This window comes from Microchirus variegatus (genome assembly GCF_963457635.1).
Source record: "Microchirus variegatus genome assembly, chromosome: 8".
NCBI lineage: Eukaryota > Metazoa > Chordata > Actinopteri > Pleuronectiformes > Soleidae > Microchirus > Microchirus variegatus.
In genome coordinates, this window is record NC_139809.1 from 13,697,270 (window position 1) to 13,769,358 (window position 72,089).

The following is a 72,089-nucleotide window of genomic DNA, read 5'->3' on the forward strand; positions in this document are numbered from 1 at the left end:
ATTATTATTATTAACATTGAATGACATGACTTGTGTGACCAGTGCATGACCTCTCTTCTTCCTCACTCTCTGCCTCTAATCCATGACTCATCAAACCCCTAGGAGTCGTTTCAGTGGAAATGTGAATGTGACTTTTTTTTATTAAATGTGTTGCTTATTCAGTTTCATGAGAGAAAAAAAACAACCAAAAAACTTTGGAGACATCTTTCTTCATAATCCTGCCTCCAACTTGACACCACTTCTTAGAATTTGACTCTTTCCTCTGAGAAATAAAACATAAAACAAGAGAAGAGTTTTCATGTTTGTTGGACATTTTATCTGCTGTTTATATATATGTATATATATATATATATATATGTATGTACACATATGTTTCCATTGCTGTAATCTAATTTCCAAACGCTTACTAGTTTGTATTTACGGTGCAATCAGGGTTTGTACAAGTTAGTTTGGTAGTTTGGTTGTCTAAAACCAAACGTTAGAGTCAAAGAAATGTACACACACCATTTACACACTACACAAAAGACAAAGACGGGCGGAGACTTTGACAGATAAAATGGAGCAATGCCACTGAAAATCGCAGGGGGCAGACTAGAGTCAATCAGTCAAAAAAAAAACATGAAGATGAGACGTAAATAGTGATAATTCCGCTCAATATTCCCTATGAATGAGACGACCTACATTCCAAGAACAATAACATACCCATGTTTTTTGACGCCTGCAACTTGGTACTCTGGCCTGTAGAGGAAGTGTTGAGTAAACATCCGGATGTAAAATGGAGTACAAATGGGCCTTTACTCCAACCTGCACCTACTGCACTAACCTTAAACTCACCCTTACCATCCAATATGTCTTCACCTTAAAATATAATCGTTTATGTTATGGGGAATTGCCTTTTGTCCCCATAAAGGACAAAAGTCCCCATTATGTGAGTGTGTATACACATTTAGGTCCCCAACATGATCGTACGTAAGAGCTCAGAAAACACAGGAAGGCAAATAACACATTGACTTGTATGTATTTTACTGATGAAAATGAAATCATTTTTTATCTATTTAGTTATTTTATCTGTTTATTAAAACTTAAATAAATAAAGAAGAAAGACAACATTAGATTACAATAGATGGATGAGGGTGCGGTGGAAACCTGTAGGGGCTTTTATAAAAAATGTTTCCAAAGTATTTTTCATGATACTGAATAAGCAACAAATTTTATAAAGGCACATTGACATTTTCCATTTAAATGACCCTGAGGGTTTGATGAGTCATGGATTTGATTCAGAGGGACTGAGATGACGTAATATGATAGGGTTTTTCCCAGCAAATATTTCAATATATATCATCATATATACAAATATGCATATAGACTTCATATAAACTTCATATTACCTGTACAACAGATGTATTTTTACGATCGTACGAGGAGGAAAAAAACTAGAAAACACAAGTGGCTCAGTGATGATGATGATGATGATGAAGTCCATAAATCAACAAGGCTTCATCCTAACATGAGTCTGCTGAATATGGGGAAAACAAAAATATTTCCCGGGTCACTGGGATCTCAGTGTTTCTAGAGAGAGCGCTGGGATGGGAGTGAGGTAGATGAGTTTTCATTTGAAGATAATTTGTTGTTTCGTGGAGCAGGAATGCGTTCCATTGGCCGTGGGGGCCATCAATCTTTAAACCATATTGGTTGACTGGTCAGATGCCTGAGCGCTCCTCTGGGAGCTGAGGCACTCCACTGTGATTGTCTTTCTCTTTTTAAAACGTACATGTCTGTCTTATTTCTGTGTTCCTGTGGAAGAAATAAGAAAAGCCAGAGAGAGAGGGAGTGGAAAAAAAGGGGGGGATGGAGAGGAGGGCATTACATGTGTCCCTGTGTCTGTCCACCTGAGTGCTGCTGGATTGTTTCTCGTCGGGACTCCTGCTTGTATCAGAGTCCTATCAGAGATCACAGGGCCTTATCATGATGGATCAGAGGACATTTATCAGTGACAAAAGACACTAGTGTGTCTTTGTGTCCAACGGTCACTGACAGTGACAGAAGTGTGAGGTTGTGAGGCCATGACTTTGTGTATTTGCAAGAAATATCCCTTTGATTTTTGAGGTTAAACACATGTAACAATCGTAGGCGTTTGAAATTCAGTTGTGTTGTCACTTTTAACTGTTTCTCTTCTCTTTTCAGCTTTGTACATAATGTTACTTTTATGTAGATTTTTCCTTAGATTTTAAACGTAAACTCTTAGAAATAAAAGTGCTAAGTAGACCCATATAAGGTTCTTCGGCTTGTTCTTATAGGATAACCCATTTTTGGCTCCAGGTAGACCCTTTTTAGAAAGGAACCCTTTTGGAGGGTTCCACCAAGAACCCTTTTAAAACCCTTTTATTCAGGAAAGGGTTTTTCAGAAGCCAATGGTTCCAGGTAGAATCTCAGCCCTTGTAGAAGGACCCTTTTAGAACCCTTATTTCTAAGAGTGTATATAGTTATACATAGTCAAAATTAAGTTTCTAATTTCTGTCGATATTAATGACTCAGCACAAACTTGCTGCTTCAGTTTTTGCTGCTGTGTCACCCTCTGCACAATCACTTGGTTTTGGTTTGGTTTATTTGCACATTTATGAATAAAACACCAGAGAAAAGTATCAAATTAAAGTAGAACACATGTGCAGGTGAGGTAGACCTGACCCAAAAACAGTAAAACATAAAATATCAAAAAGAAATAAACCAAAATATAATTTACCTGAGTAGTATGTAAAAACATTACAAAAAAGTTGAATTAATGATGATTTCAGCTAAATGGAATGCAGCCGCCAAGTTGTACCAATACAGGAAGTGATGCATTTTTACAGGGCAGCCAATAGGAGCGCTCGTCTTCTCTGACCTGCACTCCAATTGGTCAAACTCTGCTGTCACAGGCCAGAAGATATAGTTTAGATATTAGATATGGTATTTTTGTGCTATATACAGTGATGATGAATACATACTCAAAGTAAACGTGTAACGTCGTTATATAATTTTTTTTACTCGCCGTGTCATCTGCAACACACATAATACGACGTGTGAGTCACTTTTTACACGGGTTTGTGTGTTTTACAGAGTAAATCACGGGGAGGAGATGGAGCGTCAGCGAAGTTAGCTCACACTTCATCACCGCTACGGCCTTTTTATTCCCCACACGTCGGCCGCAGTCTGGCTCCGAAGGAAACTACATAAGTTATGGACAGGAGTTTAAACGGTAAGCTGTGTGTGTGTGTGTGTGTGCTCTTTTATAGGTACAATTGTGGTAAGGTAAGGACAACTTTAAAGGGCTTTTTGAGGGTTAAGACTTGGTTTTAGGGTTAGGGTTAGAATTGGGTTCAACTCTTGGAACACAGAGCATTTTAGCTGCCCCCCCCCCCCCCCATTACTGTTTAAAGTGTATATACAGAGGATTTAAGACCGTATATGCAGAGGCTACAATCTTAGAAATAAAAATGCTAAGTTGAACCATATAAGGTTCTTTGGGTAGAACACCTTTAAAAGAACACCTTTAAAACCCTTTATTCAGGAAAGGGTTTTTAAAGGGTTCTCTGGATAAAAATGGTTCTTAGCCCAATTTATACTTCTGCGTAAAGTGTCCTGTCGAAGAGCCTCTGCGTCGTCTCCGACTGCACAAAATATTTTTTAAGTGTCCGTCACTCCGTCAAGGGAAAACGGAGACGGCAAGAGCTGCGATCGGTCCTCAGGACAGGCCGAGCTAAGCTGCTCTGTGCCGGCTCACAGTGAGCACCGAGCGTTCACAGACGCGGAGCTGATCTGCGCCGATAACGCCGCTGCCAAACTATAAATACGTCATATCTTAACACACAGCACATGTTTAGACTCTAAATGGCCAATTTCTCGCCTCAAATTATCTTAAAACTGCGGTCCGTCACACAGAAAAGTGAGAAACGGCTACCGTTTCAACAACAACAGTCTTTCTCTCTCTTTCTTTCTCGGACGCCATTGCTCACTGTAGCCTGAAGCAGAACAACCTTGCGCAGCGACCCCTACTGATCGGGCAGGAAATTGCAGCGCGTGTCCGTCACCACGATGCAGAAGTATAAAGGCTCGAGGGGTCTCCGTGGTGATGCAGACGGATAACGCATACGCAGTCGGAGAAGTCTAATGTGGCCTTTAGTGTTACCAAGAACCCTTGAAAAACCATTTGCTTTTTCAGAAGCAAATGGTAGAACCAGGTAGAACCTCAGCCCTTGTAGAAGAACCCTTTTGGAACCCTTATTTCTAAGAGTGTATAAGAACATACAAAATAGAGTGTCTTATTTACTTTTTTCCCGCACAAACTACAGACAATCAGATTAATTTTTTATTTTTTTTCCATTTTCATCAACTATGTAAAGACACCTGAACAAAAATGACTCAAAATTTGGAAATACGTCGCAGTTCAAATTTCGCTTAGTTCGTTTTTTTCTGAACGAAAACAAAATGAAAAACTCCCAGTTTCAAAAAAACATAAAACAAACATGCAATATGAACTCAACAACACATAAGAACACGGGGGGGGGGAAACACATTTTGTTATTATATTATTGTCAGTTTGTTATTAAGTTGTGGCTTATAAACACACCCACCCACAGGATGTCCATATAAGGAGTTGTGTATTATTCCCACGGTAGTTTACCATTGATGCGCCTGCGGCACAGATCTGTGCCGTGTGAGCACTGAGGGTTAAGTTAAGAGACTGTATAATACAGTATGTCAATGAGTGTCCTCACAATGTATGCTGTGCAAACCTTGTGTGTGTGTGTGTGTGTGTGTGTGTGTGTGTGTGTGTGTGTGTGGTGTGTGTGTGTGTGTGTGTGTGTGTGTGTGTGTGTGTGTGTGTGTGTGTGTGTGTGTGTGTGTGTGTGTGTGTGTGTGTGTGTGTGTGTGTGTATGAAGTATTTCTTCCAGGACTCGTTGATGGCCGAACAAAGCAGTTTGACTCACTGATTTCTCGCTTCATGACAAGCACTTTTAACACTCGCTCCACCTCCTTCACTCTCTCCTTCTGCTAACCTCTCTCTCTCTCGCCCTCTCACACACTCACTTACTCTGACTCTCTCTCTCTCTTGTTCCTCGAGGAGTTGAAGAGTTGAATCGTGGGTCAGCAGTTCTCTGTGCAGAGCCAGAGACTAGATTTCCAGATGGTGAAGTCACCATTTATCTCTGCTCATCAATTAAACACGCACATGCACACTCACGCACACTTACATGTGAAAGTGTGATTGTGTATGATTGTCGTCTCTCTTGTTTTTAACCTGTGCATACAACAACACAACAACAAAAATTTGATTTGCTCTGTTTTCACTGGCACATAGAGTCAGTGATCAGTCAGGGATTTCACTGGTTCCAGGAGAAGAGCATGATGGGAAAAAAAATCACAACAGTGCTGAGGGGACACTTCCGTTAAGAGGGGAAAACCCACTTAAACTTTAAGGTTCGGTCAGTGTGTGTGTCTGTGTGTATTTATATCTTTGTAAGGTCCAAAAAAAACGTAAACACCTATCTTTGTGGGGATATATTGTCTGGGCCTCACAACTTTAAAGGGCTTTTTCAGGGCTAAGACCTGGTTTTAGGGTTCAGGATACAAGTTTGTTTAGGCTGTGTGTGTGTGCTGTTTATTAATCTGTAATAAATAATCCGAGGAAGATGAGAATCTCCTCATTTCTCTACCATCATGTCAGTAAAGTTTCCTCTTCCAAAAAGCCTGGAAACTAAAAAAGGATTTATATTTATTTCTTTATTTTATTTAGTAAACATGCAGTCAAACGAGTAAAGTCACTTTTAATATTTATTCTGTTGCTATTGTATACATTTAAAATATACCTGAGACAAAGTTGTTCTTCTGCTCTTTATTTATATTACGTGTGTTTAGGTGGACGCGTTTGGTTTTGATTGACAGGTGTCTCAGCCAATCACAGTCAGAGACGGTGGCTGTCACTCAAACCACCACTTAGCCCCACCCATCCCCACCCACCGTGACTCCTCCTTTCGGTCCAGCGACGACCAATAACGTCCGGGAGGTGACGTCACTGCTCTCTTGTCCAATGATCTCTGACTCTGCTCACAGACTCGCTCATGTCACAAAACCCTTTATTTATTATAATAATATAAAAACACACATGTGACGTCACGAGCAGCTGTGTTAATGTTAAAATTACAGATTTTTTTATGTTTAAATTAATATTAGAAATAAGATGAAAATTCAAGCATTTGCAGCAGGAATCTGCACATTTACATTTTTAAATGAATACATTTAGAGCCACGTATGGATTGTTATGTATTTATTTTTTTATTTATTCTATTTTTATTTAAATGTAAACAGTGTCACGTGTGTGAATGAGATTGACTCATAATGTCCACCTCCACGATCATCCTAAATTATGGTTTCAGGCCATAAACTGCATGGTCCGGACTAGAGCCCGGTTTTTTCTTCATGTGGGTGAGTTTAGTTCACACTTTGACACAAGGGAGGAAGGAAAGAAACGTTACTTTTTTTAACGTTGAAATCGCTCGAGACAAAGTCAGTTTTAATTATTATTAATTGTTCATGTATTTAAGGACGAAATTAAACATTGCATAGTGATTATAGTGATTATAAACACGTGTTCGTTACAATTGGACGATTATTGATCACTTAATTACTCGTAATCAGCTAAATTATTTTTGTGACGCAGTTTGGGCGCAACATTAAATTGACTTATAGAATTATATTAATGTTATTAGTGTCGATGGCTCTTGTTTATACGACGATCTGAAAATATACTATATTACCACTATATTTAAATATATCATATATCATACATGAAAGGTTATATACAGTGCTTGTAACACACACACACACACAGCGAGACGAACAATCGTGTCAATAATTAGGATTAATTAGGTCTGTAAATAATAATAATGTATTTATTGAAAATATGTTTGATTATTTTCTCTCTTTTTTCTCTTGCGGGACTAAACTTTAACTCCGTGTGTATTTGTGTGTGTGTCTGACTTTAACTTATTCCGTCTGTCACACTGTGTTATGTACATACTACATATTATTATTTTATATTCTTAAAATTAATAGAATAAAATAGAATAAAAAACGTGTGTTATTAAAGCGGAATAAACCATAAAGACAGATTAAGTCTCGTGTGTTCACATGCGCGCGACCACAGAGGCCTTGGATAAGTAATTAATTCACACGCTCACATTTTATATTCATTTAATTTAATACGATTAAGCATATTGTGTAAATAGGTGCGGATTGATTTATTATCAACACAAAATGCCGTAGTTTTTTTTTTTAAGTTTTATGATCGTGGAAGATTAACATTTAATTTATGATGTAACGGATTTGTGCGCGAGGCCTGTTTTTCTTTTCTCTCCCGAATAGAATTACTTCTTTAATGAAAATGTAAAAAATAATGTATATTATACAGTGTGGACTTTATAACTTTATCGTACACAAATAAATAAATTACGATATATATGTCCATTTATATATTTATAGAAAAAACATTTATTCATAAAAACGTTTTCCTTCACATTTTTTTGTTGTTGTTTACCAAATTAATCAAAAATGTGAGTTGTTTTTTTTTGTTCAGTCTATGCAGGTCATAAATTGTGTGTGTGTGTGAGTGAGATGCTCAGCATAGAGTTTAATGAATGAAGTCAGAGAGAGCTGCTGTCCCTCATCACCTCCTGACTCCGCCCCTTAACCTCTCTCTCTCTCTCTCATTCACAGGCACACACACACACACACATGGCTGACAGGAGTGAGGGAGAAGAGGGGCTGCTCCTCCTCACTCCTCCTCACTCCTCCTTTCTCCTCCTCACTCCTCCCTCTGTCATTCACAGAGGAGGCTCCGAGCAGAAACCTCTCCATCTCTTGCTGCTGCTGTGGATGAACAACTGAACAGCTGATCACAGTTTTCTTCTCATCTTCTGCTGCTGCTGCTGCTGCTGCTGTGACTTTTTCCCCCTGCGTCACCACAAATTTCTGTGTGTCAGAGTTTCCAGAGCGGCCGCGTCGTAAAACAACTGAAGAAAGTGAAAGAGAAGAAGCAGAAATCAGCAGAACTCTCCAGGATCCACTGGGTGGTGTTTTGGGGTTTGGGTCAGTCCAAAGTCCAGGTACGGGGGGTGCAGACACGATTCAAAAATAGCCCACCTCATCCCGCCTCTCCTCCCCTGGACCACGATGGGTTCAGACGTACGTGACCTGAACTCCCTGCTGACCCCACTGCCGCCGGGCCCCAGCCCCGGCTGCCCGGCGCTGCCCGTCAGCACGGCCCCACAGTGGGCTCCCGTCCTGGACTTCCACACCGCCGCGTCCCCTTACTCCTCCCTGGCCGCCCCGCACACCTCCCTGGGCTCCCACTCCTTCATCAAGCAGGAGCCCAGCTGGGGGGCCACCAGTGACCCCCACCACCACGAGGCCGACCCCCACTGTGGCCTCAGCGCCTTCACCGTCCACTTCTCGGGACAGTTCACGGGCACCGGGGCCTGCAGGTACGGGGCGTTCGGGGCTCCGCCGGCGCCCAACCAACCCCAACCTGTGACTGCTCCACATCACCACCAGCCCCCCAGCAGGATGTTCAGCAACCCGCCTTACCTGACCAACTGCATGGACACGGCTCAGCAGGTGGCCCGCAACCAGACAGGTAGAGACCTCACCTCTTACTTTCCTTGTTAAAAACTTCACTCTCTGTGTCAGAAATCTGAAACACAAACATAAACAATCCATAATGTCACTGATTTAACTCATCAAGGTTGAAAGGACACAGGTGTTTGAACTTCATCTTCCTCTCTTTCAGCAGGTTGTGCTGATACAAATATCTCTTCCTCAACTACAGCTTCAGCTAATCTGGATTATTGTAAATGTGTAGATTGTCCACTTGAAAGGATTGACAGGTTTACAAAGTTACAATACAGTTTTAAAACCATTTCAGTCATGTAATGAAGTGATGCTGCCTGTTGACAAACTTCACGTCTTCTACTCGAATGTATGTGGACATTAGGTGACCTTTACCACTGTTTCCTCCGTCTAAAACTAAAGCCAAATTTCAATTGAACTATTTAAATGTTTTGATAACTCTAAACATAACACCTACCACAGTATATTGCATCCCCTATAATATTAAAATATATGCTTTTGGTCTTAATCATGTTGAATTTATTAATTTAAGGGTTTAAATGTTAAGTTAAACACAAACAAACTCCAGTTACTGTTATTTCTAGGCTTAAATTAACACTGAACGTGTTACCTTGAGTTACATTTAACACTATTTTAACAGAAATGCTGTTAAACCTCAGTCTTTCACTTTAACACTGCAAAAATGTACTCAGTAGAATATAATGGTATGAACAACAGTGAGTCTTTTAATATTGCGTTATATTACACACTGACGCTCACATGTCCACTGTGTATTTGGTGTAAAAAATAAACTTGTTAAATAAAAATAACGGTAATCGCAATTAAGTTTGTTCAATTTACACTTGAATGTTACACTTATTTAGCATTACTTTTATACTGTTAAATGGAACAATTTACCACTAAAAGAGTTCAATGTAATCCTATTCCAGAGTGTATTTAGTCCTAATTGTGTCAAATTGAACGCTTTTATTGTTAATTTAACACCACAAATAACTGCAGTGTATTTGGTCCCAATGGTGATAAATAGAGTTGTGTCTCTTTCAGTCTTACTTTACTACACTGCAAAACATTTACTCATTTGATTTATTATGTGTAAAAAATAAAAATGCCTTTTACATATTCTTATAATTCTGGGCTGTCGTGAACACAGAGAGATATAATATATATATTATATTAATATATGTATTAATATAAATATGAAGCCAAAGGTGGCACTTGGCTTGGCAGAAGTTGTTGTGGAACATCGTCATTTGAATTAGCTTGTGGTTGATGTAAAACTTTGACATTTAATGCTTGTTATATGGAAACAAGCGCATGTTAAATCCTGTAAATTTCCACACGCAGGACTTATTATTAGGACATGTTTAAAATCTCACGTTAAAATAAAGGAGAAATTTAATCACGAAACTCTCTATGAGTCTAATAGTGTGAGTTTGCCATCAGTTAAATGACGCTTGCGTTAAACACAGAACAATAGAAATCCCAACAAACAGAGTAGAGATTTATACTAAATTATTAAAAATAAAATATTACAAAAATATCAAGTTCCCACTGAATTAATTAGTGTAATAAATAATAATTTTCCATGGAATTTAATGAAATACATCCTCACAGTATGTGATTAACATGCAGGCAAATGATCATTAATTTCATCTTTATTTATGTATTTATTTAATTTAAACTAAATAATCAGTTTTCATTTTTGGTGCTTGAATCTAGTATTTGCTATAACTTTTAATTGCATATTTGCATATATACACACAACATAATATCATGTATAACGCAACAATTTGTGTTTCGCAAAACACATTTTTTAAAATAATCTACTATTAAACAGATTTTATTATTGATTAATAACTGATGAGTGTATAGGTTAAATTCATAAGTCGTTCGAAAAACCTTTTACCTGCTCTGGTTTTATTGATCCGTCATCGGGGGATAATGAGTGTAACACAGATTAATTGGTAATAACGTGCTTATCAGGCGGATGATGATGATGAGTGAGTAAAATAACATGATAATGAAGGATCAGCGTTGACCTGCAGCCTGGTTTTATCTGACCCTCCTGCTGTGGCTGGACGAGCGCACACAAACAAACTCACAGCAGGACTCAGGTCACACGGTGGAGAAGAGAGTGGATTAGGGGTCACGCAGGGTTTCACTTTGGTTTTTGACATTTACTAGTTGGTTTGTTGGTAAAAAAAAACAATATTATTTTTGATTTTTATTTAGTTGTTTTTCAGCTATATAATTGTTAATTAAATAGATTTTTGAGTTTTTGTGATTTAATCTGATTGTTTTAGGCATAGTGTGGTCATCACTGGATGTTTATTTATTTACTTACCAGAGCGAGTGTGGCAGACTCTGTTCTTTTGTTTGCATGTTTGCAAATAAAACCACACATTTAATTTGATTTAATTTGACTTTCATTTGGATTTTTTCCCATTAATAACAATAATAATATAAGATAATATTACAGTGATACCATATTATTTCCAAGTTAATAGTCAGGTAACAGCATTGTAATTAAAAATGACTGATTACTATTCTAACTATTTTCTTATAATATAAAGTTGAAACTTTATATTATAAAGTTGAAATTAGTCTTTCCTTATGTCCCAAACACCGTTTCCATCTATATTTCCAAGCATTTACTTGCTGATTACGACATAAATTAGATTGTATACCATAATATTACCTTTTTACATAATTACTACTACTCTATTTTAACATTATTACTGGATTTGATGTCAACCAGTCAGATATTAGAAATATAAAGCAAATATAATATGCTAATGTATAGCATATTATATAGCATTATTATATAAACTGCCAGTAAATTAACGTCATCATCATTATGTTGAAAGACAAAGCCATAATTTGTCATTGAAAGTATTCTCATATGGCCCATATACCCATGTACAGTATAATACACACACATACGTGTGTATGTATATGTATATGTATATATCAAAACAAAGTAAGTTGTTAAATGTTTTTTCCGCATTTTGAGATGTTGAGATTAAAGCTCTGTGAAGTTTTGTCAGCTCTGGAGTTTGTGAGATCGTAAAAAAAACAAAAGACGAAAAAAAAAGGATGGAGGGTATTTCCAAACTTAAAGCTACAGCTTTTCCACTTGAATACAAACTGACCCACACACACACACACATAGATCGGGGGTTGGGGCGGGCGGGGGTGGTCAGACAGGGGTGAGTAGAAGATAAATGGAGAAGTTTAATGAGTTTTTCATCTCCTCACCGTCCTCCTCCTCCTCCTCTCACCCACTGATCCACAGTCAAGTTAGTGAAAGTGTTGCATCTGAATTAATGAGGCACATGCGTGTGTGTGTGTGTGTGTGTGTGTGTGGATGATTTATGAGAGTGTGTCGAGGCCTGCAGGTCAGCCAAAGTCATGAGTCAGATCTGAGGTGCCAGGCACTGATCCTGTGTGTGTGTGTGTGTTTGCTCTTGTATTTGTTACCTCTTTAGGACCCTTTTTCTGGACCTAAGTAGCCCTCATGGAGACCAAAACCTGGCCTCAATTATGTGCAATTATTTTCTCCCAAACGTGATAGTGGAGGTTTGTTGAAAATGTGTTTATATGTCGTATTAAATAATCTTTTACATTCACCATGTGCTGCCCTAGACCTAGACTGAGACACGGCTCACACCTGCTTGAGTCGACAATATCTAATTTACACACCTGTATGCGTGGACCATGACGAGTAAAGGACCTCAAACTGCAGCCGGAACTTTAGATTCTTTGTGGAGATAAACTTTGAGTGACTTTATCTGGTTGTCAGAGATTTCTTCCTGTGTTTGCTCATTGTGTGAACTGTTGGGTTTTATCTGCTCTCTATAATATTGTAAATCAGTGGTCAGCCAATCGATGGCCGCCAGCATCAGTATCTGGCCTCGGCAGATGATTGAACAAATCTGATCTTCAATTATTTGCTTATCTTTACAAATAATTTCCAGCTCTTATTCTGAAAAAAGGAAGACCTTAGAATTGACAGTTAACCTAAACCAAATAAATGCTGTTTGGGGAGTAAATGAAACTGAAAAACTGAAATGATGCACAATAAATATCATCAGTACGAGTACGTATTGCACACACATTTGTTTTCGTAACAAGCTGGAGATTAAAGACAAAGTCCACATTATTATTGTAAGCTAAAGTGAATGTGCAAACTTAGGTTTTTGTGTCTAGCTGAAGACGTTTTAAGGAACTTGTCATGTTTTGGCCCAAATATTAAATTGCTTACAAAAGAATTGGCCCACAGCCACTTTTACTTGCCGATCCGTATTTCGGCCTTGAGATAATGTAATGTATGCTGTGATTTAACTGAATTTATAATTACAAATAATAGCAAAAGCAGATTCTGAACACACATTGCTGTGTTTCTTTGTGTTAAACATTGGTTCTAATGAGCTGGAGAGCTGATTCTGAGCATTTAATTACATTTATTTAAAAAAAAGAAATACAAGGAATACACCTGGTGGTGTCTATAACTGGACTATAAGCTAATTTTCCGCACAATTGGGAATTAGGTCAATGTTGCCGATGATTTAAATAGAAGTTTGTGAAAGAGTTAACATGTTAACGCTAAGATTTGTTTATTTTTTCTGTGTGTGTTTCAGGTTACAGTGCAGTTGCGTTTGATGGAGCCGGTAATTACGGTCACACTCCCACACACCACAGCTCCCAGTTCTCCAACCACTCCTTCAAACACGAAGACGCTCTAACTCAGCAGAATACCATGAGTGAGTGTGTACGAACTGTTTATACTCTACTGGTAATGTTGAATTGTTTTTTTCTGATGGTCTAATGATTCTTCTTATAGTTATTCATCCCTTTGTTGTTCTTAGTTATTAATAAAGATCAACAAAGGATCTTATTCTGTATATTTCAGTATTACTGCTCTGTGTTTTAAGCATAAATCTTCATATAAGGTAAAGGTTTTTTTTTCCAGACTACAGGTTTACACAATGTTTACATTATTGATTCTTTCCTTTGTTTGCCCCAAAAAATGTCAGAAAATGGTGGGAAATGTCAATCAATGTCAACATCCCTGAGTGTCTTACCTAAAAAATATCCAACTCACTGTCAATGAGAAGAAAAGACACAATATTTGTATATTTCTTAATATTTTAGGAGTCCCACAACTCAAAAACATACAATGCATACACAATAAAACAATATGTGAGAATTTACAATTCAAATCTTTGCATTTATCAACTCAAACGATGAAAAATCAGGAAAATTCAATCCATGCAATGGTCAAAACCACAAAAACAAACACGGAGCAATGATAACTATTTACATTAAAGAAATCAAAATCAAATAATTTGTTTTCAACACATTAATTCAGTCGTCAAATTGCAGATTGACGAATTGATTATTGTTGCAGCCGCATTGTAGAGCTGAAACTAACGATTCTTTCATAATCGATTAATCTGTTGCTTATTTTCATGATTTATCAAGTAATTGTTTTGTCCACAAACCAAAATTTCTTTCCAAGATTTCTTTGTCATATGGAGCAAATAAACCAGAAAATGTTCACATTTAAGGAGCTAAAACAATCAGAAATCTTGTTTTTATCATGAAAAAAAGCTTCAAACTGATTACTCAATCATCAAAATAGTTGACGTTTCATTAAGTAATCGATTAATAATCGGTCCATCGAGTAATTCTTTCAGCTCTACCACATTTGCCTCTTTGTGTGCAGCAAAAAAATAAGCTTTGCCCAGAAAAAAAAACTGTATATTATGCTGATTACATTTCATTTCTGTGCGTAAGAAGAACAAACGCAGATCTTCATGCGTGAGTGCACAGCTGCGTTTGCATGGCAGCTCCGTGACTCTCACCTAGGGAGTGTCTTGTCCCTTATTCTGACATCCCTGCAGTGACCTCTCCTGTCAGAGGTATAAATCACCCACATCCTGACTCACAAACTCCCTGGTCTCCTCCTTTCATCCGCCCCCCACCAGGTCCTCACTTCCCCCCCGACTCATGTTATTGGTAAATATTTAAATATGAGTTTTTATGAAGCCGCCCGAAAATTTATGCCGTTTTGTTTTTCGAGATAACTTAAGAGAATTGGAGCTGAGAGGGATTTTCCTTTTTTTCTTTTTTTCTGGAATGTGGAGAAATGTCATGGGAGCCATTCGTCGCAACTGCTGGGGAAGCTCAGAGTTTAGGAGCATGGAGCGAACGGTCTTTTTTTGTCAAAGAGATGAGGAAAAGAGGAGAGGGAGGTTTAAAAGGGATGAGATATGGAAGAAGTTTAAAGTCGTCTCCTCTGAGGGAGTTTACCTTCATCTACAGACTTTATAGCCGCACGCTGTGCATGTATATTTTATAATTGTGTGTGTGTGTGTTTCTGTGTGTGTGGTGTAGGTGAACAGCAGTATCCTGTACCACCTCCTGTGTATGGATGTCACACACCTTCAGACAGCTGTACAGGCAGCCAGGCTCTGCTGCTGAGGAACCCATACAACAGGTAACACACACACGCACACACACCAACCAACCGAATAACCAAATTCTACCTCTAACCCTAAAACCAAATCTTAATCCTCTAAAATCCCTTCAAGCTAAAATGTCCTCACTAGGTGAAATGTCCACATAACGCAGGTTGAAATCCATATTTGTGTCACAAATATATTGTACACATGTACACACACGACACAACACGTGTAACCAAAGCCAACGACATCCAGTTAACTCTTGACCTTGGCATTAAAGGTCCAGTGTGTGAGAATTAGTGAGAATGCAGTAGCAAACAGGAGGACCTCTGCTCAAACACATCAAGAAACTGCAGAAGCTACAGAAGCCTTCGAATTCCAGGCTTTGTTTGCGTAGTAAGTTTCTGCTTCAAAACGTCAAGTTTGTCCATCTTGGCTGCCGTAGAAACATGGCGTCACTAACATGGCGGCCAAACTGTGTTTAATTTCAAGCTAATGTAGTTTTATACAACCATTCTTATGAGTTTCTGCTTCAGTACAACCAGGATTTTTTTTTTCTTGGTCTTGAAGGTCAGTGTTTATACCAGAAAAGAGGACACACATACACACATGCATATCTATTTTTATAATAAACTGAAGCTGGAAATGTTCCCCAAAAACCATTGTTGATTGTGTCAGACGTCGGTCATTCAGGTAGCAGGATGTGTTTGTGAACAGGATGTTCACCTTCAGAACAGGTCTGTCTGCCTCTGCTGCTTCCTTTCTCTTTTTGTTCCCCTTTCCTATGGCTGCTCGTTGGTCCCTTCATACTAATGAACTAACTCTTGAGTTAGATGAGATAAATAGACTTCAAATGAACGTCAGTGCTAGCAAAAGTCACGGTGCCATAGAGGGAAGTAAAATAACACTGGGAGGAAGTTGTGAGTTGTGAATATTTTGGGACTAGTTATTTTGGTGAAATGATATTTTCTTTTAGGATAAGTTACACTTTTAAAGTGCGATATTGAGTGAGATTGATTGGCTATCAACGCGATAGGATCTGTCATTTGATTCTAAATCACTTTTTAGCTTAGTTGTTAGCGATGGTTAATCGGTATCGGTTAGCATTGGTACCGGTCCGATACTGGCTAAAAATCACTGGACCGGTTTATATATATACATATATATGTATATGTTAGTGGTGGGTGTCAATGTTAACGCACGTTAACACATGACCGGAAAAAGACGCGTGTGACATCATGTTTACGTGACTCCCAATTGTTAAAATGAGTCTCTAAAGTAACGCTAAACTTTAAAAACAGAGGCACACATACGCGGTACACAGGTACAGCTGGTTATTTGTTGCGCTAACCGGTGCTAAAGGAGCTAACACAGCTAATGGCGCTAACTGCTAAATGGTGCCTGGACTCCGGTGTCACGGCGCGTAAACATGACGTTACACTGCTCTTTTTCCGGCCAGTCGTCATGGAAACGCCGCCATGCGTTAACACGCGTTAACCTAGTGCCCACCTCTAATATATATATATATATATATATTGCATGCTACACTATGCACAGACTGTAAAAATGTAAATAACAAGCAGCAAAAGCATTTTCGCTGAGTCATGTTTGGGTTGTTTATTTATTCTTTTTGGGAGAGTTATGTCTTTGAAATGACTCAGCATAAATGTGTTGTTAACAACTTTATAGATCATAGTTCACTGAATTTGACAGTGAACTCTTAACCTAAAAGTACCGGGAACTCAAAATAGTAAAATTTGTGTCGATACCGATACTGTCGGTACAGTAACGACTCAGTTCAAGCACTGATTAAATGATCAAGAATGTGATGAAAAACTCTCTTCTCCACTCTCCACACTGTTTGCGTGTTTGTCTAACATTCCTCACATGCCACTGACACGTTTGTTTTTTAAATCGATGGAGCGACTGCAAGGAATCCTGCGTAGATACCACTTTAGGACGGACCTAAAAGCATGAGACGCTGGCTGCTGTAGTGTAAGTCTGAGTCTGACGATCTTCTTTGTCATAAACATAACTGATATCAGCACAGCGCACACACACACACACACACACACACACACACACACACACACACACACACACACACACACACACACACTGCTGGGAATGCTCATACGAGTGGACTGGGTTGTCTAATCTTGCAGCCTGGTACCAACAGGACTGTATTTACTCTACAGGTCGTCAGCTTGGCCTGCTGGAACAACATGAAATGAAAACATGCTGATGTTTTATTATTAGAGGGAGAGAGAGAGAGGCTGAGGGTGAGAGGGTGAGGTGTGTGCAACTGCTCATGAGTTTCAACATAAACCTGAATTATAAAAATTTACTTTAACCCTGAGTGGTCACGTGGCTCGGATCTTTTTAAAATTTCAGTTTACAAAGATCAGATAACAACTGGTGCCTGTTTCGTTGAACACGTCTTATTTGCGCATGACAACATGAATCTGGGCCTGACGTCGATGTACAGCAGATAACTTGGCTTCCCCGTGAAAGGATTAGGCCGGATCCCTGACAGGTCCCATCGGTCTGCGGGAGAGAGGAAAAGCAGACACTTTTACTTACTTGAAAATGTCACGGCTTGGTAATTTAAATGTCATGCTCGGCCTCCGCTCCTGACAGTATTTCAGCGCAGGAATACCGCTTTTGTGCTCTGCTGGCCGAGTGCCCTGTTTCTACTGTAAAATAAAAGTGGGGTGTAATGAGCAGGGTACCAGGCACCGCACATACCCTCGTCCAGACTGCTGCAAGCCTGCAGGTGCTGTGATAGAGAGGCTGTAGGGGGGGGGCTATAAATCCACTCTGTGTGTGTGTGTGTAGTAGTAGTAGAAGTGTATTTAATCACACGGTAGGTCTGAATAATGATGGTAGAGTCTGCTGTTATGAGAGAATTCAGCTTTCCTGGTGTCTGAGGCACATTCTTTAACTTTTGCCCTCTCTGCATGTGTGTGTGTGTGTGTGTGAGCTGGCATTTTCATTAAAAATGCCTCAATTGAGGACAACAAAAGGCAGCAGAGCCACCGCGCTAATGGATGCTCATTGCTCAAGCCTGTCCTGGTGACTGACAGTCCAGTGCACAGCTCACGAGCCTCTCTTCTACCCGTTTCTTTGTCTTTCCTCCACAGCGGAGACAATTTATATCAAATGACCTCTCAGTTGGAGTGTGTGGCATGGAGTCCTGTCAATACTTCCGCCATAAAGAGGTTAAAACTCCATCCATGGTTCCCTCCTTCAAACAGCAGTAGTCAAGTCAAGTTTGTGTGGACCAGTGATGGTAGCCTCAGTTTGGGTAGTTTTGGACGTTTTGGTAGAGAAACTCTACACCCGATTACATCTATGATAGAAAAAGAAAGTGTTTTCTGCTTTATTTAAAGGCTGAAAATGGAAGTTCGCTCCTACACCAAACACCATAGAGAAAATTAGTATTTTTAGCTCATGAGGAAACAGGTGCTGCTGCTCCACTGCTGCCTCATCTGGTAAGATTCTGTTGCTTAGTTAAATCCAGGTGAAGCTTTTCAAACACGGACGTCACAAAATGACACATTTGAACTTTGTGATGTAGGCAGTGCTGGATCAACAACATCTATGTACCATCATGTAAAATCACTGATTTTTCAATGGAGTTTGGTAGATAGTTAGTAACACTGTCTAAAGGCAAGAAAGGAGAATTATTTTAGGTGTTTTTACTTGTTTAGCCATGATTTCATTGCCTGGTATTGGTTTATGTGCATTTAGTTGAATATACTTTTTGTTTTTTAACGTTCATTCATGGGTTGATGACGTCCCATTTGCCCAAATGTCAGCGTTAAATTAAAACCCATTCATACTGGGCTGTGGTGTCACAGTGACCTGCAGAAAAGCACTCTGCTCTGCATCTGTGAACGCTAACAATCACTTCTCTGCTGCGAGCCAACAGGCATTAAATCATACTGTAGGTAATGAATGAGTGTTTGTGTTTGTGCTGGTATATTTAGCTGATGTGCAAGTGAATGTGGTTAAATACAAACATGTGTTGCCTGTATGTATTTCCTGGGCTTTGTATTTAAATGTGACGAGATTGTGATTTTATAGTTGTAATGATTTGGTTTGTGCAGCTGGTTGATTAGTATGTTCTCCTTGAAAAGCTCAGGCTGCCTCTTCTGTCTGTACTTTCTCTGTCAATGGGGGGGGGTAGTAAGGATGAGGAGGATGAGGAAAAATGAAGGCGTCAGGAGGAGGAGGACAGGAGTTAGTGCAGATAAAGAGCAGCGGGGCGAGGAGCACGGGATGAGGAAGAGGAAGTGTAGGGGAGTTGAACGTGGAGAGGAAGAGCCGATAGGACGAGTCCAACAGAACCTTGAACCTCTCATCACCTGATGCAGAGATGTTTCTTTATATCACAGTGCCTGGATTTAAAGCCTCCTACGTTATTGTTCACAGTAGTACATTTGGAACTTGGAACTTAGATTACAAAATGTGTTCATTACCTTGCTGTTAGATAAACTGAGGTTTGTCCACACCAAAGTCCATACACAGGAGTGGATGATCCACTGCTGCCTCCATCAGTCAATTAAAATGTGTTATTTTGTGACTTCAGACTTTAAAATACTTAGTTCTGATTTCCTTAAATAACACAACCTTATCAAATAAGGCAGCAGTTTAGACCAATATCATTAGTGTCTTGTGAGCTAAAACGGCTGTTTTTCCTCAATGGACTTTGGTGCAGGAGAGTGAGCCTGTCTTGCACACAAAAAAGAACCATGAATGGCCACTTTAATGGCTTTAAAATTCCATAATTAAAGGTAATTATTAATCATAAAAAGTTATACAAGGCACAGAGGTCTGGAGGAGAGACAGACAGATATTGATACTACATATTGATGCTGGTCTTCCATCCCAACTGAAGCAATACAATCATGTTTAAACCATTTTAAACCCGTTTTTGTAGGTAATTCATAGTTACAGGCAAGGAAATACAGTACCTTTGAAATTAAAAGACACTCAATTAAAAAAAAAAAACATTATAGAAATTAAAACAATTTAAAACACCAGACAATTTAAAATCAAGCAGAAATTAATGCAATTTAAAATCATTATTTTTAAAATTATTAAAATCATTAAAAAGGAAAGTAAAAGCAGGATAATGTGACTAAAGGTTCAAACTGTTTAAATTTAATTTACTCTAACATGTTTTTTTTCATCATTATTTACTCCCTGTGTTGACTCAGTATCTGCTCGTCAAGTTAAACTGGTCGTTAGTTTCATGTCATGAATGAACAGTATAGGAGCATTCTGCAGAGTTCTCTACCTCCCTGTTGATGTTTTCCCACCTGTACGTTTGGGAAAAATCGCGGCAGACAAAGAGCAGCTTATGACTGACTGGACGTTTGACCACATTCCGACTCTGTGCTGCAGCAGCACAGGATGCAAACTCCCATACTCCTCGTCTCGGTGAAGGCAAAGCGAAATATGACACATTTCAAAGACAGGAGCGTTTTGTTTCTCCGTGTGTGTGTGTGTTATCAACAGAAGATACGAGAGGCAAAGCTGGCAGCTGCGTCTCACAGAGCAGGTTTTGTTCCACTCATAACGGTGGAGATAAACACAAAAGACTGTATTGTGTCCTGCATTTCCATATCTAGTTAATAGGTCACCTAGGTAATGTAGTAAATAGCTTATATAGTTAATGATGTAATGATTAGTTTATGAATTAAATTTTCCCATCAAAAAAGTTTTTTTATTAACAAATCATTATTGAGTACATTATTAAATGGTAACATACACATAGAGAGATTCCTTTCTAATACTGAATATTCATGTATGTTTTTACTATGCGTTGATGTAATGGCTGCACATACCACATAATGTCATCTTACTTTTTGTTATCATTTAGTTTTATATATTTGCTTTTAAAAAGTGTGCACATACACATATATATACATATATGTATACACATATATACATATATATATCCCCTCAATCCATTTCATGTGGCCCATAATTCAATATCAAGTAATAATTATTTCTGTATGTTTTTTTTCATGTTTTTCAGATTCATTTTGCATCTTTTTTTGTCTGTAAACTATACTTTGAAATTCTTTGAAATATTATCACACATATTATTGTTATTATTTACTTGACCGCCCCTTGTGACCAGACTAGATGTTCATCAGCCCACAGGTCATTTGAGTTTCAGTCTCTGACATTTACTATCATTTTATACAGGTTTGGGTTTGAGCTTGTTTCAGTTAATGTACACTCTTAGAGTGCACATTGTCCTCATAGGGGAACCCTTTTTGGCTCCAGGTAGAACCTTTTTGGGGTTTTAAAGGGTTCTCTGCAGCAAACCAAACTTGCTGGAACCATTCGTGTTACCAAGAACCCTTGAAAAACCCTTTCTTCGGGAAAGGGTTTTTCAGAAGCAAATGGTTCCAGGTAGAACCTCAGCCCTTGTAGAAGGACCCTTTTGAAATCCTTATTTCTAAGGAGTGTATATCTCTTGTTTCACTCTATATTTACATACATGCAGTTGTGGCCTTGTTAACACCTGTTTTTTCATATGCAATACTTTAAAAAAAACTCCCATTAAACCCCTCCTGAACATATCTGCTGAGTTTGCTGTGCCCACAAGGTCGAACTATTAAATATTTTAAACTGTTTCTCCACAGAATATGAATACATATATCACCAGAGGCAGCACAGGTTCAGCAGGATTTATTATACTCTGACAAAAAAAAAAGAAAGAAGAAGAAAAATCATAAGAATAAAACATTTATCAACACAAAGTTACATCTTTACAGTCAAATCTGTGTCTTGAATTGATGGGTCTGTGTTTTGCATTACGAGGCTGAATGTGACATGGTGAACGCGCATGAATAACGGTATCCTCCTGACCCCGGTGTACCTGCACCACAGTGCACTCACTATAACAGCCAGTCAAGCTCTATATATCTGCCAATGTTAGTTACAACACACAAATTTATGCCTCGGAGTCGTAATCTCGCGTCTTGTTATCTGATGTCTGTCTCACTCGCATCCATCACACTGAATGAGACACGAGTTCACGAAGGACAGCCTGTTTTTTTGAAAATTATTTCACAGAATATGACATTGAACGGCTGAAAAAAAACTAAAAAAAACCTGTCAAACTCGTGTTGATGTTCTTGTTCTTGTGCGAATGTGAATAAATCAGTCATGGTTCCTCTCTCTGTTTCTGTGCTGGCAGCCACACAGCGGGCTACGACAGTGACCCCAACCCCATGCTGTACAGCTGCAGCACGCAGTACCGCATCCACACACACGGAGTCATCAGGGGCATTCAGGTAGGATTTAAACTCCACACTGCACAACCCTGCTCAGCCTCGTCTTGATGTTTGACTTCACTGCAAAACATCACATATGTTGGGAAAATGTTTAAAAATGTAACATTTTGACAATTTAAAGGTGCAGTGTGTGAGAATTTGTCAGAGTTCTTCACCTCTCTCTTTCACAAATGTATGGTGGCCTTCACAAAATTAGAGAGAATGTTCTTCTTCTTCATGAGCTTAAAAAAAAATGCAAAATCAAAATGTAGAAATGTGGTGGCAGAAGATGGCATTGAGTGTCATGAAAGGTGCCTCCAAATATAATGCATTATTATTATTATTATTATTATCATTACTAATAATAATAATAATAATAAGTAAATATAAAAGTCTTATTTAAAGGCTACGGAATTTTTTTTTAAAGTAATCAAACACTTATAAACACATAAATATGGCTAGTACAGTAAGCGAACTCTGACATATTTCCAAATTTCACAAATTCACAAAAAATTGTGTATAAAAAAATGTGTGTTTACATAGTTGGTGAAAATGTAAAAAATGAAAACAAGTATAATTCAGTCAGATTGCCTATAGGTTGTTCTAAATAAAAAAAGGATATGAGACACTCAGTTTTGCACATCTTATAGCCTCTGTATATACATTTTTAACATAGTAAGGAAAAATATCAGCCTAAATGCTCTGTGTTCTGAGAGTTAAATTAAAAACTGTTAATTGCAGAATTTGTTAATAAGTCTAATTTTCTCGTGATAACGGGATAACAACAAATAAAAGCCTGTTTCCGCTATACTAGCATTTTTATCAGACATGAGCACCTGAACTCCTAAAAAATGGAGACTCGACAGCATGAGTTCAGTCAAGGTCTGCACTGTGTCTTATCGCAAGATAACCAAATAAATTATCATATCATCTCGGGGGGGAAAACGACTTTAGTCATCTCAAGATAACGCATTATCTCGTTATCACAACAAAATGAGTCGTTATTCCATGATAACAAGATAATTATTCCGCGATCTCGAGATCACAGACCAACAAATTACAGGAGCAACTGTGGCCGCTTTTGGCTTTTCATAATCCAGCCAGCATGTCAGTGTGGGCCCCATAAGGCTTTTATATTCAGGCTGACAATATGGGTTGTCCCGTGGTTTCCATGGTAGCCCCTCTCATCTGGGACCCATCTTATTGAAACCATATGGGACATGAATAATTTGCCCACTTCACGCTCATGTCCACTTAGTACCCACTTGTAGTCTGGAAAGGGTGCAAAGAGGCAGTGAGCATAACGGGGCAAAAATGGGTGGGGCCACCGTGGCCAAACCCACTTGGGACCCATATTGTCAGCCCGAATATAACCCTTATGGGGCCCACACTGACATGTAAAATCAGTAAATAAGAAACATGAGCTCGCACAGAAATGAGGAACTGCCAACTATTTGTGCTGCTGCATCGTTTGTGTATGACACTGATTTTATTTACCGCCCCAAAGGTCACTGTGAGGTCACGCTGACCTTCTGTCTGCATACTTCTGTTACATGTACATGACCAGGATGTTTCTCACTGACGATCTCACGTCAGATCAACAAACACTGGGAAAAATACATCAACGCAGGAGGAGAAAAGAGGAGGGAGGGGGAAAAAGACTATGTTTTTGTTGAATTTATTTTTAATGAGAAGGCTGAAAGAGATGAGTGGTGGAGACGCTGATGCATTAACCAGGCGACATGAAGAGGAAACACTGATATGTAGCAGAGCAGAGATTTACTAACACACACACACACACACACACACACACACAGATTTTTAAAAGGCACAAGAAGAATCTTTTTCCACATATCCATTAGCAGTGAATAAACACACACACTCAACCAGTTAATGCCTAACCCGAAAAAATTAACCTAACCATGACTCAAACCATGACCTAAACTAAGCCAGTTCCTCAGAAATTAGGTTCTGCTTCATTAGGACCAGGTTTTGGTCTCCATGAGGACTACTGGTCCTGACAAAGTCAGTGTTTATGGCAGAGAAAGTCCTAAAGAGGGAACAAATTCAAGAATACACACAAGCACACGTTGCACAGCATTCATAGTGAGGACCCTCATAGACATAATGCATTCCGTAGCCTCTAACCCTAACTTAACCTTAACCATCACAAGTAGAGCCCTAAACCTAACCCTTAACCTAAACCCAACTCTAACCCTAACCCTCAAACCAGGTCTTCAACAATAATATGAGTTCTAGCCAAAATGTCTCACTTTCCCAAAATGTCCTCAGTTCACAGAGTTTAGTCAATTGTTGGTCCTCACACAGCTACACATAAAAGAACACACACCACACACACACACATATGTTTGTGCAGCATTCATAGTGAGGACCCCCATAGACATAATGCATTCCCTATCCTAATCTTGACCATAACAACTAGATACTAGACCTTAACCTCAGCCCAATTCTAAACCTAAAACCAGGTCTTAACCCTGAAAAAGCAATTTAAAGATATGAGGACCAACTAAAAATGTCCTAATTTTCCCAAAATGTCCTCACTTCACATGGTTTATTCAATTGTTGGTCCTCACAAAGCTACTCATAAAAGAACAAACACACAGTTACAGTGGGTAAAGACACAGTTTCCATACAGGATCAGCATGTTAATAAATCATTAGAGTTTAATTACTGTCTGTCAGCAGCTCTAAAGGACAGGGTGCAGAGATTCTCCAGACGTGTTCTCAGTGCACAACACAACTACTTGAGATTTTTCTTTCTTTCTTTCTTTCTTTCTTTCTTTTTGGGGCCTGTTTCATTATTCACTCTGCTTCATGTCTTTCTCCTCCCTCCACCTCCACCATCCTCTAACCTGAGACAAATGAACTGCATGAAACACACACACAGGACTTCTGGCCTGAAACTAAAGAAATGGAAACTTATTGATTTTGATCTTAGTTGATGGTTAATTAATGTATTTGTTTTACTGAAAATGAAAATAAGCTTATTCCAAAATGCCGTCTTTATTTCATTTATAACCCTCTACATATTAAAAAGATAAATATAGGGTCTTAATCTATTGTAGTAACTACTGCTTTGTAATAATCATTAGAAGTTAATTGTTACTAAATGTATTAAAGGTTTTTGTTCATTTATTTTTGCATTACAGTCATAGTCTTATATACTATCTAATAATTATTATTCTTATAGTCCCATTTGTTTATTTGTTCTATTGTTACCCATTTATTGTGTTTTATTTCTGTATTTGGGTTACACACCCACAGTTCAATAAAATATGAATATAGAATCTTAATCATAATCTAAAATTGAATGTAGCTCAAATTAATTAGTATATATATTATATTATTATATACTTTCATTCAGTCACACAGACACAAACTTTTGTTTTTTTGCCCTTGCCTGTAATTACTCTGCAGTGTGTTTTTGTGCATAGGGTGAAACACCGCAGATTCTAACTCATTGCGCGGTGATGTCAGACATTTTTAACTGTCAGTAATAATTCGGCCTCTCTCGGGTTGAAGGTGCCAGTGTCAGCGGCAGCTAATTCCTCCAGTCGCTGCTAACAGCGCTCATTACAACAGGGCTGACCTCGCAGTCTGTCATCATATTCAGCTAAACAAAGGCAAAATGAAGAGCAGATGGTTGTGTCTGTGTGTGTGTGTGCGTGCGTGCGTGCATACATGTCTGTAGTCAGAAAAATTCATCAGACCTATCACTGTGAGGACATTTGGGGCTGGTCCTCACAATTTTATAGAATTTATTCAGGGTTTAGACTTGGGTTTATCTTTAGGATTAGGTGACGGTTGATGTCAGTGTCCTCACTAAGAATGCTGCACAACAATGTGTATTTTTGTCCGGGTTCTTGTATGGGTATCTTTGTGAGGACCAAAAAACTATAGGGAGTGCAGACATTTTGGGAAAGTAAGGTCAATTTGGGAAAATAAGGGGATTTTAGGAAAGTAAGGACATTTAAGGAAACTAAAGACATTTAAGGAAAGTCAGAACATTAACTAACCCTTTTGGCTTGCTCTCAACTTCTGTCACTCCTTGAAAGGACTTTTAGGGTTATGGTTAAGACTCGGTTTTAGGGTTAGGGTTGGGTTAAGGGTTTAACTTTAGCTCGTTGGCTGCCAGCCATTTTCAGCGCAGAACTGCCAAGCGTTTTACACAATTTGGACTGATTTTCCAAGACCCACAAAACAGTATGTTCTATGGCCATGTCAACACTGAAACTACCAAAAGAAAGGGGAGACTCTTTTCTTTCATCAGACTGTATTTGAATTGACGTCATTGGCAGCCAACGAGTTAAAAAACCTTGAAAATACAATAACCTCAAAAAGGTGTGTGTGTGTGTTTGCTACCTCTTGAGGGCCTTTTCTGGCATCAACTCATTGACCTTGACAGGACCAGTAGTCCTCATGGAGACCAAAACCTGGTCCTATTGAGGCAGAGCCTAAGGGCTAAGATTCAAATTACGGCTTGGTTAACTGGTTATTGCTAAGGTTGGGGTGAAGCTTTGGTTAGGCTCTCCAAATGAATGTTAGTCACTGTAGAGTCCTTAAAAGGATAGTTGTGTGAACCTGTGTGTGTCTAATTTGCCGTTAGCATGGAATAAAAGTACAACATCGAGCGGGAAAAAGTAGACGGAGAACAAACCTGGAAGAGAGTCCTGAAACAAATAGAAGACATGTTTTTTCACACAGCCATGTGTTATTTCCTGTGCTGCAGTGAGGCTGTGATGAGCCGCGCTCGGTCTTAACAGGCGTGACCAACTGCTCCCACTGGGCCGCAGTCAGTCTGAGGTCATTTTACTGCTAATTCATGTCTAATGAATATTTGAACCATTTTATTACAGCGATCCCCCCAGAGCCAGACACATCACATCTACTTATGCACACAGAGTGCATATTTGAATCGTTTGTCGCCTAAATTACATTTAGTGGTTCAGTTGTTGATTTTCAATCGTTTAAACAGCTTATTAATTGATATCAAAAAACATATACATAGACATACCGTATATATATATGTTATTTTTTATAGTAGTGAAAAACATGCATTCCAGTTGTTGAAAAATCCCACTCAAACCCCCCTCAGTCTTTCGTCATAATATGTTGAGACTATAACATAGAACTGAACAGAACTATAACATAATGCAAAGTTCACAACCTTGAAAGTTCATATTTGATAGCCTTCAAAGTCTGTGTACTTCAAAGTTCATGGCCTTCAAAGTCTGTGACCTTCAATGGTTGCGATCTTCAAAGTTTGTGACCTTCAAATTTCACGGCCTTCAAAGTTTTTGACCTTCATAGTTCACAACCTTCCAAGTTCGAATTTCACAAAATGTCCATATGTTCGAGACGATACTGACTGGCTGCGTAAAGGACATCTATGACTCCTATCATACTGCAAACCGGATATTTTTACTGTACAGTTTTACACTTTTTGAGCAAAACATTATACATTTTGTGACGTAATAAATAAATTCTGACTTTGCATTTGCTTCAAAAAAATCTGATTTCTGATACAATTCAGTTATTACAACCCCAAATTCCTGCATGCCTGCATGGGAATGGCTTGTAAAAGAATTATAAAAAAAATAATAATAATAATTCAAATGGAAATAGTTGTTTGGTTCGTTAACTTTGTAGCATGTTTTTACCTTCCTTGTGTGTGTGTGTGTGTGTAGGATGTGAGGCGGGTGCCCAGCATCGCTCCGGCCATCGTGCGCTCAGAAACCAGTGAGAAGCGTCCGTTCATGTGCGCTTACCCCGGCTGCAACAAACGCTACTTCAAACTGTCTCACCTGCAGATGCACAGTCGCAAACACACAGGTGAGACGTGATGATGTCACACTTGTGTTCTGACAGCAGCACTGTTTCGTGTTTTCCCTGTTGAAGTCACATTTTTATAATATTATTGAAGTAAATGTCTTAAAGTATATGACATTTAGTGTACTAGTATACTAAAAGTATTTTTAAAAGTGAGGAGTTAGGATTGAGCCACGGTAGCTCAGTGTTAGGATGAGTTGTCTTTCAACTGGAAGGCTGTGGGTTAGATTCCTGGCTCTGCTCGGCTATATGTGTCTTTGAGCAAGGCACTTAACCCCATGTTGAAGAGTGTGAAGGGGTGAATGGTAATACTGTAGTGAAAAGACTAGAAAAGCTCTATATAAATACAGATTTATGCACCATTACCAACTCTTCTTCGTCTGATATTATTTGGTAGTAGTGAGTAACAAATATAGTGAGAGGAAATGTACTGGAGTTAAAGTAAAAGTTGATAGAAATAGAAGTAACAAAGTAAAGTACAAATATGTGAATACTTAAGTACAGTAGCAAAGTATTTGTACTTTGTTAAAAGTCACTCCAGAGAACAAAAGTGATGTTTCCATTGACCTCATGTTGCCAGAAAATAATTCCTGTTTTGGAAAAAATAAAGAAATCATTTTTATTTTCCAGTTTCATACCAGGAAACTCCTTCATTTTATGCCTCACCATGTTTTAAGGCTGGGTTTCTCACTCCTGGTCCTGGGACGCTACGGTCCATGTCACGTTTTAGATGTTTCCCTGCTCCAACACACCTGATTCAAATAACTAAAGAGCTTACTGACGAGCTGACCATTTGAATCAGGTGTGTGAAACCCTGTCTGATCCTTGTGAACACTCCAGAACACATTAACGGAATGTCCTTTCATTTAATTTGGTTCAGTTGGACTCAACGATGACCTGATTACATTTTCAGTGGTTAAAGTTTTAAGGGCATCACATTTTCATCAATATGACCCCTGATGAGAACTTTCATAACACTCACTTTGACTCAAGGATGTTATGATTAGAAGCTGCTGGTCAAAGGTCAATGTGACCTCACATAAGTCACGGTGAACCTCTCTAAACATGTTTCTCAACCTCCTTAAACTCCTTGTTTTAAATGTCAATTCTGCCATTATAATGGCACTGAAGCAGCATGGAATCATGGGTAATGAGTAGTAATACACAGATTATGACGTTAAAAGGCGACTGAGATTACCTAAATATCTATGGATTTAAGACATGTTTGAAATGTTTTAGATAATTTAAACAATTGAAAATCATGAGTCATTTAGATATTTTAAAGCAAAATTGTTTAAAAAAAAAAAATTCCCCACTGACTCATCTATGAAAAACTCAAAGTCCAAGTTTTAGAAGTTTAATTAGTAAATGTTAATAAATGTTATATTAAATTTACTATGACTGGTTATATATTTTTTATATACATATTTGAGGAGCTTGCAATTTATCTGAATGACACAGCTACAGTTATTTGGTTCAAGGTGATTATTTTGATGGTTATTTCGGTGGTTTTCTGTCAACTACCACCTTGTTTTATAGGGTGTATAAGACAAACAGTGTTTCCCTCTCATTGTACTCCATATATGAATAAATTAATATTCTTGACAGATAAAACATAGTTTAGATGAAAATAAACATGTAATAAACTCTCCTTGTCTGTGTTCAGGGGAGAAACCGTACCAGTGTGAGGTTGTAGACTGTGGCCGGAGGTTTTCCCGCTCAGACCAGCTCAAACGACACCAGAGAAGACACACAGGTTTGATCATTTCCCCTCTGTCTGTCTGCGTCTCTGTCCTTTTATTGTGTCAGGTTGTTTTTTTTCCGGTCCCTTCAGTCTTTGCTGTCTTCACTTGACCTCTTTTTTTCCCGCTGTATTTGCATGAGAGCCGTGTAATAAAGTTAATCTTTTGAAGGGCACAGTTTTTGTGACGTTGGAAACATCATCTTTGGAATGCTCTTCAGTGCCTGCAAAGCCTTTGCTCTACTCTATTTTCTCCCTCTGTGTGTGTGTGTGTGTGTGTGTGTGTGTGTGTGTGTGTGTGTGTGTTGTGTGTGGACATGTTTTTCTACGTGTGTGTACAAACGTGTTTGTATGAACTTGTCTATGTGTGTGTGTGTGTGTGTGTATACTGTATACGTGTTTAGGAGTTAAACCCTTCGAATGCGAGACGTGTCAGAGAAAGTTCTCTCGGTCTGACCACCTTAAGACACACACCCGGACTCATACAGGTAAAACAAGTGCGTAAACTTTTATTTTTCCCATTTCTTCTTCATCCATTTGATGTTTACACATGTGCATATATGTGAGATTAAACTGATTAACATAGTATTTGTACTCAGCACTGACCACTTTATTTGGAACACCACAGTATTGGTAAAAAGGTAGTATTTATTTGAGATATTTTGCTGATTTTTGCACTTTATATTTAATCAAGAAAGACTTATACCGTATCAGTTTTTATGTTAATGGAGACTTGATCCAGATTGGTTTTGTTGGTTTGAAAGGTCTTACCTTAGACTGCAACCCATATTGAATTTTTAAGCATATCCAGATTGGATCAAGCTTGATGTTCTTGGCAGTCTGGACAGCTAAAAAACACAGGAGATCCGAGATTTGTCGAAAGCGGATTCAAACCACATATGGACTTAGTTTCGAATGCGATTCTGATCAAACTTTTATAGCGTAAGATCCAGAGAGAAGGAAGTTAATTGGTGGTGCATTAAATGTGAGAGCACTAAATCTTGTGGTGGGAGAATCAACTCACTGCAAATCAGGTGTGTGTGGCTCTGATTGGTGTTGATTCAGCCCAGGTGTGGGGAGAGTTCATATGCCCTGAGTCTGCAGTGCTGTGTGCTGACTCACTGTCTCACCTTCAGAGGCAGTGAGAGGTTCTTCTCCCTGTGGCTTCTTAAGTTGTCTTAAGGTGTCTCTATGAACACCAACTTAGAACGTTGTGTTTGCCTGTTTCCCAGTGTATAACATATGGTGCTGGATAGTTTGTTGTGATTTCAGCCTTTTGGGTTATCAAGGGTCTCGTGGACAGCCTTTGGATCTCCTTGATAATTCTGGTTTTGAGTCAGCTGCTTGGCAGCGGTGGTTTAGTTAATCATTTTAGGAAGCCTGTAGTGGCTCTGTACAGTTTCATTGTCCTTTTCTCCCCTTTCCAATCTATCGCTATTGCAATTTCGTAATTATCCCTATGGAATACATTTGAGACACCGCTGCCCCCCCCCCCCCCCCCCCCCCCCGTTTTCCGACATTAAATGATCGACACAGTGGAAAACAATTCTTTAAAAATCGTACGAAAGTTTTAAACAGGCACATATTTCTGTCGTCCATGTTGTTTATTTTGTCTGGTCTTTCTGGGGCGTGGCCGGCTGAAACTATAGAAATCCACGTGGAAAACTAGACTAGACTATGTCAATATAGACATACACAGATCAGATCTGATCAGTGGCAATGTATAATGTTAACAGGAAGATCAGATTCTGATCGCATATGCTTACAAATCTGTTTTTATGCTGTAGTCTAAATCCCAATTTTTTTATTAAAAAGAAAAATTTGACAAAAAAGTCAAAACAAAAATTTGACAAAAAAAGTAAAAACTAAAATTGGACAAAAAAGTCAAAACAAAAATTTGATCCAACTGTGTTTGAAAACTGCGTCACAGACACGGCGACGCCCACATAATCACCAAAGCAACCCAGTTTGATCACATGCAGGTATCAACGCGGGACAGTTGACCTGAACAAAGCCTTTGATTTATAGCTGAACAAAGCGTAACAGTCATGCACAAAGCAGGAAAAGTTGCGTGATTTATTTCGCTGCTTTAACGTCTTTTAACTTAGATGTGATTAAAGGCTCCGTCTGCAAAAACCGCACTTTCAGTTAAATACAGTTTAAACCAGCACTGATCACATTGTATGACTGAATAATTGCAGAGAAGGCAGGTGTTCCTAATAAAGTGGTCAGTGAATGTACATAGATATATTATTATTATTACTTTATATATGCAAACACATTAAATATTAGATAAAATTCACTGAATCTTTCCATACAGCTCACGATCAGCACAATGTACTAATACTTCTTTCATTTTTCATTTCCACGTCCCTCCTGTCTTCATCATCCATCATCCATCACCCATCACGCCCTGTCTCTCAGGTGAGAAGCCGTTTAACTGTCGGTGGCCAAACTGTCAGAAGAAGTTTGCCCGGAGTGACGAGCTGGTGCGGCACCACAACATGCACCAGAGGAACATCACCAAGCTGCAGCTGTCCATCTGAGTCCACGTCCACACTCTGTCTGTGTCCCCTCCCGGCGACCTTTGACCCCTGCAAAATCAATCTCAATATCACTTCAATTGTAACATAATGAGACTGTGAAGCTGTGCCGTGACTCTCCAGGTGAAGCATTTAAAGGACATTCTGTGTTTTTTTTAATTGTGTTTATTGATAAGTGATATGCAACGACTCAAACCCAAACAATGTGTGAGATATGCAGCCTTTGATTCCCGCGTTGGTGGGTCTCATTGGTGCCGTGTTTTGTGTGGATGCCTCTTTGCATTTTGAAGAATCAAAAATATCGAAGAAGATACAGATATGGACAAAAGTATTCAGACGCCTGACCATTACACCAACAGGGACTGTTATAACGTATTCAAATACATATACAGTACTTTAATATGAAGTTGGTCCCTCTTCGCTAGCTCTTAGCTAGCTATAACAGCTTCCACACTTCGTGGAAGACTTTCCTCAAGATTTTGAAGTGTCTCTACATGAATTTGTGTCCATTCATTTCATGAGTTGTAGAGCATTTACGAGGTCAGGCTCTGATGTTGAAGGTCTGGCAATCTTTGTTCCTGTTCATCACAAAGGTGCTCGACGGGGTTAAGGTCAGGGCTCCGTGCGGTCCTTGCACACCAAAAGAGCCTTCGTTGGTGTCCTTCCTTGGAGATAAGAAGTTGTCTAGAGCCTAAAGTCTTTTGTCCATATAGAACAGCCACTAGGGGGCGACATTGCTTGTTGCTTCACTAGCCACCTTTAAAACATCAGTTATCGCACACTTCAAACAGATTAACCGATGACGAGATTAGCGTCAGAAAGGTAGGCTACGCTAGCCACAGAAAAATGTCGTTAGCGGTTGGTGGTACATACCATAAACTGGTCTACTTTTATATTCACAATGCTATTTTAAATTTCTGGCTCGCTTACTCGATGAGTTTCTTGAAGGCGTGTCCTATTTTCGTGAATAGAAAAAGGCATAGTCCGTGTGCTAAAATGACACAAAGCTAGCGGGGAAGGACGCTCACTGCATTGAGAACAGTCTTGAGAACATGGCTGCCAGACTCAAGTAAAAATAGATTTCCTCTTAGGCTCTTGGTTAAATGGACACCTGCTCAAGTCTACAACATCTGCCACCGCTTTATCTCACCATTTTACAGCTTGGGTAAACAGCTATACTTTCATTTATGCTACTGTTCAAAATTTTGGGCTCACCTATACAATTTTCTTTTTGTGTTTTCCATTAAAACTCACACTTTTATTGATCAAAAAAGTTGCAAAATGAATAGAAAATATAGTCAAGACATTGACAAGATTAGAAATAATGACTTTTATTCAAAATAATAATTTTGCCCTTTCGTCAAAGAACCAGCAAAACTGTTTTCAGCTGTGCTAACATCATTGCACAAGGGTTTTCAAGGGTTTTCTAATCATCCAATAGCCTTCTAACGCCATTAGCAAACACAATGTACCATTAGAACACTGGAAATAGGCCTCTATACACCTATGTACATATTCCATTAAAAACCAGACGTTTGCAGCTAGAATAGTCGTTTACCACATTAACAAAGTATAGAGTGTATTTCTGATTCATTTAATGTTATATTCATTGAAAAAAATGTCTTCAAAAATAAGGACATTTCTAAGTGACCCCACGCTTTTGAACGGTAGTGTTGATCTCTTGACATAAAATACAGCTTTATACGTAAAATACAGCGCCACCAAACCAGAAAAATGTTTCCTTTATACCAATTCCATTTCTCGCTGGTCTACACTGATGTATGAGGCAGATGTAAATATATAAAAATGTAAACATTGGATTAGCCTATACTTTAACTCTTACTCCGTCATGCGCAGCACTTCTGAACTGGTCCAGAATAAACACTGGTATCTTGACTCTAATGTAATATCTCATTGTCTGTTTGCCGCTGCCGCCGACGTCACCACCGTGTGTACAGGGAGGTCAGAGGTCACGGTGTGGTGTGGCGCGCCTCCTCTGCTGCTGTAAATATCTTCCCTACGTTGAACTACTTCAGAATGGCTTATTTATTACGTGCTCATGGACAAATACGGTGTTCACTGGATTGATATGAAGGCACAGAGGTTGTCTCCTGTGGTCTCTCTGTGGTGTACACATCAGCTCTCTCTGCCTCTCCCTGCACTGTTAAGTTTCCAGCAATAAAAGACAAGTGAGTAAACAACTTGCATCTGACACCCCTTATGTATGTACGCTTTTGTTTTTTTGTTTTTTTTCTTGGCATAAAACATTTTTCTTTTCAGTTCATATAAAAATCAGATTTTTTTTGTTTCCTGGCACTGCTCCTGGAGGTACATCGTCCCCCCGGTCGTCTCTCGTCTCTACAGCGTGTAAATATTGCTGGACGTTTGGCAGCGTCTCAGACCCTGTGCTGGGTCACACTGGCTCTGTGGCAGGGACTTTATGGTCAACATGTAAATAATGCGTCGTCATCTTCATCTTCTTCTTCTTCTTCCTCACCATGGGAACCCAGCTTGAACTCTTTCCATGGAGGGGAAACATGTAACTGAACTTTCTTTGGACAAACTGTTTATACTTTGTTTTTTTTCATCCTTTTTCTTTCATGTGTGTGTTCATGTTTGACTCATTTGAGCATTTTCTATTCAAGAGTATGAATCTTTTTGTTTTGTCGTTGCCGTGTAAATCTACTGTGACTGTTTTTGATAAACACTTCGTCTCAGTGGGCTTTATTTATTTCTATATTTCGTTTGTTAAAGCTGCAGTAAAAGCAGGAACAAAAGTAGATTATTACTGAGTCTCACATACAATTCAATAAAAGTACTCATGTTTTATGACAGCAGCTCTCTGTCCTGTGTCCCTGGTCAGTGCCTCCACCTCGGTTACTTTGAAGGCAGTTTTTTTGCTAGTGCTGGAACAGCCAGTAGGGGGCAGCATCTCCAGTCTCCCGTCATGGGCCAGAATTCCCAAAAGCTGGAAGTCGAATTCTCAGATCGCTTGATTATGCTAAAATGTTATAATGCAAGTATTAATCAGAAATATAATGTATTGTTTTTTTTATACAGTGCAAAGGCAGGTGACATTAATTCTATCTATAGATCTAATTCTATCTATAAAATGTGACTACATATATATAATATGCAGTTTTAAGTTCCACAACAGTTTTTTAGTCTTGCAAACGAGCGCATAAATGTCTCAAAGTGAAATATATGTTAAAAGAAAAAAGTGAGAAGGTGTCTAGAGCCCAAAGTCTGATTTGAAACACCTGCATTCAATACTTAACAGGTGTGGCCAAACACTTTTGTCCATATGGAACAGCCACTAGGGGGCGACATTGCTTGTTGCTTTACGAGCCATCTGTAAAACATCAGTTATATCGCACACTTCAAACAGATTAACCGATAACCAGATTAGCGTCATAAAGGTAGGCTACGCTAGCCACAGTAAAACGTTGTTAGGGGTTGTAGGTACATACCATAAACATTAACGCATCAACGGTGTTTAACGGCGTCAACGCACAACACGTTTTCATGACGACTGACCGGAAAAAGACGCACGTGACATCATGCTTACGTGACTCCGGATTGTTAAAATGAGTCCCTAAAGTAACACTAAACTTTAAAGACAGAGGCACACATACGCAGCCAGTAGGGGGCAGCATTTCTTTCAAAATCGTGGACCAGATTTCCAAAAGGCTGGAAGTCTAATAATTAATAATAATAATAATAATAATTAATTCTCTCTCAGATCGCTTGATTATGCTAAAATGTTATAATGCAAGTATAAATCAGAAATATAATGTATTATTTTCTTTATACAGCGCAAAGGCAGGTGACATTAATTCTATATTATCTATAAAATGCGACTACGAACAGCAACAACAGCTTTTTAGGCATGGAAACGAACCCATAAATGTCTCCAAATGAAATATATGTAAAAAAAAAAAAAAGAAGGTGTCTGTACTTGAGCTGACCTTGACTGAGCGTGCATCCCGTATTTCACAAGAGGAGGTTTTTGTTCTTTTTTGTGAAGTACATCCTGCTCTATGACTCTTTATCACCTAAACTAGCGCTTTCTTGATGTTAAAAATCAGCGCACACACAGTACGGCACAGTACCATTTACTTTATCTCTCACCAGATTCCTTGTTGCATTCCTTGGGGGCAAAAAAAAAAGAGCGAGAGCAGTAAATGCAGATTAAAAATGCAGCTTTTTCTGTTCGGCCTACATCTATTGTTTTGTAAAACACCTTTATGACCCATAATAACTATTAAAATACTTATAATACAAACAAAGATGGTGGTGCAGTTCAGCGGCCACTGCTGTGTTGGAGAGGCAAACAGACACAGACACATGAAGACAGAGATGGATAAAGACACATACTGTAACGTTTCTTTTGTGAACTTTTATCATAAGTTTAGCCAAAGTGTTAGTGTAAATCAGACAATGTGTCCGATTCCCTGGTGGAAATCCCCTGAAACTCCCCAGGGCTCTTGTGCTATATCTCAGCTGCCTGACAAGGCCTTTATCTCTTTCTATGTGTGTGTGTGTGTTTCATCTCTCTCATGCCTCAAGCCGCCAAAAGGCCCTTTTAAGCAACACAGCTGCTCCGTGTAACTGCAGTTTCGTCCACTTCCAGTAGTCACATTATAAAGCTGATGTGTCTAAATACAGATAGAGGGAACATAATATGTTATTCAACCTCTTTGGGAAACACTGAGACGATTTTCTCACACATGAGGACACAAAGCACAAAAATGAGAAGAATATATCTAAAACTACTTTAATGGACCTTGTCTGGTTTCACTAATGGATACACACAGGGCCGGCCCAATCCTTTATATGGGGCCTATGCAGAATTGTATAACTCCCAATTTGTTAAAATGAGTCTCTGCAGGGGTGTCAAACTCATTTTCACTGAGGGCCACATCAGCATAATGGTTACCCTCAATGGGGCCAGATGTAACTGTCATACAGAATAAATGTAAATAAATGTAACCATATAAAATGTAAAATAAAGGTAACTGCTCCGTAACAAATTGCTAAATAACTTATCTGTGGTTATTACTTATTTAGTTTCACTCGTCGCATGATGCATATACAAAGATACACTGCGATCTAGTGGCGGTGCCGTCACTTTGCGGGTAACACAATCATCATGCATTGTGGGAAATGTAGTTCATGGTCAACGCGTGCCTTAAAGCAGCATAGACCTATTTTAACACAAGACCAATTCATCACTCGCAGGCCACATAAAATGGCGTGGCGGGCCACATCTGGCACCCGGGCCTTGAGTTTGACAGATGTGCTCTAAAGTAACGCTAAACTTTAAAAACAGAGGCACACATGCGCAGTACACAGGTACGCTGGTTATTTGTAGTGCTGCTCTTTTAATCGTTTAATAAACAGACCGCTCCAGTTTATAAAAGATTAGCTGATTAGATATTGGCATTTTTAAGAGACACTTACAAGTCTTACTATGAGAGAACTATCTCTTCCATTCCTGTGGTTTTCAAGTAAATAATTGTAACAAATAAATTATTAATTATAATTGTTATATAATAATTAATAACACCTTATTCTTGTGTTTGGGTCCCTTGGTTGAAAAAAACAAAACAAACAGGAGTAGCTCTGGTTTATGGTATCAGTCCAGTCCAGTGGTTGTTCTACATTCTCACCAGTGATTTTTCTGAGTCTACGCTGACACCTTGTGGCGTTGAAGTGGTACAACAGCCACAAAACAATCACAACAGACTACACCAATGTTTATTTTGGATAAATTCTGCACAGGACTATGAATCCACATTATAATGAACGAGACCAGCAGCATGCACAGTTATTCATGTAGCATGTAAGGCAATTTTTAAAGGATAGTTCCAAAGAGCTGTTAGTGGTTTAAAGATGCAGCTTCATTAATGCAGGACAAACGTTTAAGAAGAGGATATTCAAATTTAGTTGGTGCGAGTAATGAAAAAACGATCCAACTTGTATCAGCTGCAGCGCTATCGTTCTGAAAGTTATGTTTATTTCTTTACAAATATCCACTTTAACGGTCTCTTACCTAACACTCAGGATTCAAACGAAGACACACAAGTTCTATCATTTGATAAGTGTTGATGCTGTGTGTTCTATTTTCTCCTTTTAAACTCATTAAATGTCACAGTCAGAGTTCAGTTTAAGGCACAGGACGGTGGGAGAGAGGTTTAACGTGAAGGTCATAAAAGATATAATGAGTAACATTAAAAAACAAACTGGAAAAATAAATCCATCTTCAGCAAAGAATTTATTTGCAAATTACTTGAGGTAAAAAAAACAACAACCTTTCACTGTCCCAGTTCACGACCGCGTGAGCTCCAGTAATTTGTACAGGATGCTCTTCTGTCCGAACCGGACCTGCAGAGCTTTCTGTTGCCTGCTGCTAAGTTTAGAAAGCGATGTTCGATCCTCGATAAGAGCGCGGTCTCTGTCCACGTCATCTCCGTAAGACTTCAGCGTCAGGAGGATCGTGTCGTGAATCAGCCGTTTCCACGGCGCCTTTAATTCTGGGAGGCCGTCGTTAGAGAACGCGAAGGTAATGGCCTCGTCGTCCTCGTCCACTTCTTCCCATCCTTCGTTTTCTTTGAACTCGGAGAACTCTTGCGCCGACATGCACAGCACCTGAAGAACCACAGGGAGGAAAATCACATTTAAATATATATTTAATCATCTGAATGCAGTCTGTGATGAGTTTTCCCCTCACCTTGAGTGCAGTGTGCAGCTCTGTGTCCGTCAGGCAGCCATGTTTACCAAAGACAAAGGCGTCCTTCTCTTGTATCATCTCACGCACCATTTCCCACTGCTCCTCCATCAGCTGCCGATCTAAATCAGACTGGATACCTGTGAGGAGGAGGAGGAGGTCAAGTCTTTAAAGGAAGGAGGGACCGCTGGTGGATTCAAGAATAATTTGTGTGGTTGTCGGATGAAATTAACCAAAGACATGACTGATCATATTCTCGATAACACAGCGTGTGCCATATCCATCTTAAAAACTAGAGCTGAAACTATTTCGATCATCGACTCGAAACTTTTTTCATGATTAAAACAAGATTTCCGATCGTTTTAGTTTCTTAAATGCGAATATTAAAAACGGAATCATTTTGAATGCACCGAACTATTATGAGAAAGCGTGGAAGCCATTTTTGGCTTTACTTGATGAGACCTAAATGAGCAACATATGAAAGAGGCTGCTATGTATTTATATGATATTTTTTATGTATTTTCTCTGTACTGACTAAGGTTTATGATCCTCCTCTCTGGGCTTGTCGTTTTTTTATTATTTTTGTGTGTTTGTGTTTTGTTTTGTTTTCTATTCATACTCCTGACGGTAACATGAAACAGAAGGCACTGGACTACTTTGGATATTGTATATATTCTCATATAACCTCTGTCTTTCTTTTATTACTTAAACTACTTCATGTAGGAATGTCAGGTGCTGTATACCCATCTTGTATGTAGGTTTTTTGTATTTGTTGTATAACTTTAAAAAGTTAAAATAAAATATTTAAACAGAAACTGAATCATTTTGGTTTGTGGACAAAACGAGACATTGGAGAACATCGTCATTTCCAGGTTATAGTAAAAACAAAATTCGCCACTCGTCTCTGATAACCTTGTGTGGAGATCTCGTATAGGTCGGCGACGGGGATGTCGGCCGTGTCGTTGCCGTTGCTTGGATACGGTTCACTGAAGCCGTACATGTGGAGCAGCTGCCAGTTGGCCATTTGGCCGTAGGTGTTAAAAACCTCCTCGCCTTTACGTATGTGCCGCACGCAAACCATCTTCAGACAGTCCTGAGGGAAAATGTAGAGAAAAACAATTAAACAAACTAAAAAAAGCCATAATTTTTAAAACAAATGGAAGTTGAAATAAGAAAAACATGTTTCTATTACTGGGAATGGACTATGTGATATTTTTGGGTCAAAATCAGGGGATCCATGTCCTTGGCGCTCTGTTTACAGTCTCATTTATGAAAAATAATGGTTAATTGCAGCCTTAGACACAATAAATAAACGTCCTGCTCAAGCTATAATGAAATTAATATTGCGTTGCCAAGATCACAACATAAATGAATGCGTGTTCAGATGCAATAAATCAATAATCTTGCTATAAATATTTCTCGAACCGAGGCTCCGATTGATTTCAAACTTGACAGGTGTCTCGATACGGACTCGAGTAAGTGCTGTGCCAAGTTTGACATTGTTTGGATATGTAATGCAAAAGATATCGGTAAATATATCGGTAAAAGAAGCTAGAGCTGAATCAAAAAAATATTTTGATACTCGATTAATTGGTTTGAGGCTTTTTTCTTTATTAAAACAAGATTTCTGATTGTTTTAGCTTCTTAAATGTGAATATTTTCTTCGTTTCTTTGCTCCACGTAAACAAAGAAGAACTTACCGGTGTGAACTCCAGATTAGCGTTGTGCTTCGACACATGGTTCAGCATGTCCGCCATGGGAACCATCATGGGTGGATTAGGGGCCTTTTCCCCGTCCTCGTCCTCATCATCCTCCTCCTCCTCTTCCTGTGGCTCTTGAAAACTGGAAGGAAGAGCAGGGACGACATGAAGCGATCAGATATGAGGACACGCTCACTCCTGTCTCGTTGCTCACTGACCTGTAGGCCATGACGAAGGCCACCAGCTGCGTGTACAGCTCCAGTGTGTGAGTGCTGGGGTTCCAGAGGTCAGGATGCTCGGTGATGAACGGCAGGACGACATCCGTGTATTCCTTACGGATGTTGACCAGATCTCTGTCCACAGCCTTTGGAATCCCTGTTCCTCTCAGCAGCGTGTCTCTCTCCTCTTTAGACCTGATATGATTGAAATCACTGTGAATGACTGCAACGGAAGCGACAGATTCAACCGATTTAGACACCGTTTCTCTTCTTACCAGAACATGGGATGATCCAGCGTCTTGAAGTCTGTCCACAGAGAGAGGTAGGGTTTCCAGTGGGACTGTGAGGACGTGTACTCGTACAGCAGCGCCAACAGAAGGGGAACCCAGCCTGAAGAGCTCTCCAGAGATGATTTTTCTGTGAAGGCAAATTCACATAAAGACATCTTTTGGACCTTTTTAATCTTCAGAAAACCATCTTTATAAACCAAACTGTTACCTTTCTCCAGCAGGGCAGAGACCTTGGTTGTTCCATGGTGAAGTAGAGCTGATCTGGGGATGGTGAATAAAACTTCCCCCAAGTCTATGTCGTCCTTTGCCAGCATCCCATACTCTGCGACTGTTCCCTCTTTACTCACATACACCTGTTAGGGAAAGATGGGTTTGTGTGAGAGGTTAAAGGAGGAAATATGAGACACAGAGGTGTTATTTGAAAGATGGGTGAAACTGAGAGTTTGATTTTAACATATGATTTGAGCAGCAGGAGATCGTCTGGGTGAAACACATCCGAAGTAAGGCTGCAATGACCAAGTTTCAGTGTTTGTTTTTAATTATTAAATATAATTAAAAAATTAAGTTCTCCGGTTGTTTTCAGCTTCTTAAATGTGATTTCTGTCATTAAAACTGTATCATTTCCTGACATTTCATGGATCAAACAACCAATGAACTGCTCAAGGGTCGGCCAGACACAGACACTGATGACTTACAAAGTAAACACAGTACAGATTATACCTCACCTTACTGCTGAGCACAAGCCCGACACTGTTGCACCACTGTAGAAAATCCTGCAGAGGAGTGATCTCTGAACCGTCATCTAACTATCAACAGAAGAATCAAACAAACAGCCACAGAAAACATTAGTGCTTGGCTAATATGATGTGATCTGAAGCTGTAGTTTTCCACACAGTGCCACAAATTCACAGGACTTTAAACGGAGCATCAAAATGGGGAAGAAAGGAGATTTAAGTTACTTTAAATGTGGTCGTTAATGCCTAATTTAAACTGATTCTTTCTTCCTACACAACCATCCCATATCCACTAATGTGTGTGTGAGAGAGACTAATAACAACAAAGGGATGCAGTCAGAGTCCATCTCTGCAGCAAAGGGTCATAACCAGTGCTACTTTACTTGATGTCCTTATTATAACGGTGTACCTAATAATGTGGCCAGTAAGTGAGTACAGAAGACTCTTGGTTACAGCTAACCTGCAGAACTGCAACAGGATTATTTTGAGATTATACCATGTGGAAAGTACACATAACAATGTACAGTCAGCATACATTGTGTCTGGATGAGTGGAGACTAATATCTCAATTTGAAATCGGGAAAGTTCCAAAATTCATACACACCATCAGTGTGTGAACTGTAATAAAATGTGGATTTGTGATTTCATATTAACTGAATAGTATCAGTATTTGCTGTTTTGAGTGGTAGATACACATACACATACACATACACATACACATACACATACACACAAACACACGAGGCTCAAGTTAACACAACGGCTGCGGCTAATATAACCAGCAGCTTTTATCATATAATCAATAAAGTCCGCCATGTTATTATTAATTTTGTGTGCCGAGTGTAAAACAAATGGTTTTAACCTTGCGTAGTTTCGCTCCCGTTGCCATTTCTGTAAACGTGACGCTGAAACTACACCAAACAACTGTTAAATTTAGCTGACAGCTAACTACTACGGCGAGCGGGCAGGGACCATGGATGTATAAGCACCGCCCCTTCTTGCAGCGGAACTGGATTGTAAGGAAATCAGCATCCGGTTTTCAAATTAAAACAGTGAGTCCACACTTCTGTGTCTGAGCGCACGTTTGAAGACATGAGGGGGAAAAAATAGGAAAATACAGCTTCAGAGAGAAGTTTATTTTCAGAGACCTTCTAAGTATGCGAAGGTATGAAGACATAAACAGTCGTTAACGGTACGGTTTTTGATCAATTTTAAATTAAAAGTCCGTCTTTGACGTTTTTTTTATCGAAGAAATTAACATATTTTTTCCCCATACGTTGTGGACACGACTTGCTTTGTCATGTTTACACCTATGACTGCTACGTATACGTAAATACGTAAACATCAGGCATTTTTACTGTACAGTTTTTGAGAAATTTCAAATTAAAAGATTTAATTAAAAAATATTCAACATCAGTCAAATAAATTCTCAAATTTGAGTTGAATTTAAAACAAAATGTTCTATACGTTCTGGACAAGACAAGGCTGGATTATGTTCAGGACATCTATGACTACTCACAATCAGGTATTTTTACTGTAGTTTTTTTTTTTTTTAAATTTCAAATTAAAATGTTATTATGGCTTTATACACATATAAATTATATTTTAATTCATCCAAAGTGTTCTCAGATGAAGTTTATTGATATCCCTTTTTTAAGAAGGGTAATTTTCTTTTCCAGTAAACTGGTTCTGCCTTCTCACTCTGTTCTGTGTGATGTAGTATCCTCAGATCACCACTAGTCGGCGGGATTCAATCAGTTTTCCAGCTGTGTGCATGCCACATCAGCAGTCTGATGAACAGCTGTGCACATCCAAACTTAGACTTTTTCTTCTAGTCTGCATGGCTCGTTGGTCTAGGGGCATGATTCTCGCTTAGGGTGCGAGAGGTCCCGGGTTCAAATCCCGGACGAGCCCTCCTTTTATAGGTTACAAGGGTCATAATAATTATATTCCCTGACTCCCAGCAATTAAGCAATTAAAACACAACAAGCAGCACAGAAACATCTTCACAGTAAGAATATGCAAACATAACGAACATTTCTTTGTTTCATTTTATACTGAATGGCTGGTATTTACTGCAGGTTATAAGGAAAAAGACAGAAATTAACACAGGAAGGAAGCAAATGTTCTCATAAGCCAAAAGAATTATTTAGATATTAGATTTTGAATAAAAGAAAAACACAGATTTGAATCAAAAAAGTAATAAAAAGCTGCAGTAATGAGCTTTACAAATAATGATTAGCAAACCTTGCATAGGCGCAAACACAGAGGGTCACTAATATAGTATATAAAGTACATGTAAAATATATATATATATATGTATATATATATATACAGTATCTAATATGTAAAAATGTCTTCACTTACTTCTTCATTTATGGAGTATAATGGCGGCTTGCATCCATGATGCTGCATTACTTCCCTCTGCTAGAATTAAGAAACTCCTACACTACAAAACTACCAAAGGAAAAAAGAACACATCGCCATAGCAACAGTTGACTTTGATGTTTTCAAAAATTGCTTTTGATGTTCTCGGGATGAGAGGAGACTTCACCAAGAGGCAGTAATGCAACATTACAGGAGCCAATTGCTCCTTAAAAAAGCTGACATTTTGATGTCAAAAGACAAGACGGAACGAAGAGATAATGACCAAAATAACACAAGATGAAGATGCTCAACTTATTCAACAGAAAGTCCAACAGCACCTGTGAGGCCAGTGTCGACAAACACCTGGAAAAAGAACTCAAGGAGTTTTACACGGCTGCTTCAAAGGGCAATTTGACAAAGTTGAGGAAACTCGCTGCAAAGAAAGATATCGGTCAACTCAACAAGCTCAACAGTGACGCACTTCATGTCGCCTGTGCCAGAGGACACGGTGACGTGGTGCAGTTCCTTATCGGGAGGAAGGCAAAGCTGAATCAATGTGACTCGGAAAACAGATCTGCCTTAATGAAGGCAGTGCAGAGTCAGCATGAGCAATGTGTGAGCATGCTGCTGGAAAACCATGCCGAGCCAAACCTGGTGGATAGCAAAGGCAACACGGCCCTGCACCTGGCAGCAAACATCCCGTCCGTCCCCATTGCTTCCTTGCTGCTGCACCATAAGGCTAACATCAATGCCCAAAACAAGAAGGGATTCACACCTCTGATCGTAGCAGTGCGAGAGCATTATATTAAGATGGCAAACTATCTCCTCAACAAGAGGGCTGATGTAAATGTCATCGACCAAGACCAAAGGTCGCCATTAATGATCGCTGCTGGCAGAGGACAAATCGACATGTTGGAACTACTCATGAGGTTTAATGCAAATACTGCACTAAAGGATACCAAAGGGTGGACAGCGTGCGACTATGCCGTAAAGAATGGCTTTTCCCGTTGTCTTCCTCTGATCTCCAAGAAAAAAGATAATGAATTGGAGTCATACAAAAACAAACAAAGGGAAATCGTGCAAAAAGGGAGCGGGGGAAAGGCGTCTGCACGCTGCAACGACAAACCAGAGCTCACAAACACCTCCACGTCAGGGTCAATCAACCAGGTTTCGGAAAATTCAAAGAACGATCGACGTTTACCTGAAGGTGGGAAATTGGAGAAACCACAGAAAGTAAATTCGGGTAAAACGTTCGCATCGAGAAAGAGAGAGGTTTCTGCTGCTCACAAACCTGCACCGCACGGTGGACCCCTGAGTGGTAATGACCAAAAGTTTAAGCCTGGTTGGGCTGCTGCCAATACAGATGACAGCAAAGTTATTAAACAGAGGGCTGCAAGGAAGCCGATTAGCGCTTTGAGCAAATATGACCGAGATAACGTCCAAAAGACTGAGCTCGGTTTTGCCGATGTTGATAGACTTTCTAAGAACACCGAGAAAACTGTGGCCAGTTTTGGATGCCCAACAAGTCAGGCTGGATTAAATCACCAGGCACAGCAGCCTTCAGCCACCAAGAGCTTCAACATGGCATCAGTGCAAGTGCATCTCCCACTCTCGCTGAAGCACAACGGTAACAAACTGGAAGGACAGATGAAGAACCTGTCTGAAGATCAGAAGGCACTCGCTGTTTCGAGCAAACACGACAGAGACAATGACCAAAAGGCCGATCTTGGTTTGGGTGCGCTTGATGAGCTATCAGAATGGGATTCGCCCAGTGTCACCAGACATGATGACAAAGATGATATTAAACAGACGGAGACTGAGAAGCAACTTGGTATTTTGAGTAAACAGGACAGAGCTAATGGACAAAAGACTGATTTTGCTATCAAGACCTCAGCTGGGGCATCAGTGCCAGAACAAAAGACTGGGCTTGGTTTGAGTCCTGAAGATGAGCTATCAGACTGGGACTCACCCAGTGTCACCAGTCATGATGGTAAAGATGATACAGGCAGAGATTATGGACAAAGTACTGATGTGGATTTGGCTTTTTATAATCTACTACAGCCAGCAGACACCAAGAGCTCCACCAAGGCATCAGTGCAATCACCTCTCCCTCTCCAGCTGAGGCACAGTGGTAACGATGGTAACAAACAGGATGGACAGAGTGGGAAAGACACATTTGACATGAAGATGGTTGAGATGACCAACAGCGACAATCTGAAAAACCAGGTAAACACCCTGAAATCTGAGCTAGCTAAGATAACAACTCTGGCAGGGGTCGAAAACGAGGTTGAGTTTTGCCTGGCACCTCAAGCAGACACAAAGAAGTTGCGACATCAAGACAGACAGGAACACCAGCACCTGAGAGACGGATTCACCCACTCACAGCACTCAAACTGTGAAGAGAGGGTGAAACTGGTGGAGCAGAGAACTGAGGAGCTCACCAGTAAGGCTGCTGCGCTTGAAGACCAGATCCTCAAGTTGAAAGAAGAAAAGAAGGAAACGGAGTCTAAATTTAAGCAGCTTGCTGACTCGCTCAGGAAGATGTCAATAAAGGAAGCTCTTCTGGAGGTCAACGTACATGAGAAGGAGACTCAGCTTCTTAAAGATGGTGTTAAAGGAGTGCTAGAGGAGAGTAAAGACCACTATATGCAGCCCGAGAGACAAATAAACAGTCTGAAGAACAGTCCTGACGAAAGGGATAAGAATCCCCCCAACAAACAGCTCAAGGTCGCTGTGGAGAGGTGCGTGAAGAGTCAATCTGTGTTAGGGCTCCATCGGGCCCAGAGGGACAATCTGATGTCCAAGCTGCTCTCTGGCTGTGAAGAGAAGGTGCAAGTGGTGGAGGAAGGAAATAAGAAGCGCACCAGTAACTCATCTGACCTCCAGCACCAGCTCAAACAGTTGGAAGAAGAAAAGAACGAAACAGAGGCTAATCTAAGGCAACTGGCTGACTCGCTTGAAAAACTGCTGACCAGCGAAACTTCACTGGAGGCCAACACACATTATCACAATGACCTGGAAGAGGAGACTCGGTTCCTCAGAGACTCAGGTGGGCTTAAACAAATACAAGAAGAGAGTGAAGACCACTATGAGCAGTGTGAGAAAAGAGTGAACAGTCTGAAGAGCCATCCTGGAGAAAATCATAAATATACCATTATCAAACAGCTAAGGGAGGCCGTGGAGAGACTCAGGAAAAAGAAGGCTTCTGATGTCCATCACCAGATCTTCAGGATGGGCAAAGAAAAGATCGATACAGAGGCTAAACTATTCCAGCAAGCCGACTCAATCAGGATGCTGTCAATGAGCAACGCTCACAACAACTTGGAGGAGAAGACAACTCAACTCCTCAAACTCTTACACAGGACTAAAAGAACACTAGACAATGATGACCACTGTGTGCAGTCTGAGAGACAAATGACATGTCTGAAGAGCAGTCTGGAAGAAAGGGGTAAGAGTACCACCATGGCAGAGCTGGAGGACGGTGTGGAGGGGTTCAAGAAGAAGAAGAAGGCTGCTGACCTCCAAGATCAGATCTACAAGCTGGGCAAAGAAAAGAATGTAGCTGAGGTCAACACAACAAGCAATCACAGTGACCTGCAGGAGAGGACAACTCGGCTCCTCACACTCATTAACAGGACCAAAAGAATGCTAGACAGCAGAAACCATCATGTGCAGCCTGAGAGTCAAATTATAGTGGAGAAGAATACCACCATCCAACAGCTGAAGGACACCGTGGAGAGATTCAAGAAGGAGAGGTTGGGACTTGAAAAAGGAGAGCTAAAAATGAAAGCCGACAAGATAGCAAAGGAGTGGAACAGTCCAACGATGGACCTGAGCAGACACAGTCAGCCTGAGGGTGGAGTCAGAAGAATGAAAGATCTAGCAGAGAAGAAGTTGGAGAAGGCAGTGTCTTTCTGCAGCCAATTAGAGAACGCGAACAGGGAGATTAAGAATCAGCCGACCTCCCCAAAGAGCTCCCGCTTCTTTAGCGTCCAGCTGGAGAGGAGTAAAATGCAGCCGTATGACGACATGTTCCCCAACCACCTAAGGGCAGATAATCTGGTGCAGGTCAACCTGCAGTTCCAGACAGCTCATCAAAAAGCAGGGGATCAGGTCAAAGGGACGAGTAAGCCTCATGAGTTGGAAGAGAACATCCAAAGGCTAGAGAGGGAACTGGCCCGTGCCTGCTCCATGCAGTGTGACAGCCTTGAGCTGACGACAACAACACAGAGCTGAATGTTGCTCTGTGTGGACATCCATGACGCGATGGTGGTATTGGTATGAACCAGGAGACACTACGGAAGAGCTTTATTCTGACCAAATATGGCTTCCAGATATTTGACCCTTGTCTTAAATCCTCCATCTTCGACGGGTTTACACACAGACTCCTATTAATGTCTCTATTTTAAACAAAAGTAAATTGTTTGATGCTTGTAAACAGGGTACATTCACCTGGAAAGTGTCTAATAATACATGTCCATTACTAAATTAAGTTAAAGGGGAAATAAGTAGTTTATAGTGCCATCTAGAGGAGAGGCTGAAATTTACAACAAAGACCTGCTGCTCTGCTCACCCCCTCCCTTCCCTGAGCGCTACGGTATCCGCAGCTGGTCAAATTTCGTCCTCGTCGTCTTTCTCCGTGTCAGCAGATGAGGTTCGTGAGGTGAGGGAGAGGGCGAGCTACCGCGGCCGTAGCAGACGAAGCGGAGAGAGAGGAGGCGGGACTTCCGCTACAAGTAAAGAGACGCTTGATTTGTTCTCTCGCGTTTGTCCTTACAGGCTCCAGTAGAAACATGGTGTCTCGCTGCTAACAGTGGCTATGCAACCGCAGTCCGCGGTCATGTTATTTAACATGACTTTTTGAAACACTACGAAAATGAAACAAAAACTATTATACAGCGACTAGACAATGCAGGAGCACATAATATGTATAAAAAAGTGGATTTTGGGTTATATAAACCCATAAATACTATATATTGTACCTTTAAAGTATTGTTTTTTTTTGCAATATTCAAATAAGCTTCTTTAGGCTTTTTATTAAAAATGTTTTGCTCCATGTAACATAGAAATAATTTAAACTGAATGTTGTGGTGTCTGATGAAGAAATAAAGTTGTAGAATCAAAGTTGATGCATGGTTTATGTCTTTGCAAAGACAGAGAAAGAGAATCTCGAAAAATGTCGACAGATTAATGAAAACATAATTGTAAGGGGTAGCCCTATTTTCCTCACAATCATGATGCAAACATTTAAACCGCTTTTATTTTGAAAAGTGCAGACAGGAAGTGCTACATTGACAGGTGCTTGACTGTATCTGTCGCTGCGTTGTTGCTACTCAGCTAGCTCGTTAGCTAGCTTATCAACTTCAACCAGAAACACTTTTGACGCATTTGACAGCAAGACAGACTTCTTCTCAAGTTGGTATGTTTTCGATAAACACAACGACCTTGTCTTTTTACCCTCGTTAATATGTTTTGACTTATTTCTGACAACATTTAAAAGCCTTACGCGTTGTGTAGTTAAGCTAAACTTGCAATGCAGTTGAGTCAAATGCTGGCTGCTTTATGTCCCTCGAACGATTTATATCACGGTTGTGTGTATACGACATGTCAACGACTCTGGATGCGGTGTCTTTTTTTGTTTTGTACAATAATCTGTCTTTTTGCACAGTAAACGATAGGGAGATTAGCCAGGTGAAAAGCTTTAGCTTCCCCTCTGTTGCTAGGCAACAGAAGTCGCCCCCTGCATGTCTGAGGTAAAGCTTGTAATTACATTAGTGTGGCAAAATCACACATGGTCACTTGGTTGAATACAGTGGTATGTGAAGTACTACAAAACCACGATTGAAGCACAAATAAACAAAGTTTTTAGAAGTCAAAGTCATCTGTTAAAGTGATAAAAGTCTAAATATTTGTTATTTGACACTGAATGTACTTAACTATGAGCGTACAATACAAGTACTTTTGAAGCTTTTAAACTTTTGACAACTTACCTTTGTGCCTCTTAACCTTTGTGTCTTCTGTAAATTACCTTATATTATTATCATGTTTTTAATACTTTGCTCTCAGTATTTAGACTCTTCAATTGCATATAAAGCAGTTATGAGTTTTATTTATTTATTATTTGCTTTTGTTGTTGGGACGGTGGACAGGGATTATTTATTGTGGCTGTTTTTCTAAATTTAAACCATAAACAAGGTTTTGAAAACCTTAAGACCAGCTTCTCCAAACTTAATTTTACTGTCTATAATAAATAATAATCATACATTTTATTTGTAAGAACCTTTCAAACACTCAAGGTCACTTTGCATCTTAAAATGTCTTAAAAAAGGGGTCAAGGAGCTGAATATTTTTACGCCATTACCTTTCTTTTTACAATTATTACATTACATCATTAATTATAGCTTATTTGATTATATTGACAGTTTTTTTTAGGATGAATCAGCTGCTTTATTTTTCCTGTTTTCCCCCGTGTCTTGTTGGCTCTTGTAAGGGACTCCAAAAGGCAACATGCTGGTCCCCATATTCACTTTGAAGTTGAACCACAAGATCAACCCTCGCATGGTGACAATTGGGAAGTTTGACGGAGTCCACCCATGTCTTACTGCAGCCACACAGGCTGGAAAGGTGAGGGGGCAAAATATATGTGTTCTAACCTCCATCGTAATTAATTGCCCATATTTTGAAAAACTCCTCAACTTAAATATTTGACTATATTCTTTCCTACATATCTGCAAGATTTACTGTCACGCGTGTCGGCCTCTCATGCCCTCATCTCACTCCTCTTTCTCTTAAAAAAGGTCTTTATCCACAATCCTCATGCCCGTGGTCAGAGGCCTGTGGCTCACAGGCTGAGCCAGAGCACCCAGGACTCTGACATCTCGCTTCTCAACATCAACCAGGCAGTCAGCTGTTTGACTGCGGGAAAGCTCGGCCCAAACACTACAGGGGACACACTGTTAGTGGGATCCCAAACCAATCTCCTGGCCTATGATGTTCATGACAATGCTGACGTATTCTACAGAGAGGTAAACTGGGGGCGGGACTAACTGTGGTCTGATTCTATATATCGTGGAGAAAGGGGCAAACAGGGCTTTTGTAACATTTTAACTTCTATGTGTGCTCGCAGGTAACAGACGGGGCCAATGCCATGGTGTTGGGCAAACTTGGGGACATTGCTTCTCCACTCGCTATCATTGGAGGAAACTGTGCCTTGCAAGGTTTTGACTATGAAGGAAATGACCAATTCTGGACTGTGAGTACAGAGATGTCTTATACATAAAAGTCGTGTTTCATCAAGTCCATTTTAAGTGTGACTGATTAAAGTGTAATTATTCAACTTAATTACTATGATAGTGAACAGGTTTTTTGCTCTCAGGTCCACATAAGACAGTTTTACTCTCTCGAGCAGAATTAGTACGTTATCTGTCTACAACACATGATAACTGTTATTTGTCTCTGAAAACACCGCTTTTTGTGCCTCATGTTTTTGCTTATGAAACAATTTACTCGCCAAATACTGGACAGATTCTTGTTATCCACTTTTATTTTGTTAGGCAAAATTGCACAACTGCAATGATTCAATTATGCTGAGCTTTTCAGGCTCTGTGAGGAACAGCCATGATGAACTATGTTGTTTTTAGGTAACTGGAGATAATGTTCGATCTCTTGTGCTCTGTGACTTCACTGGAGACGGCAAAAATGAGGTAAGGCTCACTGGCCACTGTTCTGTCAGAACTGAATAAATTAGTTAAATTAAATTAAAGATTTGTTTATTCTCAATATTATAAATATTCATATTTTGCATTGTGTGTCCAGCTCCTGGTGGGATCTGAGGACTTTGATATCAGAGTGTTCAAAGAGGATGAGCTCGTCTCTGAGATGACTGAAAATGAGGTAAATGGGTCGACTAAAAATTGTTCTTTCACTAAATTTTTGACCAGAGAAATAATTAATGAGCATTGCACTTGTAGTGACGTGTGTTCTCTCCACCTTTCTCTCTTATAGACTGTAACGTCACTGTGCCATATGCATGACAGCAGGTTCGGCTACGCCCTTGCTAACGGGACTGTTGGAGTCTATGACCGCACTGCCCGTTACTGGAGGATCAAGGTACCACGGTGATGATGTTTTCCCCAAACATCATCAACATTGGGGCTCTCATCCAAGTAGCTTCTTCAGTTCTAACTGGTGGAAAAATGGTTTTCATTAATGTGTCCTCTAGTTGGTCAGAACTTAAGAAGCTTCTTGGTTGACTTCAACTTTACTCAAGCAAGTCCAGTTGCCTACAGCTAACTACTGATGTTATTAACTATATAGTTTACTCACTGGATGTAACTAAAGTCTCCATTTGCTGTATTATAATGTACTTTCTAATCCCACTCAGTCTAAGAATCACGCAATGAGCATCCACGCCTTCGATCTGAATGCTGATGGGGTTGTGGAGCTTATCACTGGATGGTCAAACGGAAAGGTCAGCACTAAGCTCATCTAAAAACACTCTCACACTACCGTTCAAAAGTTTGGGCTCACCTATATCATTTTTTTGTGTTTTCCATTAAAAGTCACACCTTTATTCATCAAAAGAGTTACAATGAATAGTAAATATAGTCAAGACATTGACAAGATTAGAAATAACGATTTTTCTTCTCTATACATCTATGTACATTCCATTGAAAACCAGACGTTTGCAGCTAGAATAGTCGTTTACCACATTAACAATGTATAGAGTGTATTTCTGATTCATTTAATGTTATAGTCGTTGTAAAAAGGTGTTTTTCCTTCAACAATAAGGACATTTCTAAGTAACCCCAAACTTTTCAACAGTAGTGTATGTTCATTACATTTCTGTGGATTCATCTTTACAGCTGTGTTCTCACGTTGTTTTGCAGATTGATGCACGCAGCGACCGCACAGGAGAGGTCATTTTCAAGGACAACCTCTCCTCTTCAGTGGCAGGAGTGGTGGAGGGGGACTACAGGTTGGACGGACAAAAGCAACTCATCTGCACGTCCATAGAAGGAGAGGGTACGTCGTGTCAGAGGACATATGGAGACTGCAAGGTCCTTTTAAAATCTAGACTATAGGATGTTTGATTTGATGTTGGTGTCTGTGTCCTGTAGTCCGTGGTTACCTGCCAGCCAGTAAGGACCTGAAAGGGAACCTGATGGACACCAGTGCTGAACAAGATCTCATCCGAGAGCTCAGCCATCGCAGACAGAATCTGCTACTTGAGCTACGGAACTATGAAGAGAATGCTAAGGTATATACATGTACACTACCGTTCAAAAGTTTGGGGGTCACTTAGAAATGTCCTTATTTTTGAAGGAGAAGCACTTTTTAAATTAATATAACATTAAATTAATCAGAAATACACTCTATACATTGTTAATGTGGTAAACGACTATTCTAGTTGCAAACGTCAGGAAATGATCCATTTGCCCTGGTGCACTTTGACAGTGAGCTGACTTTCTTCTCAAAAACATGAGGCACATTTGCGTTGTGCTCATGAATTTTAGCCTTTACGTTCCTTATCATGCATTACCATACCTGAAAAATCTTCTTCAGCTCCCACTATAGGAATACATACTTCCTACGGGCACTGCACTAGTTTTGAAAAAAAAAAAACATTATTCCTTATCTTGCCAATGTCTTAACTATATTTTCTATTGATTTCGCAACTCTTTTGATGACTAAAAGTGGATTTTAATGGAAAACACAAAAAAATTGTATAGGTGACCCCAAACTTTTGAACGGTAGTGTAAATGTATAAATATTGGGTCCATGTTATGATTTCCAATTTTGATCTAACCAGCCACGATGTACTAACCTCAGTAAAAACGATCACATTGTTTCAGGGTGTGTCAGAATCGAACAGTGGGGTGGGCGTAATACCAGCCAACACTCAGCTACAGACAGCACTGTCAGTGAAACCAGCTACGGAAGCCCAAAGGGCTCATGTAGAGCTCAGCATTTCAACACCAAATGGTAAAACTGCCCCGCCATCTATTCTAAAGTTGATTTAAGATTATGAGACATGTGAAGGAATGAGGAAATACTACTAATCCTTACTTCTCTCATTTATCCTGTACAGAGACGATCATTCGGGCGGTGCTCATCTTTGCAGAGGGAATATTTGAGGGCGAGAGTCATGTTGTCCACCCCAGTGTCCAAAACCTGTCCGGCTGTGTCAGAGTTCCCATCGTACCGCCAAAAGACATACCAGTGGACCTGCACATTAAAGCCTTTGTTGGAGGGAAAACTAGGTAGGACATGTGCAAGTCGTCTGATCTCATATAAATCATGACATTTTGGTTATTTACCTACACCACAAGGACATTAGTGTTTTGCTCTGTATGTGAGCAACATAGCTCAAAAAGTTTAGATATCTCCTACATACACTACCGTTCAAAAGATGGCTTCACTTAGGACTAAAGAGAAATCCCTTTCAGTTTTTAGGTGTTGACTCCACAGTGATTATATTCTAACATGTATAATATCTGAGGAGGAGAAAATCTGCATTTGCTTTACACGGCCTTTAATTAAAAATATGTGGGGATGTAGTGGGAGCAGTCGGGGAGCTGTAGCTGGGAATGAGTGATGAGCGGAAATTCTCATTTCTCAACTCCACTCTGAGGAAACAACAGTGCTCAGCTTTATGCAAATATCCTATTATTACTCTGTAAGCAGCAGCCAGATGAGAGTCACGCCTGTTTATCATAATTCAACTGGAAATAGAAAGGTTTAATTAAGGGACATAAACAAAAAAAGAGCAGATGTGTCATGACGTGATAGAAGAACACACCACCACAAGTACAAGTTCATGTGGAGCCAGATGGTGATGACACCTTGATGATATGGATTTATTTTGTCCTCTGCAGCACACAGTTCCACGTGTTCGAAATCACTCGTCACCTGCCTCGGTTCTCCATGTACGACATCAGTTTTGACTCCTCTGAAGCTCCGCCCAATGGAAGGGTCACCTTCAGCATCAGTGACCGACCTCAGCGGGTGAGACTGTCACAAACATGAAAGAGTGATCAGTACCACACAGTGATGACTTTAATTTGGTGCTTTCTTTGTGTGTGTGGGTGCAGGTGGTGATGTGGCTGAATCAGAACTTCCTGCTTCCAAAGGGAGTGGACAGTCCTGATGTGACCTTTAATACGTTAAGAGGAGGGGGACAATTGTCCATCAGCATGGCCAGCAATGGACAGGTACATGAAAACTGCATTTCCTTTCAACTGAAATTCCTCAGGTACATAATTCATTCCTTATTTGTCCAATCAGATCACTCTGAGAACGGATGACATTGACCTGGCAGGAGATCTGGTCCAATCACTGGCCTCCTTCCTGGCAATAGAGGACCTGTCGTCAGAAGCAGACTTCCCCGGATACTTTGAAGAGCTGCGCACTACACTCACTGAGGTCTGGCTTTTTTCGGACTGAGGTCTATAGACGTGTGTCTGTGTAAAAAGCTTTTATATAAAAAGAGAACAAATTATGTCTAGTTGGAGTTCAGAAAAAGTAGTTTTGCCACATTGCTGATGAGTCTCTAACTCCTAATATTATCTTGAAAAGAATACCTTTCCAAGAGATGTTTGTTTGAAAAATGGATTGCAACCTAATTTTGTGGATGTGTTATTTAAAGAAACTCCTGGTCGTGCATCTAAAGGAGTATACTGTATATAATACTGGGTGTTGAATGTCTCACTGTCAGGTGGATGACTTCCACTCCGTCCATCAGAAGTTAACTGCAGCTATGGCCGACCATTCCAACTACATCAGGAACATGCTGGTGCAAGCAGAGGACGCTCGCCTCATGTGTGACATGTGAGTTACAGCAACATTCACATTCATGCTGAACATCTGTGGAAAGGCATGTGTGTTCCTGTCTACTCCTGCCTTTTTTCTCATTAATTTTCAGGTTTCATATGATGGCATTTCAAAATGTCTGCTGTAAAAAAGACCAGCTGGGTTGCAAAAACGCCTAACTTGTGATTTCTTGCTTCTTTTTAGTATTATTATTTTTCATTGAATTATCTCCAGATCCATATAAGCAATGGAGACAGTTGGTCTCGTAGTGCTTGCAATGATGCTATAATTCTATGAGTCTTCCGTGAGTCTAACTTAAAGTAGCAGTGCCACTTTAAAGTAAACAATACAAAACCGGTATGGACCAGCGGAATAACTCAAGTTTGTGACTTCTGGGTAAAAATAGTTGGTATCAAAGACACAAAAGAGCATAAATAGTACAGTAGATCATGGTTATTGTTCATGATCATTTTGTGCACACACTGACTCTCCCCCCGTTTCTCTGCATCCTTCAGGACAGTTATGAAGAAGCGTTACAGAGAGTTGTACGATCTAAACCGGGATCTCATCAATGAGTATAAAATACGCTCGAACAACCACAATGCCCTGCTGGCCTGTCTCAAGTCTGTCAACCTGGCTATACAGCGGGCAGGTAGACTCCGAGGTAGGTGTGTGTGTGTGTGTGTGTGTGTGTGTGTGTGTGTGTGTGTGTGTGTGTGTGTGTGTGTGTGTGTGTGCGTTTTTGAAATTTTAGACAAACTTTGAAAAAAATACCCCTTTAAAAAATAAAAAATAAAAAAGATGAAAAGTTCTTTTGAAAAAATCATTTTTTGATATAAAAAAAAAAAATTGGACGAATTTTGAAAACAAATTAAATAAATGATTCTTTTTCTTTTTTTTACAAAAAAATACAATTTAAATTTTTGCTTTTTAAATTTTTTTATTAGATTTTTTTTTCTTATTCTTGGGTGAATTTTGAAAAAAAAAAAGAAGTAACAATTAAGATAAAAATTTGATAAAGCAGTTTGATCAATTATGTTTGTTTAAATCCTCTAATTACTTACAACTTTCCACACGATAAAACCTCCAGCCAATCAAATCTTCTTACACAAATATTGAAGCACAGCTGCATGTTAAATGCGTTTATTTTGGAACAGTAGTTTTTGTGAGACAGGGTGTTCCCATGTTCCATCACTGTAGCAACATTAGCGACTCTTACCATGCCAGTCACAGCTCAGGTAACATCCCAGTGTCACCTCATCAAGCTTTGAAGAGACACAATGGCAGCAAAAGACTTGAGGTTATTTAAAAAAAAATGACATTGTTAACAGTAGCTTTAAGAAAAAAAAGAGGTATTAATACAAATATCAGCAACAAACCGTGAGCAAAAAATGTTAAAGCAGCTCTGTCTTTGTCTCTGTCCGCTCGTCTCTTCAGTGGGAAAGCCTAAGAACCAAGTGATCTCCGCCTGCCGAGACGCCATCAAAAGCAATAACGTCAACTCGCTCTTCAGAATCATGAGAGCTGGCGCTGCATCCTCCTGAGGATGGAAACAGGGACGCCCACATTTGGAAAAATATCTTAATAAGCACAAGTGATGAAGACCAAAGCTGTGAACTTCAGAATAGCACCAACAGGGATACGCCTTGGACAAGACATATGTTTGGACTGGAAATGGGACATTGTTGTTGCCTTAATCCATCTTTTTCTTTCTTTTCAATGACTTCACTTTTACGCAACAGCCTCGCACAAACGTTGGCACCAGCTCCTTCACACTTGAAATTCTGCTTGCTTTGTAAAAGTAGGAAAGCTGACCACGGATGTAGTTTAACGGTTAAAACATGCGTCCATCTCAGTTGTTTTTGTGGAGTTCAGCTTAGTGACTAAATAAGGCACTTTAATGTAGGAGTCAGCAGGTAGGAGTGACTCGACTGTTTAGAGCGTGCTGCCGTTCTCATACAGGAAAGGAAAGTTACACTGACGTTTGCGCAACCGCGCAGAAAATGTTTAGGACAAGTTATCCCGACTGTGTTTCCTCAAAGGAATTGATCTGAGCGTAGACTCGGCTCGCACACAGTGATGTTTAGAGAAAGCACAGCTGGAGTGAGACACAGCAGTTTCCTCCCAGATGCGGCGGGTTGTGCCATTTGTCGTTCCCTCCGTTAGCTCTGAGAGACGGCTTGTTCTCTGCCTCCAGCTGTTGTGTATGTGTTCGTGTGGTGTTTTTAGCCAAAGAAAACGTTTTTTTAAACGAGTGAACGAATGAATGTCACAGAGGACCAATGCTGTGTGTCTAACCTGTTATCAGAACAGGGTTTGTAAATGTAATGTGTTTGTGATAGGAATGATTAAATTATGTGTTTTTCAAAAGGTGCGTGTGTCTAATTATCTTAACACAAATTATAATATACTCTCAATTTCACAATAATAATGATAAAGACATCGTCTCTTTTCTTTTCCATCCTCCCTGTTTGCTGTGCTGGCATCTGCCTGCTCATTAAACCACGTGGTCAACTAAAAAAATGAAGAAGACTATGCTGCATTCAAGTACTTTTTGGAGGCTCGTTTTTTTTTTTACCGTTTTCCCACTGAATTCATTCAATGGTTCTTGAAGTGGCTGACCAGAGAATCTTCATTTTTGAACCCCTTTAATGAGTTTGTTGTCACCACTTACTATCACAAATTCACATTTTCCAGATTTCATATCTGCTTTAATCCACAGAAATCCCTAGTTTTTCAGTGGGCTGTCGATAATAAATATAATATTATACATTTATGAACAGTAAATGTATGGGCTGCTCCTTTCAAATCAATGTTTCTTTATAATAATAATATATGTATGGTACTCAAAGTGCTTCACATAAAATACAAATCAAAACAATAAATTAGTAGAGATATAAAAACACAATAAAACAGTAAAGAAAACCAAAAAATTAGATAAAATTAGAAAATGTATAGTTAACTGAGGGAAATTGTCAGACAGAATTGCTACATTCTAAATAAATTTATTTTGGGTTTACTTTTAAAGGTCAGTGATAGAACGCAAATTAAGTGGTAACTTTTTTTTTAAATTTATTTTTACAGAGATTATGAACAAATTAAGTAGCGATAATATATATTTTTAATGGAAATTCTCTGGAGGTTTGGTCTAGTTTTACCTGAGCCCCCTAACTATCTGGAAACTCCCCACATGCTAGCTGCTTGGTTAAATGCTAGTGTAAAAACAATATTGCCATGTTCTGTGCATTGTTTGTTTGTTTGCTGTTACAAAACATGTGTGACTTTGTTCTGCCTGCCGAGCTATACAATGTCTGCAAGGTACTCAAAGTGCTTCACATAAATAATAAAGAGTAAAAAACACTCAATGCCCCTAAACTCTCCGGAAACGCCTCTGTTTCACATGCTAGCTGCGTATTCATACGCTAGCTTATGTGTAAATACAAAATCGACATGTTCTGCGCATTTTGTTTTGCTGATAATGCGAGTATGTATAAACTTTGAGAAGTACACTGACTCCAACCAAGTAGTCTATTGCACCCGTAAAAACCCTATATTTGCTTGTAATCACCAGAGAACTTTGTGACGTATGTGGTTTTTCCCACAGCACTTGAATGCTTCATGAGCGCAGACGCTTGTGTGGAATCTCACAGGCTGTTTTACCGTCACGGACATAAAAGCTCAGCGTCTCTTGTTGGTCTTTTTCTCACTGGATCTTTTGTATTATTGTTAATAATTATTATTATTAGTATTATTATTTAAAAAGAAACGTTTCTAAGTCTGCACTTCTGTTGGTGTGTTCCAGCACAGAGGGAACACAGTGGAGCACAGAGTGTTCGCTGCAGCTGCACAGATGTTTTCACTTTGACCTCCTCCTCCTCCTCTTGTCTGGTACGTTTTTAATGCCTTTTGCGTTTAAATATGACATAAACCTGACTGTTTGTAAAACACATTACATGCATGTACGTGCATATACACTGCATGTATCATCCATGTGGACAGTGACGTAGCCCTGCTTCTTTTTCTTTTTTTTTTACCTTTGCCACACAGGAATGTGTGACTGCTGGTACCCTCAGACACCTGGATCAGGTTATTGAAGGGCTAACTTTTCTCCTGAAGACAAAATTAATTGATTTAAACACATAATGTTCTTCAGAGAGGCTTACATGTGGCTGCTGTTTCAAAGTTAAATCCATATATGGGATAATAAGAGCGATAAAGATGCATAATATAAGGAAAATAAAATAGAAAAGAGTTAGAAGACAGTGTCTCCCCCAGGAAACCCACCAAACTCCATGGAGAAAATGACTGTTTTCTAGCTTATGGTGATATGAAAGCTGCTGTCCTACTGCGGTCTTGTTTTGTACATTTGTGTCGTTTAGATAAGCCTGAAAAGCAGGATTTCAATCACCAAAGTCGCAAAAATGACATTTTAGAAAGTACTGATGAAGGCAGCAGTGGATCTACGACTCCCGTGTGCCATGATGTAAAATCACCGATTTTCTCTATGGACTTTTGTGTGGGAGAGTGAGCGGTTTACATCAGGGGTCTCAAGCTCAAATTGGTAAAAGTATTCCGTGATGATATCAGAAATAATTTGAGACGATATTATGTCATGGAATTTCAACATAAAAGTGTTTGTTTTGATATGGAATGATATAATGTTCACAATGACAACATTTATGATGCAAAATTAATCTATAATATCAAAAAGTAGACAGAAATAACTTGATATTGAGTGACGGACTGCACAAAATCAATCGAGTTTGAGAAATCTGGTTTACATTGTCACCCATCGTGGGCCTTTTGTAAAGTTTCCTTATATTTTCCATAATACAACCACACTTGAAAAACACTCCTGAGCTTAAATAATGCTGTTCTGCAGGTGCCTGGGGAGTCGAGGAGGACACAGTCGATGGACATCCTTCCAGTCACATTAAGATTGAGAGGATGTGATTGTTCACACCCAAAGCCAAGAAGATGAAGACAAATCGTCTGATTTCTTCACTGCAAACTCAAATCTAACTGAAAAACGTCCTGAATGTCTTGATGAAGAGTCAGGACTGTTCACCACCATGAGGCTGCTGAGGAAGGTGGTGATGATGAGGAGGATTCTCCATGTGAAGGGAGATGTGTTGTGCACAATGATGCTGCTTCTTCTGTTCTGTCTGCTTCTCTACGCCCGTCAGGTAGGTCAAAGTCACCGCACACAAGCTCTATTTTAGGTATTAGTTCATCATTAATGACCTCACCCATGTCTCCAGGTCATGCTCTCCTCTGGGTGGGACAAACCTCTGTGGAAGCTGGAGATTCACGGCTCTACCAGCTCCAGTCGGACCCTGTTGGGAGCCAGTGGGACCAAAGTAGACCAGAAGTCTCCTGGGGTATGACAATGATCTTAGTCACCTCTGTATCTTGTATGTAGAATCGACATGTCGAGTTGAAATGTCATGTCAACTTTAACTTTAGACGTGTCGCCTTAAACTCGTCACAGCAAAAATATTATTTTTCTCTTTCTACATTTTGGACAACATATAGTATAGTTTAGTATGAGGTTTTTGTCAAATTTTGGACTAACATTTTTTTTTCAAAAATGTTTTCAAATTTAAGACGACATAGTATAGTGAGTAGTTTTCGTCTAATTTTTGACCAAAATTTTTTTTGTCAAAAATAGTATAGGATGACCTTTTTTGTCAAACGTTGGACTACATGGTATAGTATGATGCTTTTGTCAAATTTTGGACGATATAATATGACATTTTTGTGAAATTTTGGACAACAGTACAGTATGAAGTTTTTGTCAAATCTTTGACCACAAAAAGTTTTTCAAAAAACTGTCAAATTTTGGACCAAACATTTTTTCCAAAAAAGTCAATTTCCCCCCCCCCCAAAAAAGTAAATTTTTCCCCCCCAAAAAAGTCACATTTTGGACATTGACATTATGACAGTATGACATTTTTGTCAAATTTTGGACCAAATTTATTTTTCAAAAAATGGTCAGATTTTGGATGACATAGTATAGTTTGACATACTACATAGTAAAGTGTCACGTTTTTGTCAAGTTTTGGAACAAAAAATGTTATTCAAAAAAATTGTCAGATTTTGGACGACATAGTATATAGTATGTCGTTTTTGTCGAATTTTGGACCAAATTTATTTTTTCAAAAAATTGTCAGATTTTGGACGACAAAGTATAGTATGACATACTACATAGTATAGTATGACGTTTTTGTCAAGTTTTGGACCAGATTTTCTAAAAAATTGTCAGATTTTGGCCTACATAGTATAGTATGCCATTTTTGTCAAATTTTGGAACAAATTTTTCTTTAAAAAATGGTCACATTTTGGACGACATAGTATAGTATGACGTACTACATAGTATAGTATGACGTTTTTGTCAAGTTTTGGACAAAAAAAAGATTTTCTAAAAAATTGTCAGATTTTGGACGACAAAGTATAGTATGACGTACTACATAGTATAGTATGACGTTTTTGTCAAGTTTTGGACCAGAAATAAGATTTTCTAAAAAATTGTCAGATTTTGGACGACATAGTTATAGTATGTCGTTTTTGTCAAGTTTTGGACCAAAAAACTGTGTTTCAAAAAAATTGTCAAATTTTGGACGACATAGTATAGTAAGTCGTTTTTGTCAAATTTTGGACCAAATTTTTTTTTCAAAATATTGTCAGATTTTGGACGACATAGTATAGTATGAGGTACTACATAGTATAGTATGACGTTTTTGTCAAGTTTTGGACCAAAAAACTGTGTTTCAAAATTGTTTTCAGATTTTGGATGACATAGTATAGTATGTTGTTTTTGTCAAATTGGACCAAATTTTTTTTTCAAAAGATTGTCAGATTTTGGACGACATAGTATAGTATGATGTACTACATAGTATAGTATGACGTTTTTGTCAAGTTTTGGACCAGAAAAAGATTTTCTAAAAAATTGTCCGATTTTGGACGACATAGTATAGTATGTCGTTTTTGTCAAATTTTGGAACAAATTGTCTTTTTCAAAAAATAGTCAGATTTTGGACAACATAGTATAGCATGACGTACTGCATAGTATAGTATGACGTTTTTGTCAAGTTTTGGACCAGAAAAAATATTTTCAAAAAATGGTCCGATTTTGGACGACATAGTATAGTATGAGGTACTACATAGTATAGTATGACGTTTTTGTCAAGTTTTGGACCAAAAAACTGTGTTTCAAAATTGTTTTCAGATTTTGGATGACATAGTATAGTATGTCGTTTTTGTCAAATTTTGGACCAAATTTTTTTTTCAAAATATTGTCAGATTTTGGACGACATAGTATAGTATGAGGTACTACATAGTATAGTATGACGTTTTTGTCAAGTTTTGGACCAAAAAACTGTGTTTCAAAATTGTTTTCAGATTTTGGATGACATAGTATAGTATGTTGTTTTTGTCAAATTGGACCAAATTTTTTTTTCAAAAGATTGTCAGATTTTGGACGACATAGTATAGTAAGATGTACTACATAGTATAGTATGACGTTTTTGTCAAGTTTTGGACCAGAAAAAGATTTTCTAAAAAATTGTCAGATTTTGGACGACGTTTTTTAGTATGTCGTTTTTGTCAAATTTTGGAACAAATTGTCTTTTTCAAAAAATCGTCAGATTTTGGACAACATAGTATAGCATGACGTACTGCATAGTATAGTATGACGTTTTGGTCAAGTTTTGGACCAGAAAAAATATTTTCAAAAAATGGTCCGATTTTGGACGACATAGTATAGTATGTCGTTTTTGTCAAATTTTGGACCAAATTTTTTTTTCAAAATATTGTCAGATTTTGGACGACATAGTATAGTATGAGGTACTACATAGTATAGTATGACGTTTTTGTCAAGTTTTGGACCAAAAAACTGTGTTTCAAAATTGTTTTCAGATTTTGGATGACATAGTATAGTATGTTGTTTTTGTCAAATTGGACCAAATTTTTTTTTCAAAAGATTGTCAGATTTTGGACGACATAGTATAGCATGACGTACTGCATAGTATAGTATGACGTTTTTGTCAAGTTTTGGACCAGAAAAAATATTTTCAAAAAATGGTCCGATTTTGGACGACATAGTATAGTAAGTCGTTTTTGTCAAATTTTGGACCAAATTTTTTTTTCAAAATATTGTCAGATTTTGGACGACATAGTATAGTATGAGGTACTACATAGTATAGTATGACGTTTTTGTCAAGTTTTGGACCAAAAAACTGTGTTTCAAAATTGTTTTCAGATTTTGGATGACATAGTATAGTATGTTGTTTTTGTCAAATTGGACCAAATTTTTTTTTCAAAAGATTGTCAGATTTTGGACGACATAGTATAGTAAGATGTACTACATAGTATAGTATGACGTTTTTGTCAAGTTTTGGACCAGAAAAAGATTTTCTAAAAAATTGTCAGATTTTGGACGACATAGTATAGTATGTCGTTTTTGTCAAATTTTGGAACAAATTGTCTTTTTCAAAAAATCGTCAGATTTTGGACAACATAGTATAGCATGACGTACTGCATTGTATAGTAAGACGTTTTGGTCAAGTTTTGGACCAGAAAAAATATTTTCAAAAAATGGTCCGATTTTGGACGACATAGTATATATAGTATGTCGTTTTTGTCAAATTTTGGACCAAATTTTTTTTTCAAAATATTGTCAGATTTTGGACGACATAGTATAGTATGAGGTACTACATAGTATAGTATGACGTTTTTGTCAAGTTTTGGACCAAAAAACTGTGTTTCAAAATTGTTTTCAGATTTTGGATGACATAGTATAGTATGTTGTTTTTGTCAAATTGGACCAAATTTTTTTTTCAAAAGATTGTCAGATTTTGGACGACATAGTATAGCATGACGTACTGCATAGTATAGTATGACGTTTTTGTCAAGTTTTGGACCAGAAAAAATATTTTCAAAAAATGGTCCGATTTTGGACGACATAGTATATAGTAAGTCGTTTTTGTCAAATTTTGGACCAAATTTTTTTTTCAAAATATTGTCAGATTTTGGACGACATAGTATAGTATGAGGTACTACATAGTATAGTATGTCGTTTTTGTCAAATTTTGGAACAAATTGTCTTTTTCAAAAAATCGTCAGATTTTGGACAACATAGTATAGCATGACGTACTACATAGTAAAGTATGACGTTTTTGTCAAGTTTTGGACCAAAAAAATGTTTTTCAAAAAATTGTCAGATTTTGGACGACATAGTATAGCATGACATACTACATAGTATAGTATGACGTTTTTGTCAAGTTTTGGACCAAAAAACTGTTTCAAAATTATTTTCAGATTTTGGATGACATAGTATAGTATGTTGTTTTTGTCAAATTTTGGACCAAATTTTTTTTTTTTTAAATTGTCTGATTTTGGACGACATAGTATAGTATGTTGTTTTTGTCAAATTTTTGACCAAATTTTTTTTTCAAAAAATTGTCAGATTTTGGACGACAAAGTATAGTATGACGTACTGCATAGTATAGTATGACGTTTTTGTCAAGTTTTGGACCAGAAAAAATATTTTCAAAAAATGGTCAGATTTTTAATAAAAAATTAGGTCCAAAATTTGACAAAAACGACATACTATACTAGGTCGTTTTTGTCAAATTTTGGACCAAATTATTTTTCAAAAAATTGTCCGATTTTGGACGAAGAAGTATAGTATGACGTACTACATAGTATAGTATGACGTTTTGTCAAGTTTTGGACCAGAAAAAATATTTTTCAAAAAATTGTCAAATTTTGGACGACATAGTATAGTATGAGGTACTACATAGTATAGTATGACGTTTTTGTCAAGTTTTGGACCAAAAAACTGTGTTTCAAAATTGTTTTCAGATTTTGGATGACATAGTATAGTATGTTGTTTTTGTCAAATTGGACCAAATTTTTTTTTCAAAAGATTGTCAGTTTTTGGACGACATAGTATAGTATGATGTACTACATAGTATAGTATGACGTTTTTGTCAAGTTTTGGACCAGAAAAAGAATTTCAAAAAAATTGTCAGATTTTGGACGACATAGTATAGTATGTCGTTTTTGTCAAATTTTGGAACAAATTGTCTTTTTCAAAAAATCGTCAGATTTTGGACAACATAGTATAGCATGACGTACTACATAGTAAAGTATGACGTTTTTGTCAAGTTTTGGACCAAAAAAATGTTTTTCAAAAAATTGTCAGATTTTGGACGATATAGTATAGCATGACGTACTACATAGTATAGTATGACGTTTTTGTCAAGTTTTGGACCAAAAAACTGTGTTTCAAAATTATTTTCAGATTTTGGACGACATAGTATAGTATGTCGTTTTTGTCAAATTTTGGAACAAATTGTCTTTTTCAAAAAATCGTCAGATTTTGGACAACATAGTATAGCATGACGTACTGCATAGTATAGTATGACGTTTTGGTCAAGTTTTGGACCAGAAAAAATATTTTCAAAAAATGGTCCGATTTTGGACAACATAGTATAGTATGTCGTTTTTGTCAAATTTTGGACCAAATTTTTTTTTCAAAATATTGTCAGATTTTGGACGACATAGTATAGTATGAGGTACTACATAGTATAGTATGACGTTTTTGTCAAGTTTTGGACCAAAAAACTGTGTTTCAAAATTGTTTTCAGATTTTGGATGACATAGTATAGTATGTTGTTTTTGTCAAATTGGACCAAATTTTTTTTTCAAAAGATTGTCAGATTTTGGACGACATAGTATAGCATGACGTACTGCATAGTATAGTATGACGTTTTTGTCAAGTTTTGGACCAGAAAAAATATTTTCAAAAAATGGTCCGATTTTGGACGACATAGTATAGTAAGTCGTTTTTGTCAAATTTTGGACCAAATTTTTTTTTCAAAATATTGTCAGATTTTGGACGACATAGTATAGTATGAGGTACTACATAGTATAGTATGACGTTTTTGTCAAGTTTTGGACCAAAAAACTGTGTTTCAAAATTGTTTTCAGATTTTGGATGACATAGTATAGTATGTTGTTTTTGTCAAATTGGACCAAATTTTTTTTTCAAAAGATTGTCAGATTTTGGACGACATAGTATAGTAAGATGTACTACATAGTATAGTATGACGTTTTTGTCAAGTTTTGGACCAGAAAAAGATTTTCTAAAAAATTGTCAGATTTTGGACGACATAGTATAGTATGTCGTTTTTGTCAAATTTTGGAACAAATTGTCTTTTTCAAAAAATCGTCAGATTTTGGACGACATAGTATAGTATGTCGTTTTTGTCAAATTTTGGAACAAATTGTCTTTTTCAAAAAATCGTCAGATTTTGGACAACATAGTATAGCATGACGTACTACATAGTAAAGTATGACGTTTTTGTCAAGTTTTGGACCAAAAAAATGTTTTTCAAAAAATTGTCAGATTTTGGACGACATAGTATAGCATGACGTACTACATAGTATAGTATGACGTTTTTGTCAAGTTTTGGACCAAAAAACTGTGTTTCAAAATTATTTTCAGATTTTGGATGACATAGTATAGTATGTTGTTTTTGTCAAATTTTGGACCAAATTTTTTTTTTTTTAAATTGTCAGATTTTGGACGACATAGTATAGTATGTTGTTTTTGTCAAATTTTTGACCAAATTTTTTTTTCAAAAAATTGTCAGATTTTGGACGACAAAGTATAGTATGACGTACTGCATAGTATAGTATGACGTTTTTGTCAAGTTTTGGACCAGAAAAAATATTTTCAAAAAATGGTCAGATTTTTAATAAAAAATTAGGTCCAAAATTTGACAAAAACGACATACTATACTAGGTCGTTTTTGTCAAATTTTGGACCAAATTATTTTTCAAAAAATTGTCCGATTTTGGACGAAGAAGTATAGTATGACGTACTACATAGTATAGTATGACGTTTTTGTCAAGTTTTGGACCAAAAAACTGTGTTTCAAAATTGTTTTCAGATTTTGGATGACATAGTATAGTATGTTGTTTTTGTCAAATTGGACCAAATTTTTTTTTCAAAAGATTGTCAGTTTTTGGACGACATAGTATAGTATGATGTACTACATAGTATAGTATGACGTTTTTGTCAAGTTTTGGACCAGAAAAAGAATTTCAAAAAAATTGTCAGATTTTGGACGACATAGTATAGTATGTCGTTTTTGTCAAATTTTGGAACAAATTGTCTTTTTCAAAAAATCGTCAGATTTTGGACAACATAGTATAGCATGACGTACTACATAGTAAAGTATGACGTTTTTGTCAAGTTTTGGACCAAAAAAATGTTTTTCAAAAAATTGTCAGATTTTGGACGATATAGTATAGCATGACGTACTACATAGTATAGTATGACGTTTTTGTCAAGTTTTGGACCAAAAAACTGTGTTTCAAAATTATTTTCAGATTTTGAATGACATAGTATAGTATGTTGTTTTTGTCAAATTTTGGACCAAATTTTTTTTTTTAAAAATTGTCAGATTTTGGACGACATAGTATAGTATGTTGTTTTTGTCAAATTTTTGACCAATTTTTTTTTTCAAAAAATTGTCAGATTTTGGACGACAAAGTATAGTATGACGTACTGCATAGTATAGTATGACGTTTTTGTCAAGTTTTGGACCAGAAAAAATATTTTCAAAAAATTGTCAGATTTTGAATAAAAAATTAGGTCCAAAATTTGACAAAAACGACATACTATACTAGGTCGTTTTTGTCAAATTTTGGACCACATTTTTTTTCAAAAAATTGTCCGATTTTGGACGACATAGTATAGTATGACGTACTACATAGTATAGTATGACGTTTTTGTCAAGTTTTGGACAAAAAAACTGTGTTACAAAGAAATTGTCAGATTTTGGCCGATATAGTATAGTATGTCGTTTTTGTCAAATTATGGACCACATTTTTTTTCCAAAAATTGTCAGATTTTGGACGACATAGTATAGTATGACGTACTACATCGTATAGTATGACGTTTTTGTCAAGTTTTGGACAAAAAAACTGTGTTACAAAGAAATTGTCAGATTTTGGCGACATAGTATAGTATGTTGTTTTTGTCAAATTTTGGACCAAACTTTTTTTTTCAAAAAATGGTCAGAGTTTGGACGACATAGTATAGTATGACATATTACATAGTATAGTATGACGTTTTTGTCAAGTTTTGGACCAAAATAAAGATTTTCTAAAAAATTGTCAGACTTCGGACGACATATTATAGTATGTTAATTTTGAACAGCATAGTATGGTATGACGTGTTTGTCAAATTTTGGACCAAATTCTTTTTTGGTAAAAAAATGGTCAAACTTTGGACGACATAGTATTGTATGACGTTTTTGTCCAATTTTGGACCGAACATTTTTTATTTAAAAAATTGTCAAATTTTGGACGACATTGTATAGTATGATATGGCATAGTATAACATGACAATTATGTCAAATATTGAGGAAAAATATACATAGTATAGTATGAAGTGTTTGTCAAAGTTTGGATGAAATTTTTTTTAACAAAAAAATGGTCACATTTTGGATGACATAATATAGTATGACGTTTTTGTCCAATTTTGGGCCAAAATTATTTTTCCAAAAGAAATGTCAAATCTTGGATGGCATAGTATAGTATGACATTTTTGTCAAATTGTTGACGACATAATATAGTTAGATTTTTTTGTCAAATTGTGGACCAAAAAATGTTTTGTTGAAAAAAATGGTCAAATCTTTGGACGACATACTATAGTATTTTTTCTTTGTCAAATTTTGGACCAAAATTATTTTTGTCTAAAAAATTGTCAAATTTTGGACAACAGTATAGTATGATGTTTTTGTCCAATTTTGGACCAAGCATAGTATAGTATGACTTGTTTACACATTATATTTATATATATATTTTTTTTAAATGCATTTTTTTGTTTTAAAGTGTTTCATGAATTAAATCGGATTGGATTGGAGTTTCTAACCCACATACAGACCCACGGACAGAGAGAACATAACATACACATAATCTTCTCCAGTATTTTACCAACTTTGGCTTTCGTCGTGAAATAATCAGAGAACCAAAAAGCTAGAATGAGGCCCAGTAAAAAATTCAAAAGTAATGCTGACCTGAGGTCAATTAAAAGACATAGACGCCGTTTAAAGTCTGTTTTCATAGTGCTGTGTTTGCTCCAGCTCCAGTGATGGCCACTGCTCATCCAGCAAACATTTCCTTTCTAAAATGAATGTCCTCTGTCCCCTGTCTTACATTCCAGGAACCATCCAGCCCTCCAGCACCACAGCTGCCTGCCTGTAAGCCCGAGTCCATCACCAAACCGACTCAGGCCAAGTCCAAATCTAAGGGGAAATCCAAGGGGAAATCAAAGTCCCGACGGAAGAACGTGGTGCCGACGAAGGCCGCCGGCAAACCTCTGCCCACGAGGCCACCGTTTGACTTTGAGGGCTACCTGAGAGAAAAGGACAACAGAAACTTTCGGCTGCTCATAGATCAGCCCGAGAAATGTCACATCAGAGGAGAAGAGGCAGAAGGAGGAGGAGGAGGGAGGGAAGAAACGGGATCCACTCCTGCTCTCCACATGCTCATCGCAGTCAAATCTGTTGCTGCAGATTTTGATAAACGTCAGGTAACTTTATTGCCAACCACCATAACCAGACTTTTTTGTCAAACTTTGCACAATTTTTTTTTTTTACTTTTTTTGTCAAATTTTGGACAATTTTCTTTTTGACTTTTTGTCCAATTTTGGGCGAAATACTAACCTATGACTATTTTGTCAAATTTTTGAAAAAAATGTTTTCTACTCTTTTGTCCAATTTTGGATGACATACTAGATTCAAGATTCAAGATTCAAGATGCTTTATTTATCCCGAGGGAAATTATTGTGCAACAATTGGGAGGTAAAAGTGTAGATGTACAAGAGTTAAAAGATACATAAAATAAAATAAAATAAAATAAAATAAAATAAAATAAAATAAAAATAAAAATAAAAATAAAACAAAAAAAATAAAGTAAAATAAACAAGCAAGACAAATGCAACAAAGTGCCAAACAGAAGGAAAAACAGTAACTTACAACAGTAACTTAAATGTAACAATGCCACAAAAAAGAATCAAAAAAGAATCACAGTCAACGTAGGTATATATAATATACAGCAGTACGCACGGAAATAAAATAAGTACAACTAAAATATGGTGAGCAAATGTTGAAAGTGATAAACAGTGATAAGGTGACTAATGTTATCAGCATAGTGCAAACAAAGTAAAGTGATGAAGTGATATGGGTAAAGTGACATTTGGATCAGGACACAGTGTCTCCACTGTTCCTAATGCGGCCAGAAGTAGCTAAATTAAACAGCCTGATGGCCACAGGAAGAAAAGACTTCCTCTGGCGTTCTGTGTTACACCGGGGGAGAATGAGTCTGTTGCTGAAGGTGCTTCTAACCCAGGGGTCACCAACCTTTTTGAGATGAGAGCTACCTTAAGGGTAAAAAATAATATGGAGGGCTACCACATTAACATTTTTTTTTTGTTTACCATTTAAATGATTAATATTATGCATTTAACTGCATACACATTCATTCCAGTGCTTACTCCTAACGATTACCAGTTTTTATAAACAATATCAAAGATATTTTACTGAGCGATCATACGGATACATGCAAGTGAGGTGCAGTGAAGTGAGACCGCGGGCAC

General features: G+C 38.3%; 4 protein-coding genes across 8 annotated transcripts in view; 3 read left to right on the plus strand and 1 right to left on the minus strand.

The window, feature by feature from the left end:
- Nucleotides 1-8,209: 8,209 nt before the first annotated feature.
- wt1a (WT1 transcription factor a) lies at nucleotides 8,210-32,566 on the plus strand (the record flags this gene model as incomplete). Of its 4 annotated transcripts, none has more annotated exons than XM_083893208.1 (9): nucleotides 8,210-8,672; nucleotides 13,306-13,428; nucleotides 15,065-15,167; nucleotides 18,276-18,353; nucleotides 22,355-22,451; nucleotides 28,138-28,282; nucleotides 29,946-30,035; nucleotides 30,425-30,517; nucleotides 32,445-32,566. In XM_083893208.1, 9 exons carry the CDS (start codon nucleotides 8,210-8,212, stop codon nucleotides 32,564-32,566), a joined length of 1,314 nt encoding a protein of 437 aa, XP_083749334.1. The 4 variants fall into 4 exon arrangements, with proteins under 4 accessions (XP_083749334.1, XP_083749335.1, XP_083749336.1 ...); XM_083893209.1 differs by having other exon boundaries at nucleotides 13,318-13,428; XM_083893210.1 differs by lacking the exon at nucleotides 18,276-18,353.
- Nucleotides 32,567-38,821: 6,255 nt separating this feature from the next.
- Nucleotides 38,822-43,227, minus strand: setd6 (SET domain containing 6, protein lysine methyltransferase). Its single transcript, XM_083894083.1, has 9 exons — nucleotides 43,098-43,227; nucleotides 42,227-42,307; nucleotides 41,710-41,854; nucleotides 41,487-41,628; nucleotides 41,212-41,406; nucleotides 40,994-41,135; nucleotides 40,206-40,386; nucleotides 39,297-39,433; nucleotides 38,822-39,214 (listed from the first exon to the last, which is right to left on the minus strand). Exons 1-9 carry the CDS (start codon nucleotides 43,122-43,124, stop codon nucleotides 38,894-38,896), a joined length of 1,371 nt encoding a protein of 456 aa, XP_083750209.1. The 5' UTR covers nucleotides 43,125-43,227; the 3' UTR covers nucleotides 38,822-38,893.
- A 7,882-nt stretch (nucleotides 43,228-51,109) lies between these two features.
- Nucleotides 51,110-58,181, plus strand: bbs2 (Bardet-Biedl syndrome 2; the record flags this gene model as incomplete). 2 transcript variants are annotated; one of them, XM_083894127.1, is made up of 17 exons in its annotated part: nucleotides 51,110-51,226; nucleotides 51,400-51,627; nucleotides 51,729-51,854; nucleotides 52,243-52,305; nucleotides 52,418-52,495; nucleotides 52,607-52,711; nucleotides 52,986-53,072; nucleotides 53,491-53,626; nucleotides 53,722-53,871; nucleotides 54,434-54,586; nucleotides 54,693-54,864; nucleotides 55,480-55,609; nucleotides 55,696-55,815; nucleotides 55,889-56,026; nucleotides 56,319-56,431; nucleotides 56,929-57,077; nucleotides 57,851-58,181. In XM_083894127.1, the coding sequence occupies 17 exons, from the start codon at nucleotides 51,110-51,112 to the stop codon at nucleotides 57,955-57,957; spliced, it is 2,172 nt and encodes a 723-aa protein (XP_083750253.1). In that variant the 3' UTR covers nucleotides 57,958-58,181. The 2 variants fall into 2 exon arrangements, with proteins under 2 accessions (XP_083750253.1, XP_083750254.1); XM_083894128.1 differs by having other exon boundaries at nucleotides 53,722-53,861; nucleotides 54,457-54,586.
- A 3,300-nt stretch (nucleotides 58,182-61,481) lies between these two features.
- b3gnt9 (UDP-GlcNAc:betaGal beta-1,3-N-acetylglucosaminyltransferase 9) overlaps nucleotides 61,482-72,089 on the plus strand; it is a gene marked incomplete at its 3' end in the record, with an annotated part of 12,826 nt that continues 2,218 nt past the window's right edge. Inside the window, exons 1-3 of the mRNA XM_083893455.1 lie at nucleotides 61,482-61,599; nucleotides 61,675-61,794; nucleotides 70,656-71,024. Of these exons, the coding sequence (XP_083749581.1) occupies nucleotides 61,486-61,599; nucleotides 61,675-61,794; nucleotides 70,656-71,024 (603 nt within the window). The 5' untranslated portion in view covers nucleotides 61,482-61,485. The remainder of the gene's footprint in view (nucleotides 61,600-61,674; nucleotides 61,795-70,655; nucleotides 71,025-72,089) is intronic.

Excerpts from the sequence above, each read along its gene's own strand:
- setd6 (XM_083894083.1), bottom strand. The coding sequence starts at position 43,124 with ATGGCAACGGGAGCGAAACTACGCAAG. Across the intron at positions 41,407-41,486 it reads CTGGATCATCCCATGTTCTG|GTCTAAAGAGGAGAGAGACA; the intron begins GTAAGAAGAGAA and ends CAATCATATCAG. Across the intron at positions 41,136-41,211 it reads GCCTTCGTCATGGCCTACAG|TTTTCAAGAGCCACAGGAAG; the intron begins GTCAGTGAGCAA and ends TCTTCCTTCCAG.